The 59,188-nt window shown below is 45.0% G+C and overlaps 1 protein-coding gene across 1 annotated transcript; it reads left to right on the forward strand.

Moving 5' to 3' along the window:
- The first annotated feature begins 24,611 nt into the window (after nucleotides 1-24,611).
- DAZAP2 (DAZ associated protein 2) lies at nucleotides 24,612-58,172 on the forward strand. The gene is made up of 4 exons (XM_077297819.1): nucleotides 24,612-24,816; nucleotides 46,653-46,777; nucleotides 52,491-52,736; nucleotides 54,952-58,172. The coding sequence occupies exons 1-4, from the start codon at nucleotides 24,627-24,629 to the stop codon at nucleotides 55,078-55,080; spliced, it is 690 nt and encodes a 229-aa protein (XP_077153934.1). The 5' UTR covers nucleotides 24,612-24,626; the 3' UTR covers nucleotides 55,081-58,172.
- Nucleotides 58,173-59,188: the final 1,016 nt, after the last annotated feature.

Below are 59,188 nucleotides of genomic sequence, written 5' to 3' on the forward strand. Positions count from 1 at the left end.
TAGGTGTGAGAAGTCAGATTGTACTCGCACAAAAAACGCCTGACACTCACATGACACTTGCATTGCACTCGTCAGACTTTCCTGCAATAAATAGAACCGATTTTTAAATCGCTAGTGTGTCTCCAGCCTGTGTATGTAATAGTGGTGTGAGATCAGTGGCCAAGGTCATTTAACCCCTTAAAATTCAGTTACTTATTCAAATCATTAAAATCAATGCCAACTTTGATGCCAATTCTCACGGCCAGAACCCATTTGGGAAAAGCTAAAGTGACATGAATTTCATGCAGGGCATCAAAATGCATGTAATAATGGTGTCAGATCAGTGGCCCAAAGTCATTTAACCTCTTAAAAAATCACTTACTTATTCAAATATGTGAAAATGGGCTGTTTGCCCACTTTGATGCCAGTTCTGATGCCCAGTACCCATTTGGGCCAGGCTAAAGGGACCTGGGTTTGATGCAGGGTATCACTATCTGTGTATCTTAAGTGTCAGATCAGTGGCCCAAAGGCATTTAACCCCTTAAAGACATCAGTTACTTATTCAAATCTGCGAGAATGGGCTGTTTGCCCAGTTTGATGCCAATTCTGGTGCCCAGAACGCATTTGGGCCAGGCTGGAGGAACCTTGGTTTGATGCAGGGCGTCACTGTCTGTGTATTTTAAGTGCTGTATCAGTGGCCCAAAGGCATTTAACCCCTTAAAAACATCAGTTACTTATTCAAATCTGCGAAAATGGGCTGTTTGCCTAAATTGATGCCAGTTCTGGTGCCCAGAACCCATTTGGGCCAGGCTGAAGGGACCTGGATTTGATGCAGGGCATCACTTTCTGTGTATTTTAAGTGTCAGATCAGTGGCCCAAAGGCATTTAACCCCTTTAAAACATCAGTTACTTATTCAAATCTGCGAAAATGGGCTGTTTGCCTAAATTGATGCCAGTTCTGATGCCCAGAAAACATTTGGGCCAGGCTGAAGGGACCTGGATTTGATGCAGGGCATTACTTCCTGTGTATTTTAAGTGTCAGATCAGTGGCCCAAAGGCATTTAACCCCTTTAAAATATCAGTTACTTATTCAAATCCGTGAAAATGGGCTGTTTACCCACTTTGATGCCAGTTCTGATGCCCAGAACCCATTTGGGCCAGGCTGAAGAGACCTGTTTTTGATGTGGGGCTCCCTGTTTTATATGGATGCACTGTGGTATCAGTGGCCCAAAGGCATTTAACCCCTTAAAAACATCAGTTACTTATTCAAATCTGTGAAAATGGGCTGTTTGCCCACTTTGATGCCAGTTCTGGTGCCCAGAACCCATTTGGGCCAGGCTGGAAATAACTGGTTTGGATGTGGGGTACCCTGTTCTATATGTCTGCAGTGTGAGATCAGTGGCCCAAAGGCATTTAACCCTTTCTTCAGCGCTCTTTGGTGTCCACTTTGATGCCTATTTTTGTGCCAGTTTTATTGTTTTTGTAGCCGTTTTTAAGCGTATTCACATCAGGGCTCCTCACTGCATTGTGTTTTATTATTGTGATGATTATTTTTGGTTGTTAAACCTATAAAAAACAGAAAAGAAAAAATTGCCGAATAAGAAACTGACAAATAAGAAACCAACTTCAGCTCCGAATAAGAAACCAACTTCAGCCTCGTCATGGGGGACAGAGAGGAACTGTGAGGACCTTATGTGAAGCCTAGGCTTAGGCAGTAAGGGACCACATCACCACCGCACTTGGAGGAAGGCTTTTATCTCCACCTGGTGAAGAACTCTAATTTTTTAGGTTAGTCAAGTAAGAGAAGGTCCTTAAAAAACTTCTCATTATTTCAACATTCAGCAGAATATAGTCAGCAGTTGATAAAGGCGCCATCTAGTGGATCAAAAGTATAAAACTGGAAGCAAAATATTCTGACTGCTCCATTGTAATTCCTCCCAGTACTCACAGAGCAATAACACATTTTGCAGCACTGTACCGATAAAACTCATAGACGAGCCAACGGACCTGAAATACTGTTTGCAAAGTATGCGAGTTAGACTCTGATCACAATTTGTCATTGCCAATGTCAGGTTACATTAATATGTCAGATTAAAATCCAACATGTACAGTGGTTGTAAAAGGATTAGTCCTATCGTATGACAATGGGGCTAATCCTCATTTTAAAACTTTACAAATTTTAGAGTCTGTTTAGGATTTCTGTCATGGAAAATAGAGTTGATACATACCTTTTGTTATCCCCTTCACCCTCCAGCCTGTTTTCACCTTCCTGACTAATTTTGTCCAATTCTGACCATTTTCACTTTATGAGGTAATAACTCTGGAACTCTTCAACGGATCCCAGTAATTCTGTGACTGTTTTTTTTGTGGCATGTTGTACTTCATATTAGTGGTATATATAGGTCGATATGATTTGCGTTTATTTATGAAAATATCGAAATTTTGACAAAAATTTGCAAATGTTTCAATTTTCAAACTTTAACTTTCTATGCTATTAAACCAGAGATTTACGCCACACAAAATAGTTAACAAATGCCATTTCCCACATGTCTACTTTACATCAGCACAATTTTTGAAACATATTTTTCGCTAGGAATCTAGGGGTTAAAAGTTTATCAGCAATTTCACATTTTTCCAACAAAATTAACAAAAACAATTTTTTTTAGAAATCACATCACATTTGAAGTGACTTTGAGGGGCCTATGTGACAGAAAATATCCAAAAGTGACATCATTTTAAAAACTGCACCCTTCAAGGTGCTCAAAACCACATTCAAGAAGTTTCTTAATGCTTCAGGTGCTCTATGGGTAATAAAGCAACGTGGAAGGAAAAAATGAAAATGTTACTTTTTCCAACCAAAATATTGATTTAGCTTTAAATTTAGCATTTTCTAAAGGGTAACAGGAGAAAATGGAGCATACAATTTGTTGCTACGTTTCTCCTGAGTACGCTGATACCTCGTATGTGGTGGAAAACTACTGTTTGGGCGCATGGCAGGGCTCAGAAGGGAAGGAGCGCCTTTCTACTTTTGGAGCGTGAAATTGGCTGGAATCAATATGTCAGATGCCAGAGCCCCTGATGTGCCTTGACAGTAGAAACCCCCCCACAAGTGACCCCATTTTGGAAAATACACCACTGTTGTGAAATTGGATTTTGGGCTCCCCCGGTGGCCACTGGTGGAATTGAACTGGTGTGCATCATCCTCTCTGTTCACCTGTTTCCATCAGGATGTGGGAGTCGCTATTTAGCCTTGCTCCTCTGTCACTTCCATGCCGGTCAACATTGTAATCAGAAGCCTTTCTGTGCATGTTCCTGCTGCTAGACAACTCCCAGCTAAGTTGGACTTAGTCCTTGTTTGTTTTTGCATTTTGTTCCAGTTCACAGCTGTAGTTTCGTTTCTGTGTCTGGAAAGCTCTTGTGATCTGAAATTGCCACTCTGATGTTATGAGTTAATACTAGAGTCTTAAAGTAATTTCAGGATGGTATTTTGATAGGGTTTTCAGCTGACCATGAAAGTGCCCTTTCTGTCTTCCTGCTATCTAGTAAGCGGACCTCAATTTTGCTAAACCTATTTTCATACTACGTTTGTCATTTCATCTAAAATCACCGCCAATATTTGTGGGGGCCTCTGTCTGCCTTTCGGGGAAATTTCTCTAGAGGTGAGCCAGGACTATATTTTCCTCTGCCAGGATTAGTTAGTCCTCCGGCCGGCGCTGGGCGTCTAGGGATAAAACGCAGGCTACGCTACCCGGCTACTGTTAGTTGTGCGGCAGGTTTAGTTCATGGTCAGTTTAGTTTCCATCCTTCCAAGAGCTAGTTCTTATGTTTGCTGGGCTATGTTCTCTTGCCATTGAGAACCATAACAGTTTGACCGGCCTAAAAGGGTTAAATTAATTGACAGAGAAAGGAGAGAAAAGAGAAGTCTGCTGAAGATTTTTTTTTTTTTTTTTTTTTTCTCAGTTCTGAGTGTGCTTGTAATTGAATCTCTTGCAAGTCTGCCTATATTGCAGCCTTTCTCTCTCTCTCTCCTTCTAATCCTGGAATGGCTCTGTGTTCACCTGTTTAAAATGGATATTCAGAGTTTAGCTGCAGGTTTGAATAATCTCACCACGAAAGTTCAAAACTTACAAGATTTTGTTGTTCATGTTCCTATATCTGAACCTAGAATTCCTTTGCCTGAATTTTTCTCGGGGAATAGATCTTGCTTTCAAAATTTCAAAAATAATTGCAAGTTGTTTTTGTCCCTGAAATCTCGCTCTGCTGGAGATCCTGCTCAGCAGGTCAGGATTGTGATTTCTTTGCTCCGGGGCGACCCTCAGGATTGGGCTTTTGCATTGGCTCCAGGGGATCCTGCGTTGCTCAATGTGGATGCGTTTTTTCTGGCCTTGGGGTTGCTTTATGAGGAACCTCAGTTAGAACTTCAGGCGGAAAAGGCCTTGATGTCCCTATCTCAGGGGCAAGACGAAGCTGAAATATACTGCCAGAAATTCCGTAAATGGGCTGTGCTTACTCAGTGGAATGAGTGCGCCCTGGCGGCGAATTTCAGAGAGGGTCTCTCTGATGCCATTAAGGATGTTATGGTGGGGTTCCCTGTGCCTGCGGGTCTGAATGAGTCCATGACAATGGCTATCCAGATCGATAGGCGTCTGCGGGAGCGCAAACCTGTGCACCATTTGGCGGTGTCTACTGAGAAGACGCCAGAGAATATGCAATGTGATAGAATTCTGTCCAGAAGTGAACGGCAGAATTTTAGACGAAAAAATGGGTTGTGCTTCTATTGCGGTGATTCAACTCATGTTATATCAGCATGCTCTAAGCGTACTAAGAAGCTTGATAAGTCTGTTTCAATTGGCACTTTACAGTCTAAGTTTATTCTATCTGTGACCCTGATTTGTTCTTTATCATCTATTACCGCGGATGCCTATGTCGACTCTGGCGCCGCTTTGAGTCTTATGGATTGGTCCTTTGTCAAACGCTGTGGGTATGATTTGGAGCCTCTTGAAACTCCTATACCCCTGAAGGGGATTGACTCCACCCCATTGGCTAGCAATAAACCACAATACTGGACACAAGTAACTATGCGGATTAATCCGGATCACCAGGAGATTATTCGCTTTCTTGTGCTGTATAACCTACATGATGTGTTGGTGCTTGGATTGCCATGGCTGCAATCTCATAACCCAGTCCTTGACTGGAAAGCTATGTCTGTGTTAAGCTGGGGATGTAAGGGGACGCATGGGGACGTACCTGTGGTTTCCATTTCATCATCTATTCCCTCTGAGATTCCTGAATTCTTGACTGAATATCGTGACGTTTTTGAAGAACCTAAGCTTGGTTCATTACCTCCGCACCGGGAGTGCGATTGTGCCATAGATTTGATTCCGGGTAGTAAATACCCTAAGGGTCGTTTATTTAATCTGTCTGTGCCTGAACATGCTGCTATGCGAGAATATATAAAGGAGTCCTTGGAAAAGGGACATATTCGTCCTTCGTCATCTCCCTTAGGAGCCGGTTTTTTCTTTGTGGCTAAGAAAGATGGCTCTTTGAGGCCGTGCATTGATTATCGGCTTTTGAATAAAATCACGGTTAAATATCAATATCCGTTGCCACTGCTGACTGATTTGTTTGCTCGCATAAAGGGGGCCAAGTGGTTCTCTAAGATAGATCTTCGTGGGGCGTATAATTTGGTGCGAATTAAGCAGGGGGATGAGTGGAAAACCGCATTTAATACGCCCGAGGGCCACTTTGAGTATTTGGTGATGCCTTTTGGTCTTTCAAATGCCCCTTCAGTCTTTCAGTCCTTTATGCATGACATTTTCCGTGATTATTTGGATAAATTTATGATTGTGTATCTGGATGATATTTTGATTTTTTCGGATGACTGGGACTCTCATGTCCAGCAGGTCAGGAGGGTTTTTCAGGTTTTGCGGTCTAATTCCTTGTGTGTGAAGGGTTCTAAGTGCGTTTTTGGGGTTCAAAAGATTTCCTTTTTGGGATATATTTTTTCCCCCTCTTCCATCGAGATGGATCCTGTCAAGGTTCAGGCTATTTGTGATTGGACGCAACCCTCTTCTCTTAAGAGTCTTCAGAAATTTTTGGGCTTTGCTAACTTTTATCGTCGATTTATTGCTGGTTTTTCTGATGTTGTTAAACCATTGACTGATTTGACTAAGAAGGGTGCTGATGTTGCTGATTGGTCCCCTGCTGCTGTGGAGGCCTTTCGGGAGCTTAAGCGCCGCTTTTCTTCCGCCCCTGTGTTGCGTCAGCCTGATGTTGCTCTTCCTTTTCAGGTTGAGGTCGACGCTTCTGAAATCGGAGCTGGGGCGGTTTTGTCGCAGAGAAGTTCCGATTACTCCGTGATGAGACCTTGTGCTTTTTTCTCGCGTAAATTTTCGCCCGCCGAGCGGAATTATGATGTTGGGAATCGGGAGCTTTTGGCCATGAAGTGGGCTTTTGAGGAGTGGCGTCATTGGCTTGAGGGGGCTAGACATCAGGTGGTGGTATTGACTGACCACAAAAATCTAATTTATCTTGAGTCCGCCAGACGCCTGAATCCTAGACAGGCGCGCTGGTCGTTGTTTTTCTCTCAGTTTAATTTTGTGGTGTCCTACCTGCCGGGTTCTAAGAATGTTAAGGCGGATGCCCTTTCTAGGAGTTTTGAGCCTGACTCCCCTGGTAATTCTGAACCTACAGGTATCCTTAAGGATGGAGTGATATTGTCTGCCGTTTCTCCAGACCTGCGGCGGGCCTTGCAGGAGTTTCAGGCGGATAGACCTGATCGTTGCCCACCTGGTAGACTGTTTGTTCCTGATGATTGGACCAGTAAAGTCATTTCTGAGGTTCATTCTTCTGCGTTGGCAGGTCATCCTGGAATCTTTGGTACCAGGGATTTGGTGGCAAGGTCCTTCTGGTGGCCTTCCCTGTCTCGAGATGTGCGAGGCTTCGTGCAGTCTTGTGACGTTTGTGCTCGGGCCAAGCCTTGTTGTTCTCGGGCTAGTGGATTGTTGTTGCCCTTGCCTATCCCGAAGAGGCCCTGGACGCACATCTCGATGGATTTTATTTCGGATCTTCCTGTTTCTCAGAAGATGTCTGTCATCTGGGTGGTGTGTGATCGTTTCTCTAAGATGGTCCATTTGGTTCCCCTGCCTAAGTTGCCTTCTTCTTCCGAGTTGGTTCCTCTGTTTTTTCAAAATGTGGTCCGTTTGCATGGTATTCCGGAGAATATCGTTTCTGACAGAGGTACCCAATTCGTGTCTAGATTTTGGCGAGCATTCTGTGCTAGGATGGGCATAGATTTGTCTTTCTCGTCTGCTTTCCATCCTCAGACTAATGGCCAGACCGAGCGGACGAATCAGACCTTGGAGACATATTTGAGGTGTTTTGTGTCTGCAGATCAGGATGATTGGGTTGCTTTTTTGCCTTTAGCGGAGTTTGCCCTCAATAATCGGGCCAGCTCTGCCACCTTGGTGTCTCCCTTTTTCTGTAATTCGGGGTTTCATCCTCGATTTTCTTCTGGTCAGGTGGAATCTTCGGATTGTCCTGGAGTGGATGCTGTGGTGGAGAGGTTGCATCAGATTTGGGGGCAGGTAGTGGACAATTTGAAGTTGTCCCAGGAGAAGACTCAGCTTTTTGCCAACCGCCGGCGTCGGGTTGGTCCTCGGCTTTCTGTTGGGGACTTGGTGTGGTTGTCTTCTCGTTTTGTCCCTATGAGGGTTTCTTCTCCCAAGTTTAAGCCTCGGTTCATCGGCCCGTACAAGATATTGGAGATTCTTAACCCTGTGTCCTTCCGTTTGGACCTCCCTGCATCTTTTTCTATTCATAATGTTTTTCATCGGTCATTATTGCGCAGATATGAGGTACCGGTTGTGCCTTCCGTTGAGCCTCCTGCTCCGGTGTTGGTTGAGGGCGAGTTGGAGTACGTTGTGGAAAAAATCTTGGACTCCCGTGTTTCCAGACGGAAACTCCAGTATCTGGTCAAATGGAAGGGATACGGTCAGGAGGATAATTCTTGGGTGACTGCCTCTGATGTTCATGCCTCCGATTTGGTCCGTGCCTTTCATAGGGCTCATCCTGATCGCCCTGGTGGTTCTGGTGAGGGTTCGGTGCCCCCTCCTTGAGGGGGGGGGTACTGTTGTGAAATTGGATTTTGGGCTCCCCCGGTGGCCACTGGTGGAATTGAACTGGTGTGCATCATCCTCTCTGTTCACCTGTTTCCATCAGGATGTGGGAGTCGCTATTTAGCCTTGCTCCTCTGTCACTTCCATGCCGGTCAACATTGTAATCAGAAGCCTTTCTGTGCATGTTCCTGCTGCTAGACAACTCCCAGCTAAGTTGGACTTAGTCCTTGTTTGTTTTTGCATTTTGTTCCAGTTCACAGCTGTAGTTTCGTTTCTGTGTCTGGAAAGCTCTTGTGATCTGAAATTGCCACTCTGATGTTATGAGTTAATACTAGAGTCTTAAAGTAATTTCAGGATGGTATTTTGATAGGGTTTTCAGCTGACCATGAAAGTGCCCTTTCTGTCTTCCTGCTATCTAGTAAGCGGACCTCAATTTTGCTAAACCTATTTTCATACTACGTTTGTCATTTCATCTAAAATCACCGCCAATATTTGTGGGGGCCTCTGTCTGCCTTTTGGGGAAATTTCTCTAGAGGTGAGCCAGGACTATATTTTCCTCTGCCAGGATTAGTTAGTCCTCCGGCCGGCGCTGGGCGTCTAGGGATAAAACGCAGGCTACGCTACCCGGCTACTGTTAGTTGTGCGGCAGGTTTAGTTCATGGTCAGTTTAGTTTCCATCCTTCCAAGAGCTAGTTCTTATGTTTGCTGGGCTATGTTCTCTTGCCATTGAGAACCATAACACACCACTTAAGCAACTTATCTAGACGTCTGATGAGCATTTTAAACCCACAGGTGCGTCACAGAATTTTATAACGCTGAGTCATGAAAATGAAAAAATACATTTTCCCTGCAGAAATGTTGCTTTAGCTCCAGATTTTTCCTTTTTACAAGGGTAGTAGGAGGAAATGGGCCCAAAATATGTTTCGCGATTTCTCCTGAGTATGTCGATACCCTACATATGGTGGAGAACTACTGTTTGGGCGCATGGCAGGGCTCGGAAGGGAAGGAGCGCCAATTGAATTCTGAAGTACAATTTTTGCTGCAATACATGTTACTTAATAGCAGAAATAAGGCCACAAGTGACCCTATTTTGGAAACTACACCTCTTGAGAAATTCATCTAGGGGTGTAATGATAATTTTTAACAGTCAGGCAATTCACAGAATTGTATAACATTAGGCTAAGTCAATGGAAAATTTCAATTTTTTCACTAAAATTTTTAATTTTCAAAAGGGAAAATAGGAGAAAATGGACCATACAATTTGTTATATGCAATTTTCTTCTGAGTGCGCCAATACCCCCTTTGTGGTAAAAAAAAAACTACTTTTGAAGCTCAGTGGTTAGCTCATAAAGGAAGAAGCGCCATATTAGAGTTCAGATTTTTCGCTGGAATGGTTTGAGGGTGCCATGTCAAATTGGCAGAGCCCCTGAGGTGCCAGAAGAGCCGAAACCCCCATGAGGGACCCTATTTTACAAACAAAACTAACCTCTCAATGAATTCTCAATGAATTCATCTAGGGGTGCAGTGATCATATTGGCACCACATGTGCCTCACAGAATTGCATACCATTGGGCAGTGAAGAAAGAATAATTACACTTTTACCACTAAAATGTTGTTTAAACCCCAATTTTTTTTATTTTTATAAGGGCTAATAGGAAAAAATAGACCTCAGTTTGTTCTGCCATTTGTCTTGAGTGCACCAATACCCTACATGTAATCGGGAACTACTTTTCAGGCACAGTGCAAAGCTCAGAAGTGAAGGAGCTCCATATTATAGTGCAGATTTTTCTGTTATGGTTTGCAGGTGCCATGACCCACTGTGAGAGCCCCTGAGGTGCCAGAACAACAGAACCCCCACATAAGTGACCCATTTTACAAACTACACTCATCAATGAATTAATCTAAGGGAGCAGTGATCATATTGACATCTCTTTTAGTTTTTGATTCATTTATTACCTCAATAAAGCGTTTTAAAAATTGGCCACAAATACCAGATATTGTATCTGGAGGCGGTCCGAATCGTCCTCTATCAATCTCCCAACTGTCGTCACTCTTCTCTTCAGGGGCGATGGTCGCCGCCCCCTTCGCGCTGTTGCTTCTTAAATCCGGCGCCTGCGCTGTGCGTGCCTGCCTGGGGCCTGCGCAGTGTTCATTGTCAGTCACAGCTCAGATGCAGGGTGCCTGACTGCGCCTGTGCGGGCAGTGCGGCCACCCTGTTGCTGAATACCCGCCCCGCACTGTGTTATTCATTATGCACAGTGCGGGGCTGGGGTTCCTGGGAAGGCGGGGGAGCGTCTGAGCTGGGGGAGCGTCTGAGCTGGGGGAGCGTCTGAGCTGGGTAGCGTCTGAGCTGGGGAGTGTCTAAACAGCGCAGTGCGCATGCCCAGGAATGCCAGCCCCGCACTGTGCATAATGAATAACACAGTGCGGGGCGGGGATTCAGCAACAGGGTGGCCGCACTGCCCGCACAGGCGCAGTCAGGCACCGTGCGTCTGAGCTGTGACTGACAATGAAGACTGCGCCTGCCCCAGGCAGGCACGCACAGCTCAGGCGCCGGATTTAAGAAGAAATACCGCGAAGGGGGCGGCGACCATCGCCCCTGAAGAGAAGAGTGACGGCCGTTGGGAGATTCATAGAGGACGATTCGGACCGCCTCCAGGTACAATATCTGGTATTTGTGGCCAATTTTTAAAACGCTTTATTGAGGTAATAAATGAATCAAAAACTAAAAGAGCCACCTTGTTAGACTGCAGCATTACTGCTGCACAAGGTGGCTCTTTTAGTTTATAACGGCTGGAGGGGGTGACAGTGGCCCTTTAAAGGTTGTGTCTGTGACCCCAGCAATAAAGGTGTGGCTGTGTGACAGTTTGTGCGTCCCTACACCAACTGGGTGTGTGTTGTGTCTCCAACACTGCAGCATTGAAGGGGTGTGTGCGCGTGTGTTTATGTGTGTGTGTTGAGGTCAGTGTGTATATGTGTGTGTTGAGGTGAGTATACATGTATATATTTGTATGGCTGCAGTCACACTATCAGTATTTGGTCAGTATTTCTCATCAGTATTTGTAAGACAACACCAGGAGTGGGTGATAAATACAGAAATGGTGACGTGTTTCTATTATACTTTTCCTATGATTGTTCCTCACCTGGTTTTGGCTTATAAATACTGAGGTAAAATACTGACCAAATACTGCTAGTGTGACGGCAGCCTATGTGTGAGTTGAGGTGTACATGTCCCCTGAAATCCAACAGTAAAGTGCTGTGTGTGTGTGTGGCCCCTGCACTGAAGGAGTGTGTGTATGTGTGTTTGTGTGACCCCAGCAATAAAAAAGGGATGTGTGTGTGGCCCCAGTAATAAAGGGGTGGCTGTGTGATGGTTTGTGTGTCCCTGCACTAATGGGGTGTGTGTTTGTGTGCCCAGCACTGCAGGGGTATGTGCACTTGTGTTTATGTGTTGAGATGAGTGTGTGTGTGTGTGTGTGTATGCTGTGTGTGTCGTGTCTCTGTGTATGTATGTATGTTGTGTGTTTTGTGTGTCTATGTGTATGTTGTGTGTTCTGTATGTGTATGTTGTGTGTGTTTGTGTGTATGTTGTGTGTTGAGGTGAGTATACATGTATATGTTTGTATGTGTGTTGAGGTGTACATGTCCCCTGAAATGCAGCAGTAAAGGGCAGTGTGTATGGCCCCTGCACTGAAGGGGTGTGTGTGTGTGTTTGTGTGACCCCAGCAATAAAAAAGGGATGTGTGTGTGACCCCCACTAATACAGGGGTGGCTGTGTGATGGTTTGTGTGTCCCTGCACTAATGGGGTGTGTTTGTGTACCCCGCACTGAAGGGGTGTGTGCACTTGTGTTTATGTGTTGAGGTGAGTGTGTGTGTGTGTATGTATGCTGTGTGTGTCTCTGAGTATGCTGAGTGTGTATGTGTGTATCTCTGTGTGCGTATGTATGTGTGTTGTGTGTGCCGTGTCTGTGTATGTTGTGTGTCTATGTGTATGTTGTGTATATGTATGTGTGTTGTGTATGTTGTGTGTTGGCGTGAGCATACATGTATATGTTTGAATGTGTGTGTTGAGATGTACATGTCCCCTGAAATGCAGCAGTTAAGGGCTGTGTGTGTATGTCTGTGTGACCCCAGCAATAAAAAAGGGATTTGTGTGTGACCCCAGTAATAAAGGGGTGGCTGTGTGATGGTTTGTGTGTCCCTGCACTAATGGGGTGTGTGTTTGTGTGCCCAGCACTGCAGCACTGAAGGTGTATGTGCACTTGTGTTTATGTGTTGAGGTGAGTGTATGTATGTATATTGTGTGTGTCTGTGTATGTTGTGTATGTATGTGTGTTGTGTGTGTCTGTGGTGTGTGTGTACGTATGTGTGTTGTGTATGTCGTGTGTCAATGTATGTTGTGTGTGTATGTATGTGTTTTGTGTGTCTATGTGTATGTTGTGTGTTCTGTGTGTGTATATTATGTGTGTCTGTGTGTAAGTTGTGTGTTGGAGTGAGTATACATGTATATGTTTGTATGTGTGTTGAGGTGTACATGTTCCCTGAAACGCAGCAGTAAAGGGCTGTGTGTGTGGCCCCTGCACTGAAGGGGTGTGTGTGTATGTGTGTTTGTGTGACCCCAGCAATAAAAAAGGATGTGTGTGTGTGACCCCAGAAATAAAGGGGTGGCTGTGTGATGGTTTGTGTGTCCCTGCACTAATGGGGTGTGTGTTTGTGTGCCCAGTACTGCAGCACTGAAGGGATGTGTGCACTTGTGTTTAGGTGAGTGTGTGTATGTATGTATTTATGTTGTGTGTGTCTCTGTGTATGTTGTGTATGTATGTATGTGTGTTGTGTGTGCCTGTGTGTGTATGTATGTGTGTTGTGTATGCCGTGTGTCAATGTATGTTGTGTGTGTATGTATGTGTGTTGTGTGTCTATGTGTATGTTGTGTGTTCTGCGTGTGTATATTGTGTGTGTAAGTTGTGTGTTTGAGTGAGTATACATGTATATGTTTGTATGTGTGTTGAGGTGTACATGTCCCCTGATATGCAGAAGTAAAGGGCTGTGTGTGTGGCCCCTGCACTGAAGGGGTGTGTGTATGTCTGCTTGTGTGACCCCAGCTATAAAAAAGGGATGTGTGTGTGTGACCCCAGTAATAAAGGGGTGGCTGTGTGATGACCCCAGCTATAAAAAAGGGATGTGTGTGTGTGACCCCAGTAATAAAGGGGTGGCTGTGTGATGGTTTGTGTGTCCCTGCACTAATGGGGTGTGTGTTTGTGTGCCCAGCACTTTAGCACTGAAGGGGTATGTGCACTTGTGTTTATCTGTTGAGATGAGTGTGTATGTATGCATGTTGTGTGCATCTTTGTATATGTTGTGTATGTATGTGTGTTGTGTGTGTATGTGTGTCGTGTCTCTGTGCATGTATGTTGTGTGTTTTGTGTGTCTATGTGTATGTTGTGTGTTTAGGTGAGTATACATGTATATGTTTGTATGTGTGTGTTGAGGTGTACATGTCCCCTGAAATGCAGCAGTAAAGAGCTGTGTGTGTGGCCCCTGAACTGAAGGGGTGTGTGTATGTGTGTTTGTGTGACCCAGCAATAAAAGGGATGTGTGTGACCCTACAATTAAAGGGGTGGCTGTGCGATGGTTTGTGTGTCCCTGCACTATTGGGGTGTGTGTTTGTGTGCCCAGTACTGCAGCACTGAAGGGGTGTGTGCAATTGTGTTTATGTGTTGAGGTGAGTGTGTGTGTATGTATGTTGTGTGTATGTATGTGTGTGTTTTGTGTCTATATGTATGTTGTGCGTTCTGTATGTTTGTGTGTATGTTGTGTGTATCTGTGTGTATGTTGTGTGTTGAGGTGAGTGTGCATGTGTGTGCGTTTGTGTGTATATTTGTGCGAGTGTTCACATATGTGTTAAAGGTAACCTGTCACTTCATTTCAGGCCCCTAATCTCCCAGCACCTTGGTGGTGATGTCATTCCCAGGGCCCTTAAAGGGGTTATTTGGGACTTGGATTGATGACCTATCTGTAAGATAGATCGTCAGTATGAGATTGGTGGGGTCCGACACCTGGCACCCCCACGATCAGCTGAAATCTGCTGTGGCAGTAGCAGATACATGATAAGCATACATGATCGGCCGCTGCCTCTGGTCTATAAGATGCACATAATATTTAGCAAGATTTTTGTTGTTAAAAAGTGCATCATATAGTCTAGAAAATACAGTTAGTGACAGTCACACTATATCTAAGAAATGCACCTTAACCCCTAACATCTTATGCTGGACTGTGTCCGCAATAAGTCGGCTCCCCACCTTTCATGCAGGCCTGCACGCTGAACACCATCTTTATTGGCAGATGATGGCTGTGTTATTCAGCCATCATATGCCTCTATCAGCGGCGGGTGGTGCGAAGATCCACCCACTGCTGTAAACCTGTTAAATCCCGCAGTCAATATGTGATAGCTGCATTTAATGCGCGCGGACAGGGGGACGCGCCGTTCTATCCCATCGGCGCACCCGTGACGTGACTGCAGAGGATCCCTGTGACTGTCACCACTGTACTCCTGTGAAAGCTGCCTGTGGCTGCTGTTTATTGGAGATTGTGATTTCTGCTATATATAGCGATGCTGTATGTAGCACAAGCAATCAGATGATGGCAGGTTCAAGTCCCCTAAGGGGACTAACAAATACAGTGAAAAGTAAAAAATGTTTTAAAAAATATGAAAAAAATAAAAGTTCAAATCACCCATTTTCCCCCATTAAAATTTTAGAAACATAAAAAAATAAAAAAAATACACATATGTGATATTGCTGCATTCTTAAAATGAGATCTATCAAAATATAAAATAAATCAGTCCGATCGGTAAACGGCCTAACTAGAAAATAAAATAAAACTCCAGAACTACATTCTTTCGGCCATTGCAACAAGAGAAAAAAATATATAATAAGTGATTAAAACATCGTATATATCCCAATATAATATGAATATAAACAACGGTTCGGGTGCAAAAAAGATCTCACACAGCCCCATTCCTGAAAATTTTAAATGTTACGCCTCTTCGGAAGGAAAAAACGGAAGCGCAAAACTGAAAAATCACCTGGTCTTTAAGAGGTTAAAAGGGTTTTATCATATTGTGTGATAATAACATGAAGCTTTACTACCTCCGGCTGCTCCAGTTCCGACTCTTCACTGCTGCCTCTGATCTTTAGTCACTGGCTTCAGGGGCGACATCATGACTGCAGTTCTGCAGCCAATCACTTGGCTCAATGGCCCGTGCCGGCAGAGCTTCTAAGCTCAGTGACTGGCTGCAGAAGTGATTTGTGCTGTAGTTGAGCCATCACCGCTGCAGCCTGTCAAAATAGACCCCAGGTAGTGCTGAAGATCCAGAGCTGGAGCAGCAGGGAGAAAGTAAAGCTCTGTGTGTTTTTTTCCACCAATGGTAACCTCCTATATAGTTAAACAAGACCTTCCTGTAAAGACAGATAATGAATTATTACCTACCAGCCTCGTTAGCTCTTAGACACATTTGGCTAATTTCACCTCTTCGTTGGAAGCCCTATTAGGAGCCTCCATCGCTGATTTTATCATATAGGACGAGTGCTCAGCTGACAGCTATTTGGCCGCTGTTCACATGACGTAACCCAATGTTATATACAGCAATATGCAGCAGGACACGAGATCCAGGGAAATATCCGATCGCCAGCAATGGGGTCAGGAAGGAATTTTTTTCCCCCCTGAAGCAGAGCTCTTTGGGGGGTTTTCTTTGCCTTTCTCTGGATCTTTGGGTCCCAGTGGCTCTCACATGGTCCCCAATGACCGTAGCTCGTTCTGTGGTCTCCATCGGGGCCAATCTGAGAGTCACTGTGACCATAGTTTAATTTCTTAGAGGGCCAGTAATATTTTCATTACAATGTTGCATATTGCTATTCCAATAAAAAAAATTATATATAAATATATTGTGTTGTGTGTTTTTTCCTGGATTTCACCTCACACTGTGACAATGATTTGAATGATCGCTACTGCCCTGAATACTCCACAACTAGACCTGGAAGAATAGGGGGACCAATACACAGAGCAGACGTCATAATGTCAACTCCGGTACCAAAATACATTACAGTTGTTATAGGGCTCAGTCTGTGCTGGAGGCACTAACATCGTATACAGTACGTCCTACACAAAACACTACAGAGAGAAGACTGAAGACCGGGACACAGAGCCGCAGGACACAGAAGACACAGGGTCTTGTGTAAAAATTAAAAACAGAGGAAAGATGTTCTACAAGTAGCCGGGGGGCTCCAGGACCAAACCAGGAGGGAGGCCTCAGTCATCAGTGGCCACTGTTCCCATGGTATGGCCACATTTACCAACCGTTCTGCAGCCACTTTACCTGTGTCCAACTCCTCCATCGGTCCTTGCAGTTATAAGGCCACTACTGAAATTCTTTCCTGACTATATACAGACACATAGGTACAAACCAGGTATGCCACCATCACCCTACACAACCAGAGTCCTGTTTCGGACTAGCAGCCTTTACAATTCAAGTTTAAGTGGGCTTAAACAGGGGCCTGTATCTATAAGAGAACCATGTGCTTGCAACTTGGAACAGCAGTAATACAGTAACACCAGATTAATATTCTTCGGGCACAGAGGTGAACATGCAGAGAACCTTCTCAGAAAGGAGAACTGGACTCTGACATTCCCTAAGCAATAAGTACTCACACAATTGGAGGGACAAATTGCGAGCCCTTGCTGCACCATGGTGTGTGTCCAGTGGTGGCCACTCTTAAGGTACCTTCACATTAAGCGACGCTGCAGCGATAGCGACAACGATGCCGATCGCTGCAGCGTCGCTGTTTGATCGCTGGAGAGCTGTCACACAGACAGCTCTCCAGCGACCAACGATGCCGAGGCCCCCGGATAACCAGGGTAAACAACGGGTTGCTAAGCGCGCGGCCGCGCTTAGTAACCCGATGTTTACCCTGGTTACCAGCGTAAAATGTAAAAAAAACAAACAGTACATACTTACATTCGCGTCCCCCGGCGTCCGCTTCCTGCACTGACTGAGCGCCGGCCCTAACAGCAGAGCGGTGACGTCACCGCTGTGCTGTACTTTCACTTTCACTTTACGGCGCTCAGTCAGTGTGGGAAGCGGACGCCGGGGGACGCGAAGGTGAGTATGTACTGTTTGTTTTTTTTACATTTTACACTGGTAACCAGGGTAAACATCGGGTTACTAAGCGCGGCCCTGCGCTTAGTAACCCGATGTTTACCCTGGTTACCAGTGTAAAACATCGCTGGTATCGTTGCTTTTGGTGTCAAACACGACGATACACGGCGATCTGACGACCAAATAAAGTTCTGAACTTTGTTCAACGACCAGCGATATCACAGCAGGATCCTGATCGCTGCTGCGTGTCAAACTAAACGATATCGCTAGCCAGGACGCTGCAACGTCACGGATCGCTAGCGATATCGTTTAGTGTGAAGGTACCTTTAGTCTACTGTAAGTTGACTCTTCAGATTGCATGGCGATAAAGAATCTGAAGGCAACATACCTTCATAAGACCACAATACCCTGAATTGTGAAGAACACAGTAATATTTTCCATACAATTCTACTGTGTTATATTCAGGATTTTTTTTTAAGTTCGGTCCTTAGAAGATCTAAAATGAGGTCGATACAACATCACGTGAACAAGAACACATTAACGAATTATACTGGGTCATCATTTACAGTTGTGTTCAAAAGTTTACATACCCCAGTAGAATTTTTGCTTTCTTGGCCTTCTTTCAGACAATATGAATGATAACACCAAAACGTTTCCTCCACTGATGGTTAGTGGTTGGGTGAAGCCATTTATTGTCAAACTACTGTGTTTTCTCTTTTTAAATCATAATCACAACCCAAAACATCCAAATAATTGACAGCCCCATAGAGAATGAAAGAATAAAGAAAAAAAATGGGACAACACCAAACTCAGTGGCTGAGTGCTCATGTATGCTGGGTAAGTTGTGCGACTCCAGGCACAACACTGAGAATGGCTAGCAAGTTCTCTCTGATGGCTGCTGCTCTACCTGCCGGATTTCATCCAAGGATCCAGAAAGAACAACGGGGGGTAAGAGAAGCGGGGGCTCTGTATAGCGCTGCCACAGGTACGGAACGAATATGTACCACTGCAGGTAGTAGCGTAGCTACCGGGGGCAGAGGGGCGGTCGCCCAGGGCCCCGAGGGGGCCCACCCGGAGCTACGCTACTGTAACTGTACCGGCATGCACAGCGTGCCGATACAGTAATGCGGCCCCTGAGCAGGTGAGGGGGGGGGGGGGCGGTGCCAGCAGTAGCTTACAAATACTGATGTGAAATACAGACCAAATACTGAACATGTGAACATGTGAACGTGGCCTAACTATAATGGGTGCACTAAAGGTTCGGGAGCCTACGTTCAGTATTTGGTCAGTATTTTACCTCAGTATTTGTAAGCCAAAACCAGGAGTGGAACAATTAGAGGAAAAGTATAATAGAAACATATGCACCACTTCTGTATTTATCACCCACTCCTGATTTTGGCTTACAAATAATGAGGTAAAAAACTCACCAAATACTCAACGTGTGCACGTGGCCTAACTATAAAGGGTGCACCTGGGCCCAGGATCCTTAGGAGGCCGCAGTGGTCAGTGTGACCCATGTGCAGCGGCTGTCTGATGGAGATTTTGCACTGGGCTTGCGAGTTTTGTTGCATGTATTGCCACTAGAGAGGATGCGAATTGATTTGTAGGAACGTCGTCTAGCAGCCATGTCAGTAACCTGTGGCTGACGGACAGGTGTCCTGTGCACCGGCTCCAACTTGTCGGCTTCTGCAGCTCTTTTTCTGATTAGCTTGTCTGGTGCGCAACATCACATGTGCTCCACACTGCAACAAAATCGTCGCCAGACCGGCTAATCACAAGAGGATGCCATTGGGTAAGTAGCAGTGGGCAGGGATCCTGCCCGGTGGAATCACACCATCTCTATTGGCAACCTCTATGGTAAAAAGAAAAATATGAGGCAGACAGATACTGTAGACAAATGAATAAAGGAAGACAGAAAGATCAGTGTGAGACAACACAGATCAGTGTGAGACAGACAGATCAGTGTGAGACAGACAGATCAGTGTGAGACAGACAGATCAGTGTGAGACAGGCAGATCAGTGTGAGACAGACAGATCAGTGTGAGACAGGCAGATCAGTGTGAGACAACACAGATCAGTGTGAGACAGACAGAACAGTGTGAGACAACACAGATCAGTGTGAGACAGACAGATCAGTGTGAGAGACAGATCAGTGTGAGACAGGCAGATCAGTGTGAGACAGACAGATCAGTGTGAGACAACACAGATCAATGTGAGACAGACAGATCAGTGTGAGACAGGCAGATCAGTGTGAGACAGGCAGATCAGTGTGAGACAGACAGATCAGTGTGAGACAGGCAGATCAGTGTGAGACAACACAGATCAGTGTGAGACAGGCAAATCAGTGTGAGACAACACAGATCAGTGTGAGACAGGCAAATCAGTGTGAGACAGACAGATCAGTGTGAGACAGGCAAATCAGTGTGAGACAGGCAAATCAGTGTGAGACAGGCAAATCAGTGTGAGACAGGCAGATCAGTGTGACAGACAGATCAGTGTGAGACAGACAGATCAGTGTAACAGACAGATCAGTATGAGACAGACAGATCAGTATGAGACAGACAGATCAGTGTGAGACAGACAGATCAGTGTGAGACAGACAGATCAGTGTGAGACAACACAGATCAGTGTGAGACAGACAAATCAGTGTGAGACAACACAGATCAGTGTGGGACAGACAGACTTGACAGATCAGTGTGAGACAGTCAGATCAGTATGAGACAACACAGATCAGTGTGAGACAGACAGATCAGTGTGAGACAACACAGATCAGTGTGAGACAGACAGATCAGTGTGAGACAGACAGATCAGTGTGAGACAGGCAGATCAGTGTGAGACAGGCAGATCAGTGTGAGACAGGCAGATCAGTGTGAGACAGACAGATCAGTGTGAGACAGGCAGATCAGTGTGAGACAACACAGATCAGTGTGAGACAGACAGATCAGTGTGAGACAGGCAAATCAGTGTGAGACAGGCAAATCAGTGTGAGACAGGCAAATCAGTGTGAGACAGGCAGATCAGTGTGACAGACAGATCAGTGTGACAGACAGATCAGTGTGAGACAGACAGATCAGTGTAACAGACAGATCAGTATGAGACAGACAGATCAGTATGAGACAGACAGATCAGTGTGAGACAGACAGATCAGTGTGAGACAGACAGATCAGTGTGAGACAACACAGATCAGTGTGAGACAGACAAATCAGTGTGAGACAACACAGATCAGTGTGGGACAGACAGACTTGACAGATCAGTGTGAGACAGTCAGATCAGTATGAGACAACACAGATCAGTGTGAGACAGACAGATCAGTGTGAGACAACACAGATCAGTGTGAGACAGACAGATCACTGTGAGACAGGCAGATCAGTGTGAGACAACACAGATCAGTGTGAGACAGACAGATCAGTGTGAGACAGGCAGATCAGTGTGAGACAGGCAGATCAGTGTGAGACAGGCAGATCAGTGTGAGACAGACAGATCAGTGTGAGACAGACAGATCACTGTGAGATAGGCAGATCAGTGTGAGACAGACAGATCAGTGTGAGACAGACAGATCAGTGTGAGACAGGCAAATCAGTGTGAGACAGGCAGATCAGTGTGAGACAGGCAGATCAGTGTGAGACAGACAGATCAGTGTGAGACAGATCAGTGTGACAGACAGATCAGTGTGACAGACAGATCAGTATGAGACAGACAGATCAGTGTGAGACAGACAGATCAGTGTGAGACAGACAGATCAGTGTGAGACAACACAGATCAGTGTGAGACAGACTAGTGTGAGACAGACTTGACAGATCAGTGTGAGACAGTCAGATCAGTATGAGACAACACAGATCAGTGTGAGACAGACAGATCAGTATGAGACAGACAGATCAGTGTGAGACAGACAGATCAGTGTGAGACAACACAGATCAGTGTGAGACAGACTAGTGTGAGACAGACTTGACAGATCAGTGTGAGACAGTCAGATCAGTATGAGACAACACAGATCAGTGTGAGACAGACAGATCAGTGTGAGACAACACAGATCAGTGTGAGACAACACAGATCAGTGTGAGACAGACAGATCAGTGTGAGACAGACAGATCAGTGTGAGACAACACAGATCAGTGTGAGACAGAACAGATCAGTGTGAGACAGACAGATCACTGTGAAATAGGCAGATCAGTGTGAGACAGACAGATCAGTGTGAGACAGACAGATCAGTGTGAGACAGGCAAATCAGTGTGAGACAGGCAGATCAGTGTGAGACAGGCAGATCAGTGTGAGACAGACAGATCAGTGTGAGACAGACAGATCACTGTGAGATAGGCAGATCAGTGTGAGACAGACAGATCAGTGTGAGACAGAGAGATCAGTGTGAGACAACACAGATCAGTGTGAGACAGACTAGTGTGAGACAGACTTGACAGATCAGTGTGAGACAGTCAGATCAGTATGAGACAACACAGATCAGTGTGAGACAGACAGATCAGTATGAGACAGACAGATCAGTGTGAGACAACACAGATCAGTGTGAGAGACTAGTGTGAGACAGACTTGACAGATCAGTGTGAGACAGTCAGATCAGTATGAGACAACACAGATCAGTGTGAGACAGACAGATCAGTGTGAGACAACACAGATCAGTGTGAGACAGACAGATCAGTGTGAGACAGACAGATCAGTGTGAGACAACACAGATCAGTGTGAGACAGACAGATCACTGTGAGATAGGCAGATCAGTGTGAGACAGACAGATCAGTGTGAGACAGACAGATCAGTGTGAGACAGGCAAATCAGTGTGAGACAGGCAGATCAGTGTGAGACAGGCAGATCAGTGTGAGACAGACAGATCAGTGTGAGACAGGCAGATCAGTGTGAGACAGACAGATCAGTGTGAGACAGATCAGTGTGACAGACAGATCAGTGTGACAGACAGATCAGTGTGACAGACAGATCAGTATGAGACAGACAGATCAGTATGAGACAGACAGATCAGTGTGAGACAGGCAGATCAGTGTGAGACAGGCAGATCAGTGTGAGACAGACAGATCAGTGTGAGACAGATCAGTGTGACAGACAGATCAGTGTGACAGACAGATCAGTATGAGACAGACAGATCAGTGTGAGACAGACAGATCAGTGTGAGACAGACAGATCAGTGTGAGACAACACAGATCAGTGTGAGACAGACTAGTGTGAGACAGACTTGACAGATCAGTGTGAGACAGTCAGATCAGTATGAGACAACACAGATCAGTGTGAGACAGACAGATCAGTATGAGACAGACAGATCAGTGTGAGACAGACAGATCAGTGTGAGACAGACAGATCAGTGTGAGACAGACAGATCAGTGTGAGACAACACAGATCAGTGTGAGACAGACTAGTGTGAGACAGACTTGACAGATCAGTGTGAGACAGTCAGATCAGTATGAGACAACACAGATCAGTGTGAGACAGACAGATCAGTGTGAGACAGACAGATCAGTGTGAGACAGGCAAATCAGTGTGAGACAGGCAGATCAGTGTGAGACAGGCAGATCAGTGTGAGACAGGCAGATCAGTGTGAGACAGACAGATCAGTGTGAGACAGACTTGACAGATCAGTGTGAGACAGACAGATCAGTGTGAGACAGGCAGATCAGTGTGAGACAGATCAGTGTGATACAGACAGATCAGTGTGAGACAGACAGATCAGTGTGAGACAGACAGATCAGTGTGAGACAGACAGAACAGTGTGAGACAGGCAAATCAGTGTGAGACAGGCAGATCAGTGTGAGACAGGCAGATCAGTGTGAGACAGACAGATCACTGTGAGATAGGCAGATCAGTGTGAGACAGACAGATCAGTGACACAGACAGATCAGTGTGAGACAGGCAAATCAGTGTGAGACAGGCAGATCAGTGTGAGACAGGCAGATCAGTGTGAGACAGACAGATCAGTGTGAGACAGATCAGTGTGACAGACAGATCAGTGTGACAAACAGATCAGTATGAGACAGACAGATCAGTATGAGACAGACAGATCAGTGTGAGACAGACAGATCAGTGTGAGACAGACAGATCAGTGTGAGACAACACAGATCAGTGTGAGACAGACTAGTGTGAGACAGACTTGACAGATCAGTGTGAGACAGTCAGATCAGTATGAGACAACACAGATCAGTGTGAGACAGACAGATCAGTATGAGACAGACAGATGAGTGTGAGACAGACAGATCAGTGTGAGACAGACAGATCAGTGTGAGACAGACAGATCAGTGTGAGACAACACAGATCAGTGTGAGACAGACTAGTGTGAGACAGACTTGACAGATCAGTGTGAGACAGTCAGATCAGTGTGAGACAGGCAGATCAGTGTGAGACAGGCAGATCAGTGTGAGACAGACAGATCAGTGTGAGACAGGCAGATCAGTGTGAGACAACACAGATCAGTGTGAGACAGACAGATCAGTGTGAGACAGGCAAATCAGTGTGAGACAGGCAGATCAGTGTGAGACAGGCAGATCAGTGTGAGACAGGCAGATCAGTGTGAGACAGACAGATCAGTGTGAGACAGACAGATCAGTGTGAGACAGACTTGACAGATCAGTGTGAGACAGACAGATCAGTGTGAGACAGGCAGATCAGTGTGAGACAGACAGATCAGTGTGAGACAGACAGATCAGTATGAGACAGGCAGATGAGTGTGAGACAGACAGATCAGTGTGAGACAGACAGATCAGTGTGAGACAGATCAGTGTGAGACAGGCAGATCAGTGTGAGACAGATAGATCAGTGTGAGACAGACAGATCAGTGTGAGACAGGCAGATCAGTGTGAGACAGATAGATCAGTGTGAGACAGGCAGATCAGTGTGAGACAGGCAGATCAGTGTGAGACAGGCAGATCAGTGTGAGACAGATAGATCAGTGTGAGACAGACAGATCAGTGTGAGACAGACAGATCAGTATGAGACAGGCAGATGAGTGTGAGACAGACAGATGAGTGTGAGACAGACAGATCAGTGTGAGACAGATCAGTGTGATACAGACAGATCAGTGTGAGACAGGCAGATCAGTGTGAGACAGATAGATCAGTGTGAGACAGACAGATCAGTGTGAGACAGGCAGATCAGTGTGAGACAGGCAGATCAGTGTGAGACAGATAGATCAGTGTGAGACAGGCAGATCAGTGTGAGACAGGCAGATCAGTGTGAGACAGGCAGATCAGTGTGAGACAGATAGATCAGTGTGAGACAGGCAGATCAGTGTGAGACAGGCAGATCAGTGTGAGACAGGCAGATCAGTGTGAGACAGATAGATCAGTGTGAGACAGACAGACCAGTGTGAGACAGACTTGACAGACCAGTGTGAGACAAATCTACTAAACAATGCCCATACGACGACATGCTGATTGTGCGGAGCTGCGGGAGTGCCGCCAGGGGGCGCTGCTCTCGGAGGTACATGTATGTAGTCACCTCCGTGCAGAGCGCACACAACACAATAAGGAAGTGGAGAGAAGCGGAAGTAGAATCATCCTCAACAACAACACGGAAAACCCAGACTGTGCACGGCACCGGCGACATGAACAACAAGGGTGAGTCTGCCGCTTCCCGGGCGCTGCGGGGAGGGGGAGGCGGGGACGGAGGCTCCGTACAGGGCGCTGCTGCCGTGTGATTGCGGGGTGCGCACCTCGTCCAGTCACCTGCGCACAGGCCTGGGAGCCCATCCCAGCAGCAGGTACCATCATGCTTTGCGATTAACCCCTTACGCGAAGGTATGACTTGCTAATGTTGGGAATGATAGGTGTCTATGTCTGGCCGACGGGGGACTACAAGTCGCAGCTCCCCTGCCACATAATCGGGCTCATTTTGTGGGTGGGGGAAGGACGCCCCCACAGAATATTTCCCGTCCGCCAGTCAGAGGGCTAGTTCTGGGCCCGGCCGCTTTGTCTTTCTAGTGTTTGGCATGGTGCCAGTTCCTGGTGGCCAGTCAGGGCCCCCGTGTGGACAGACGCGGTACTGCATGCTCTGCGCGCACAGCCCTTTGGATGTAGTCGGGACGCGGTGGGTGTTCTGCTGATTTGCAACCAATTAAAGTGGCATGACCATTTACTGCTCTGTGTGCTGGTACACTGTACGCAGGGAAAGACGTTTATCAGTCAGTGCCATGCCCATACCACCAACCTATGGGTAGGTGCCCCGGAGTAAATAGTATAGTGAGCTGAGGAGCAGGGAGCCGGTGTGTACAGGGCTCTATCAGTGTAATATCAGCCCTGGCTGCAGTCAGCCTCACATGTATATGACTCTGCTGAGACGAGAGTCCACGTAGTGTCATTAACCCTACCTGTGTCAGGTGCCTCCTGCCGTCACTGACTTGTCATGTGCTGTGTCATGCAGGCGGCTCACATTACCACACGTTAATTACACAGACTGTTGTGTAACAAGATAAATATTTTTTCATTCCTGTTGTACTCCGCACCTGTCACCTGATGTGCTAGCCGGCATTAGATCGCCTCATTGCTAGGGACGTGTTAGTAGGAAATGTTCTTCCACATCAGTGATCTGCAACCTGTGGCAAAACTAAGACTATTGTGTTGTGATGGCTGAGGGCATGTTGGGAGTTGTAGTTTTATAACAGCTGAAGATACACGTTTGGAACTACCGAAAATGGGGACTGGCAGAAGAATGTGGCAATGGTGGCCAATCCTCTACGTACCAGGTCACTTGGCGTATCGACATTCAAGTAGCTACGTTTGTGGCTTGTGAAAGTATTTACCCTCCTGGCTTTTTACCTACTTTGTTACGTTACCTCTTGTGTTTTAAATATTTTTGTATTTGTTTCTGTGTGATGCATCTGTACTAAATAGTATGTAGGGAGAAAAATATAGGCCTAAATTAAATTTATGGGATCAAATAACAAAAAATAGACATGTGCATATATATATTCCTCGCCTTATTCTATGAAGCCCCTAAAAATTCTGGTGCATCAATTACCTTCATAATTCACATGTTTAATGAAAGGAAGTCCACCTGTGTGCAATCTGTGTCACCTGGTCTGTCAGTATATGCACTTTACCTTATCTGAAAAGCCACAGATGCGCAACACCATTAACAAGAGGCACCACTAACCAAACAACATCATGGAGATCTCCAAACAAGTCAGGGACAAAGATGTTGGTTTATTTAAAATAAATTAAAAAAATAAATATATTTATTGCACACTCCCAATCTCTGATGATCCCCATTCCCGAGCACCATCAAATGCAAAGAACATGGTACCACAACAAACCTGCCACGAGAGGGCCCCCATCAAAACTCTCAGCGTGGGCAAGTAGGGCATTAATCAGAGAGGCAGCACAGGGACCAAAGGTAACCCTGAAGGAGCTGCAGAGTTCCCAAGCAGAGACTGGAGTATCTGTCCACTATAAGCCATACATTGCATAGAGGTGGTCTTTATGGAAGAGTGGGCAGAAAAAAAACCTTTTACTTGCGCACAAAAATTGTAAGACTCGTTTTTTGAGTTTGCCAAAAGAAATGTGGGAGACTTCCTAAATGTATAAAGGAAGGTGCTGTGGTCAGATGAGACCAAAATTGAACTTTTTAGACACCAAGGGAAACACTGTCTGGCACCAAACCAACACAGCTCATCACCCCAAGAACTCCATCCACACAGTGAACCGTGGTGGCAGCGTCATGCTGTGGGGATGTATTTCGTCAGCAGGGACACGGAAAATGGTCTGAGTAGAGGGGAAGATGGATGGTGCGAAATACATAATCTTTAGCAAAACTTGTTTCAGTCTGTCTGTAATTTGAGACTGGGACAGAGGTTCACCTTCCAACAAGACAATGACCCAAAGCATACTGCTAAAGCAGCACTCGAGTGGTTTAAGGGGAATGTTCTGGATTGACCTGGTCAAAGCCCAGACCTTAATCCAATTGAGAATCTGTGATCAGACTTGGAAGATCTCTGGTGAACAGCAGAAACCATCTAACATAAAGGAGCAGTGTTGCCTTGAGGAATGGGCAAAAATCCCAGTGGCAAAAGGAGGCTCTACAAAGTACTGACTTTAGGGGGTGAATAGTTATGCACACTGAAGTTTTCAGTTATTTGTTTGCTTCACAAAAAGAAAGCCAAATGTTCACAGTTGTAGGCATGTTTTTCACATGAATGATGCAAACCCTAAAAAAAAAAAAAACCCTGAAATTCCAAGTTCTGAGGTAGAAAAATATGAAAAATGCCAAGGGGTCAAATACTTTTGCAAGTCAGGCCGGCGTGACACTGGCGAGTTTTACGGATGTATGAGCGCAGAAAATACACCTGTAAAATACGCATAACACACGGCCCAATGATTCTCTATGGCCCAGCTCCTATCAGCCGTATTTTACGGATCCGTATTATATGGTCTTCTACGGCCGTACAAAATCGCAGCATGCTGCGTTTGTCACCGTATTGCGCAAAAAAAATCGCCAATGAAAGTCTATGGGGGCGAGAAAAATACGGATTACACACGGACCAGCAGTGTGACTTGCGAGAAATACGCAGCAGTGTTCTATAGAAAAGCCGGTAATTCAATTGCCGGCTTTTCATTTCTCCTTCCCAAACCCGACATGATATGAGACATGGTTTACATACAGTAAACCATCTCATATCCCTTTTTTTTTTTTTTTTTTTTTTTTTTTGCATATTCCACACTATTAATGTTAGTAGTGTGTATGTGCAAAATGTGGGCGCTGTAGCTTGTAAAATAAAGGGTTAAATGGTGGAAAAAATTGGCGTGGGCTCCCGTGCAATTTTCTCCGCCAGAGTGGTAAAGCCAGTGACTGAGGGCAGATATTAATAGCCTAGAGAGGGTCCATGGTTATTGCTCCCCCCCCCCCCCCGGCTACAAACATCTGCCCCCAGCCACCCCAGAAAAGGCACATCTGGAAGATGCGCCTATTCTGGCACTTGGCCACTCTCTTCCCACTCCCGTGTAGCGGTGGGATATGGGGTAATGAAGGGTTAATGTCACCTTGCTATTGTAAGGTGACATTAAGCCAGATTAATAATGGAGAGGCGTCAATTATGACACCTATCCATTATTAATCCAATAGTATGAAATGGTTAATAAAACACACACACATTATTACAAAGTCCTTTAATGAAATAAAGACACAGGGTGTTGTAATATTTTATTATTCTCTTAATCAAGCTGAAGACCCTCGTTCTGTAAAAATAAAAAATCAACAATATCCCATACCTTCCGATGATCAGTCACGTCCCACGAAGTAAATCCATCTGAAGGGGTTAAATCATTTTACAGCCAGGAGCTGTGCTAAAGCACTGCTCGTGGCTGTAAAACCCCCGGGAATGAATGGATTGCAGGGGAATGACCTGTAGTTACCTTGAGTTGCGGTGATGCTCCCTCTGCTGGATGTCCTCATATGAACTCGAGCGTGGGAACTTTTACCAGGCTCCAGTTCATGAGGACATCCAGCAGAGGGCGCATCACCGCCACTCAAGGTAACTACAGGACATTCCCCTGCTTTCCATTCATTCCCGGGGGTTTTACAGCCAGGAGCACTGCTTTAGCACAGCTCCTGGCTGTAAAATGATTTAACCCCTTCAGATGGATTTACTTTGTGGGACTTGACCTGAGCGTCGGAAGGTATGAGATATTGTTGTTTTTTTATTTTTCCTTTGTTACAGAACGAGGATCTTCAGGTGGATTACCAGTATAATAAAATATTACAACAACCTGTGTCTTTATTTTCCCTTCCCCCATGACTGCACACCTGAGAGAGGGGATCCGCCCAGTCAGGACAGGAAACCCTACTGAAAATAAAAGGGCGGTACCTCTCTGTCGCTTCAGTTGGGTTTCCTGTCCTGACAGGGACCCTTGTGCTGAACACGGCGGTTCGACTTACCCAGGTCCCGTCCCGGCGTGGAAGAACAGGCAGCCCCTGTGCGTCGGAGGTTCGGGTCCTGGAGGCGCCGTCCGCAGGTCCCCCGGGTCGCTGCGTCCGTGCGGGCGTTGTGCAGCATGGTTGGAGGACCGAGTTCCTTCCATGGCTGCCACGCCGCTCTCCCCTCTCTGCCGGCTTCCAGGCGCGGCAGCCGCTTCCGGGTCGCTCGTCTGACGTCACACGCCAGGCACGCTGGGAATGGGCCTGCCCGTGTGACGTCAGAGGCAGGCGCCGGATCCAAGATGGCGGCGCCCATGAAGAAACGCCGGCCGGTGAAAAAAGGACTCCGGCGGCATGGCAGAGAAGGGGAGGGGCCACTATTGGGCACCGAAGGAGGCGGGGAGTGCAGTGGTCCCCTCATAAAAGGGTGCTGGACCACAGAAGACACGCTCATGTTCAACACTTCACCATGGAAGTAGGACAACAGGAGCAGCAGCAGCAGCCGCCTTCACAGCAGCAGCAGGAGCTCTCACCAGATGCCTTGTCGAGTCACCAGCATACCAGGAGCAGCCGCTCAAGTGGTAGGAACAGTGGTCGTTCTGTCCGGCAAGATTCGTCGGCGTCCAGGAGGGACGCTTCACGTGCATCGGTCCAGCCTCCATAATCGGTACCCTTGATTTTCGGTGGTGGTGAGTGATCTACGTGGATGTATCCCTTATGGTAACAGGGTCCATTTTCTCTGTTTTGATCACTAGGGGTCCAGGAAAGCTAGCGGTAAAACAAAGAACCGAGAGTGTGCCCTTTGTAAAGACCCGCTTGCAGTTCAGTATCAGAAGGATCTCTGTGCTGACTGCATTAGTAAGACGATACAAGAGGAGACCCCTAATTTCGCCACTAGCCTTAAAGCCATAATACAGGCTGAAATAAGACTCCTTGAAATTGGCCCTTAACGAACCGAGAGGGAGAAGCCGTAAGGCGTCTACAGAGTCGGATGCCTCTCAGAGACAGGGGAGTCCTAAAACATCCCGATCTCCCTCTACTTCCCCGGCCTCGGTCCACTCTTAAGGTTCCTCCTCGGACAGTGATTCAGGAGGTCGTCCATGCTTTCCAACTGAGGACGTAGACAAATTAGTCAAAGCAGTTAGGTCTGCAATGGGTCTTAAAGAGGAGAAGACACCTAGGTCACTAGAAGATGTCATGTTTGGTGGCTTAGAAGAGAGGAGGAAACGCACGTTTCCGGTTAATACAAAAATAAAAGCATTAATTGAGAGAGAGTGGAAAAGACCTGAAAAAATGGGTTCTTTACCCTCTTCATCCAAAAGGAGATATCCCTTTGAGGATAAAGACTCTGAACCCTGGGAAAAGGTCCCAAAAATTGACGGAGCAGTAGCCAAATGTCTAAAAAGATCATCCCTTCCATTAGAAGACTCGGGTGTTCTTAGAGACCCGCTTGATAAAAAAGCAGATGGTTTTCTGAGGCATATCTGGGAAGCCTCAGCGGGGGGCCTGAAGCCAGCGATTGCTGGAACATGTACGGCTCGTGCTCTAATGGTCTGGCTACAGCAGATAGAGGATCAGCTAAGGGACAAAGTACCCAGAACTGACATCCTTGCCAATATATCCTTAGTGCAAGGAGCAGCAGCCTTTTTAGCAGACTCTTCTGCGGATTCCGCAAGACTAACCGCCAGAGCAGCGAGCTTGTCTAATGCGGCAAGAAGAGCCCTTTGGCTCAAAGGTTGTCCGGGGGATTTGCCATCTAAACACAAGCTGTGCTCCATTCCATGTGACGGCCAACTTCTCTTTGGGGAAAAAACTTGAAGAGATCCTGGAACATGCAGGAGATAAAGAGTCTTTCCCAATATCCCTAAAGATTCCAAAAAAACTTTTTTTTGGAGGAGAAGATATAATAGAGGTCGCCCCCCAGGGGAGAGAAAAAACTGGGACTTTAGGGATAAGAGAGGATCGGGCTATATGTTTAAAGGGCCCTCTACATCGGCAAAAAAATCCCCCCAATGACATTACGCCAGAAGTGGGAGGAAGACTCTCCCTCTTCTTTCCGGCCTGGGTAAATATCTCCCCCAGTACCTGGGTCATAAATATTATCAGAGACGGCCTCAAAATAAAATTCATCTGTCCACCCAGACGAAACTTTATAATAACTCCCCGAAGAAAGTCCCAGCAGGAACAATCTGCCCTAGAAACCGAAGTCTTGGGACTTATCCACAAAAAGGTTCTTCAGGAGGTCCCGGTTCGGGAGGAAGGAGACGGGTTTTACTCCCCCCTCTTCTTAATCCAAAAACCGGATGGTTCTTGGAGAACTATTATAAACCTAAGAAAACTCAACCAATCTATAGAGAACTACTCTTTCAAGATGGAGTCTATAAATACGACCATAAAACTTCTTTTCCAACACTGCTTCATGGCAGTAATAGACTTGAAGGATGCATATTACCATATACCAATACATCCGGAATATCAGAAATACTTGAGAGTAGCTCTCTATATTCAGAATCAGGTAAAGCATTATCAATACACAGCCCTTCCGTTCGGTCTGTCTACAGCTCCCAGGGTTTTCACCAAGGTAATGGTGGAAGTAATGTCGTACCTCCGGTCCCGGGATGTAGTCATCGTCCCATATCTGGACGATTTCCTTGTAATAGGAAGGTCAGAGTCCCACTGCACTCATCAAGTATCAGTAGTAACATCAACTCTAGTGGAGTTGGGCTGGTTAATAAATATCCCCAAGTCAAGACTACTGCCAGTAAAATTACAGTCCTTCCTGGGGTTAATACTGGACTCCGAACGTCAGCTCTGCCTCCTTCCAGAAAACAAAGTAGACAAGATAATAAACCTGGCCAGTACAGCAATACGCCAGCCAACAATGACTCTCAAGCGATGTCCCTACTAGGCTCGTTAACATCGTGTATTCCGGCGGTAGGATGGGCACAATTCCACCTAAGACAACTACAGTGGGAAGTTCTCTCAGCTCAAAAACTGTTAAGAGGGCATTTAGAAGGAAATCTATGTCTCTCTCTGGGCGTAAGGGATTCCCTAGTTTGGTGGACGGTGAAAAACCACCTGACAATGGGGGTCCGGTGGAAAAATCCGGTCATAGACATCATCACGACCGACGCAAGCGGTACAGGTTGGAGGGCTCACCTGAGGTCTCACTCTGTACAAGGAACCTGGTCCATACGAGAGAAAAACTATGGATCAAACGAAAAAGAGCTATGGGCAGTGGAGAAATCCCTAAGACATTTTCTTCCTTTACTTCGGGGTCGCCATACTCGAATCCTGACGGACAATCGAGCAGTGGTGGCGTATGTCAATCATCAGGGGGGGACGAGATCCAAAGGCCTCATGAATGCATCAAGTCTACTCTTTCAACTAGCAGAACAACACCTGTCATCTCTGTCGGCGTTGCACATCAAAGGCATAGAAAACACTCAAGCGGACTTCCTGAGTCGCAGAGGCTTAAGGCAGGGGGAATGGTCCTTAAACCCCCAGATATTTCAACAAATAGTCCAAGCCTGGGGCACACCAGAGATAGACTTGTTTGCCAACTCTCACAACAGAAAAGTCAGAAAGTTCTGCTCCTTGAATCCAAGAGAACATCCCTTCACAGTAGATGCTCTACTGATACCCTGGAAGTTTTCTCTGGCCTACGCGTTCCCCCCCCGATAGTGATGATTCCAGCTGTGATCCGGAAGATCAGAGAGGATCAGGCAAAAATCATCTTCATAGCTCCTTTTTGGCCAAGGAGACCATGGTTCTCCCTTCTAAGGCAGATGTCGGTAACGGACCCATGGATTCTGCCAGAGGTTCCGGACCTGCTAACCCAGGGCCCAGTAACCCACTCTCAGGTGAAGGGCTTCCATCTCGCAGCCTGGAGTTTGAGAGGGCGTTACTAAGTCGCCAAGGATTCTCACCAGGGTTAATCTCCACCCTGTTGAAAAGCAGAAAACCCATAACCTCTAGGATCTATGGTAGGACATGGAAAAAAATGTCTTGAATTCCTGAGTGAACCTTTGGGGGAGGTGGCTCCAGTAGGTTCTATCCTAGAGTTTCTGCAAGCAGGATTACATCTTGGGTTAGCAACCAGCACCCTTAAAGTTCAGGTTTCAGCCTTGGGGGCCCTATATAATTGTAATCTTGCCTCAAATAGATGGGTCTCACGATTCATAAAATCTTGTAGTAGATCTCGGCCGGTCGTTATCCCAAAAATCCCTGTGATCTAAATTTAGTCCTAGAAGCCCTAACTAAACAGCCTTTTGAGCCCTTGCAGGAATTATCACCTAAGTTGCTTACCCTTAAAACAGTTTTACTAGTAGCCTTAACATCGGCACGTAGGGTAAGTGACTTACAGGCCCTGTCAATATGCCCTCCTTGTACTCAGGTTTTTGATGACAGGATTGTTCTAAGACCAGACCCGGCTTATCTCCCCAAGGTGGTTCAAAAGTTCCATAGGAGTCAAGAGATTACTTTACCATCATTCTGTAGTAATCCTAAAAATCCAGGGGAACTAAAGTTCCACATGTTAGATGTGAGAAGGTCTATGTTACAATACATATCTATGACTAGTCAGTGGAGGAAAGACCAAACCCTATTCATAGCCTTTCAGGGTAGCAAAAGAGGGTGTGGGGTAGCTAAAAGTACTATTGCCAGATGGATTAGGGAGGCCATTAGTTTATCCTACTCTGCGGGTGGCACTCCGGTTCCCGAAGGCATCAAGGCTCACTCCACCAGAGCCGTGGCTACCTCCTGGGCAGAAAAGGCTGAGGTATCAATTGATCAAAATTTGCAAGGCCGCTACCTGGTCCTCACCCTCAACTTTTTTCAAGCACTACCAGCTAGATCTTTCTTCCTCTGCTGACCTAACCTTTGGTAGAAGGGTGCTACAAGCGGTGGTCCCTCCCTAAGGTTTCATTCTACAAAAGTCTCTCAGGTGTGCCGTCATGGGGGAAGGGAAAACACCAAGGTTACTTACTGGTAGCTGTTTTTTCCGGAACCCATGACGGCACCCGTATATTCCCCCCCTTTATCACCCCTTCGGTGTGCACTATTGTTTTGGGTGTGTTTAGTTAATATAATGTGGTGTTGGATTGCCATGTGTACTAACCAGGGGGGCCTCTCATGCTCTTAAAACCAACTGAAGCGACAGAGAGGTACCGCCCTTTTATTTTCAGTAGGGTTTCCTGTCCTGACTGGGCGGATCCCCTCTCTCAGGTGTGCCGTCATGGGTTCCGGAAAAACCGGCTACCAGTAAGTAACCTTGGTGTTTCATTAAAATACTTGTAAAGAATGTGTGTGTTTTATTAACCATTTCGTACTATTGGATTAATAATGGATATGTGTCATAATTGACGCCTCTCCATTATTATTCTGGCTTAATGTCACCTTACAATAGCAAGGTGACATTAACCCTTCATTACCCCATATCCCACTGCTACACGGGAGTGGGAAGAGAGTGGCCAAGTGCCAGAATAGGTGCATCTTCCAGATGTGCCTTTTCTGGGGTGGCTGGGGGCAGATGTTTTTAGCCAGGGGGGGGGGGGGGGGTGTTGTGAATTCTGCTCTTGGGCTCCCTCCGGTGGTTGTTGGTGGTAGTGCAGTTGTCTTGGGGCTGTAATCCGGGCAGGTGTTTCTGCTGATTGCAGCTCTATTAGGTATTTAGGTGTGCAGGATCCATGAGTCTGTGCCAGTTGTCCATTGTACTTGGAGGGATTGCATCTCTCTCTGGCTCCTCATGCCCTGCTGCAAATTCAGCTAAGATAAGTGTCTGGTTTTTTGTCTTTGTGCACACATGCAGTGTGCTTTGCAATTCAGTGCAATTTATTGTGTTTTTGTCCAGCTTAGACTTTGTTTGGATTTTTCAGTCATGCTGGATTCTCAGGAGATGCAGATATACTTTCTATGTCTTTAGTTAGATGTGGAATATTTGTATTATCTGCTGTGGATGTTTTTAGGATTTTAATACTGACCGCTTAGAATTCTGTCCTATCCTTTTCTATTTAGCTAGAAGTGCCTCTTTTGCTAAATCCTGTTTTTCTGCCTGCGTGTGTCTTTCCTCTTATACTCACAGTCAATATTTGTGGGGGGCTGCCTATCCTTTGGGGTTCTGCTCTGAGGCAAGATAGAATTCCCATTTCCATCTATAGGGGTATTTAGTCCTCCGGCTGTGTCGAGATGTCTAGGACGTGTTAGGTACATCCCACGGCTACTTCTAGTTGCGGTGTTAGATTAGGGTTTGCAGTCAGTACAGGTACCACCTACTCCTGAGAAAGTCTCTCATGCAGCTCCAAGGTCACCAGATCATAACAGGGGGGCCAATAACCATGGACCCTCTCTAGGCTATTAATATCTGCCCTCAGTCACTGGCTTTACCACTCTGGTGGAGAAAATTGTGCGGGAGCCTACGCCAATTTTTTTCCGCCATTTAACCCTTTATTTTACAAGCTAGAGCGCCCACATTTTGCACATACACACTACTAACAGTAGTGTGGAATATGCAAAAAAAGGGATATGAGATGGTTTACTGTATGTAAACCATGTCTCATATCATGTCGGGTTTGGGAAGGAGAAATGAAAAGCCGGCAATTGAATTACTGGCTTTTCACATATCTCGCGCTGAATTAAATATAAATACAGAAAATATATATATATATATGTGTGTGTGTGTGTTTTACCGAACATTTGAGCACATAAATCCATTAGATGTCGGTTTTGCAAGCCTGAGAGAAAATCTCGCAGTACGGATGCCATACGGATTACATACGGAGGATGCCATGCGCAAAATACGCTGATACACCCTGCCTACGGATGACATACGGATCACTATTTTGGGAACATTTCTGCGTATTACGGCCGTAATAAACGGACCGTATTTACATACGCTGAGTGTGACGCCGGCCTTACTGTAATTCTCTGCATTGTAGTAAAGGGATGCTGTCGGCACAGAATGACTGTTCAAACCAAGTCCGACCACTCGGTGCATCATGGCGTGGCCAATCATTCAACTGCACCTTCCCACCTGCTTGTCTTCCCTCTTCTCTGGCTCTATGAAGCCAGACCTGTCAGACAGAGAGGAGGGTGGGAAGGCGTAGCTGTGATCGGCCCCGCCATGATGCACGAGTGGCTGGTCCTGGCTTGAACAGTCATTCTGTGCTAATAGTCCCTTTAAGGTCGTCCCAACAGTCTTTGCATATATAGATAGCACAAGCAAATAAAATAAACATTGCAATATATCTGATCAGAGCAATAGGCTTCTTTCTCCGCTTTTGAGACACATTCCTCCTCCCCCTTTGCCTCTTGATCTTTCACTCAGAAAATCAGCTGAAATCATTCTTGCTCAAGACCAGAGTAACTGCCTGTTCACTGAGAAATCAATTACATGCTGCCTCTGGAAGTCTATAGAGATTGGAGGGGCAGGATGAAAGGCTGACAGTGTTGTTGTTTCTAGTAACTGTTTCTCTCATCTCAGTGCAGGATTCACCACTACACTGCTAAGTATTGCTGTACTGTCCTCCACGCTGCAGCTGTTGCTTCTGAACATATAGAATATATGCAATATAGATAGACAGGATTGCGAGAAACTTTGGAATCTCTTCAACTTTTTTAAAACTTTTTTTTTTTTTTAACTATTGGAAGAGTTAAATCATCTGTCCCAATTCACAGATCAAAACCCTGTCTGATGATGGCACACGAGTGACTGGTTACTCTTAGGCTTTCTTAGGACTAGTTCAGACATTAGTGATTTTTTTTTCGTATCTAATAAATGGTCCCAGCCTGATCAGTGCGTTTGATTAGTCTCCTCAGGTTGGTTAGGGTGTCAGGTTTTACCATCAGTTTCATCAGATTTTTTCCGATGGGGGGGGGGGGGGAAAGACTGGATATTCCTCAAGCTTCTCCTATTAAACAGTCCTTTGAAAAATGGTCAGCACATGGATGTCATAAGTGCTGCCATTTTTTTTTCTTTTTTTTTCTTTTTTTTTCTTTTCACTAATCCATAGATGTGGCAGTTATTTTTGTTTTACACTTGGATCCGTATCATGGACAAGTCTCCTTTGCTTTCGTGTGCACCACTTGGTCCAAGGGGAAAAAAAACCCTACCCCATAGATTACAACGGCCTAAAAAACAAAACAAAACACTTTTAAGTTTCCAAAGTTTTTTTTTGAATGGCTGTAGGTTATTTTGGGGGAGCTGAATTAGAAAATCCCATTTCTTTTGCTGAAAAGGCTCTAGTATTTGAGATAATGAATCCATGAAAATAACACATCCCCCAATGTATGATAACAAATGCAATAGCTTTTGATGTTTTGACGCTTTAACAGTGTCTTAGGTAATGAAATATCCCATATTATTTTGTAGGTTTACAATGCTGTAAAAGCGACTTTCTGAAGCCAGAATTTTTATTGTAATTAACTCTCCAATATCTCAAACTAGAGACAATCTGGAAAAACCGAAGTCCTATTCTAAATAGGCACCATAAACTTAATATAAAAGTGTTTTATAAATCACTAGCAGTGTAATCATAGCACTTGTACCTATCTGTGAAAAAGGATATCGCTCGTAAAAAGTGCCGTGTGAATTAGCTCTTTGTCCCATTCACCGATCACCAGGTCCCGCTGCCACGTGCCTGTTTTCCTGACTGACGCAGGGAAGAACACTAGCACTCTGTAGATCAGCTACGTGAATGCTAGGCGGCAGTGATTGTCTACTTATTATCACTATCCATAATTGTGTGCTGTCTGCTACTTTATAAGTACGGTAGACTAAAATATCAGATGTGTAGGTGCGGAGCCTCCAGGAAATTGGGCCTGACAGCTCTGAACATGGCCTCTAATATATGTTTGATCCATTGTGTAGCTGACACACGGTGGATACTTGCACATCTGTGGACATCTGTGGCAGTGTGGATGTATCACTTCCATCTGTGTGCAGTGGGGGAATTCAGAAACTCGTGTGTTTTCTGGCTGCCAGGGATTTGCACATTTGTGAATCTCACGTAATTTCATTTTATAGATTTATTTTTCATTCCACTTTTATCTAGATATGTGCCATATATAAATCTGTTATACGATATCTGGACTGTGGTATAGAACGGTTGTGTACATGGAAACAGTGATTTCTTCTATTACGTAAGAAAGTCTTCTGTAAACTGAAATTTACCAACTTGCTGCATTACATAGGCTGCCAATATTCATGTCCTCATTTCACATAAGCAGAAGATGGTGGCAGAGTGCCAGGGGCCATATGCCATATTCCGCCACTTCCTGCCCTGCATCCATGGCTGTGGAGTCCGTATTCCCAGCACTGGCTTATGTCACACTGCAGGCATATCTAACACTGCTGGTGCCTTCTCTACAAGGATCCCACATCCAGAGACAAAGCTGCTCCATCCAGCGTGTATTTCATCCCCGTCCTCTGGCGGAAGAGCTGACTCTGCAGTTCCCGACAATTATTTTTCTGCTGCGTCGCTAACATGAGATGGTGATTCCATGCTGCTTGCAGTTGTGCCGAACAAGACGTTGCCCATAGGGACCTGCAGGAAAACAAGCCCTCGGGGGGGAAGCAGGGAAAGTTTCTATGCATACAGCAATCTAACAACAACCCTCTTGTACTAATATTCTACACAATGCGTCAGCCAGGACTGATGAGAGGAACTGCTGCAACATTATACTAGTCAGCGCAGTGCGTGTATTCGTATACAGAGAAAGAGTTTAGATTACCAGCCTCCGACCCGCAAATCTGCTCCCAGGCCTGCAACAGATGAATAGTGTTAGATACAGCTCACCCCTGCTTGATGTGCGTGCGTTCATCCAACCTGCAACTGATAAGTGCAAGTGCATGGACAAAGCTCCAGACGTACTTTATAAAATACAATATTAGTTTCAAGTACAGCACACGGTGGTTAAAGAATGTAATAATCTTTATAATACATTTATTTAGAATATAGAAAGTACAGAAGTTTTTCTGATGTTTTTCAAATCAATCAACTATGTTAAAGAATGGCTTGAAAAGCGTCGAACACTTTAAAGGGACTGTCAGCACAGTGACCTTTCAAACAAAGTGCAGGCGCACAGTGCTTAATGGCGCGACCAATCATTTAAATGCACCTTCCCACCTGCTTGTTTTCTATCTCCACTTTTCTCTGGCTTTATGAAGCCAGAGCTGTCAAAGAGTTGGGATGGAGATAGAGGGGAAAACCAAGCAGGTGAGAAGGTGTATATAAATGGCCCCGCCATGAATCACTGAGCGGCAGGACTTAGGTTGATCAGTCGTCCTGTGCTGACAGTCTCTTTACTGGATTTACGATAAAAATTATTGGATTTTAAACCATCATGTGCTGGACTTCATACTATTATTGGACTTATACTACACATTTACACAATGTAGGAATAAAGGGGTGGTCCGTACCTATAATGAAACAGGACATCATCAGGTGGCGGCACTGTGGTTACATACCACCGCTTATGTCGCTGCCATTCCATAATGATGTCCTATTTTAGGGGGCAAGTGGGAGTTATAGAAGTTGCTGGGAAGTAACTGTAGGGCTATTCACCTAAGACATTCTGAAACTCCTCTCAAATAAACTGATATATAAGGATAATGGTAGAAAATTTTGTAATAAAGCAAATGACAAGTGGCTGAGGCTTAAAGGCAAATATTTATAACGTGCATTATAGGTCTCTGCCCACCCATTTAACGGGAACCTGTCTGCAGGACAGCTCAGTAACCTACAGTGTCAGGTCGGCGCCGTTATACTGATTACAATGATATCTGGGTTGATGATATCCGTCTTGTGGTTGTTTAATCTTTACTTTCAGTCTTAAGGCCCCGTCTCACATAGCGAGATCGCTAGCGAGATCGCTGCTGAGTCACAAGTTTTGTGACGCAACAGCGACCTCCATAGCGATCTCGCTATGTGTGACACGTACCAGCGATCAGGCCCCTGCTGCGAGATCGCTGGTCGTGTCGGAATGGCCTGGACCTTTTTTTGGTCGTTGAGGCCCCGCTGACATTGCTGAATCGGTGTGTGTGACACCGATCCAGCGATGTCTTCACTGGTAACCAGGGTAAACATCGGGTTACTAAGCGCAGGGCCGCGCTTAGTAACCCGATGTTTACCCTGGTTACCAGCGTAAATGTAAAAAAAAACAAACAGTACATACTTGCCTTCTGATGTCCGTCAGGTCCCTTGCCGTCTGCTTCCTGCTCTCACTGACTCCCGGCCGTACAGTGAGAAGTGAGAGCACAGCAGTGACGTCACCGCTGCGCTCTGCTCTCAGTGTACGGCGGCTCAGTCAGAGCAGGAAGCGGACGGCAAGGGACCTGGACACCGAAAGGCGAGTATGTACTGTTTGTTTTTTTTGGTAACCAGGGTAAACATCGGGTTACTAAGCGCGGCCCTGCGCTTAGTAACCCGATGTTTACCCTGGTTACCCGGGTGCTGCAGGGGGACTTCGGCATCGTTGAAGACAGTTTCAACGATGCCGAACTCGTTCCCCTGATCGTTGGTCGCTGGGGAGAGCGGTCTGTGTGACAGCTCCCCAGCGACCACACAGCGACTTACCAACGATCACGGCCAGGTCGTATCGCTGGTCGTGATCGTTGGTAAATCGCTAAGTGAGACGGGGCCTTTACGTTAATGCTATGCTCGTGCTCCGGGGCGGCCTGTGGGGGTCTTCATGTGGTGCTCTGATTAGGTATTTACCAGAATGGCTTCTGACAGGTCACTAATCCCTCACTGACCTGCCTCCTATTTTACATACTGATTATATGTACATACTGGAAAAATAAACCCTTCTGCAGGCAGGTGCTAGCTGTGAGGCAGGCGCTGCAGCATGATCGCATGTGTAATGTGTGTAATGTGTGTGTGTGTGTATAATTAAAAAAAAAAATCCATTTGAAAATGGCACCCGCCTCGCCTGCGCAGTAGCAGCTATTGGTGTATATAGAGGTGATCTGATTTTGTTTTGTTTGTTTTTTTCTCTAGCAGTAGCTGCTATCGGATCACCTCTATATACACCGATGGCTGCTACTGCGCAGGCGAGGCGGGCGCCATTTTCAAATGGAATTTTTTTTTTTTTTTTTTGAATATCAGGATAATCTCAACCATATTAATTATATATACACATGCGATTGTGCTGCCATGGCCAGAGCCTGCCTGCAGAACCACAAGATGGATTTCATCAACCAAGGTATCATTGTAATCAGTATAACGACACCGTCTTGACAGTGTCTGTAGGTTACTGTGCATAATCCTGCTGACGGGCTCCCTTTAAATAATGCATCAAACCTAAAAGTTTGTCATATCTGGGCAACCTTTTTTCATTCTTTTTAGGGAACTTCTCTACTACTGTAATAGTAAGTAGCTGCAAAGTGTGGCACACTCACTTTATTGCGGCTGCTATATACAATGGATTGCAAAAGTATTGTCACTTTTTGTGTCTTCCCAACCTGGAATTTTTTTTTTTTTTTTTTTTTGACGGTTTGCATTATTAGATGTAAAGAACACGCCTACAACTGTGAACATTTTGGTTTTCTTTTAATTGTAAAGCAAACAGCATTTTATTTAATTTATTTTACTCATTTATATAGCGCCATTAATTCCACAGCGCTTTACAAACATTATTGGCACTGTCCCCATTGGGGCTCACAATCTAGATTTCCTATCAGTATGTCTTTGGAGTGTGGGAGGAAACCGGAGAACCAGGGGGAAACCCACGCAAACACGAGGAAAACATACAAACTCCTTGCAGATGTTGTCCTTGGTGGGATTTGAACCCAGGACCCCAGCGCTGCAGTGCTAACTACTGACCCACCGTGCTGCCCCTAGTACAAAATAACTGAAAACTTCAGTGTGCATAACTATTCACCCCTTAAAGTCAGTACTTTGTAGAGCCTCCTTTTTGCTGCAACTACAGCTGCCAATCGGTTTGGTTAAACAGCCCCCCAGTGAGAATAAATGAGAAGACACTGCGGGGCTGGGATTCACAGGCAGGGCGGCTACACAGGCGCAGTCAGCTAGACTGCATATGAGGACAGAGGACGGGCAGCACTCACTGCGCCTGCCCAAGGCATGAGAAAAGAGCACAGGCGCCGGCTCATTTCAAAACAGCGATGAGGAGGCGGCGCCAAGAAGACTTGAGTGACTGCTGTGTGACGTCTGCAGCAGCGGGGAAACCCCAGCCTCCTTAACTGAAGAAAGGTATTTGGGACAAATTACAAAACGGATTATTTCGGCAGTTACAGCACCAATAGCTAAAAGAGCCACCTTGTCAGAATGCAGCATTACTGCTGCACAATGTGGCTCTTTTAGTTAAAAACGCCTGGGGGGGGGGGGGGTGACAGGCTCCCTTTAAGGCTCTGAGCTTTCCACACCTTGCCGCTTGAATTTTTGCCCATTCCTCAAAGCAAAACTGCTTCAGCTCCTTCAAGTTAGCTGGTTAGATGGTTTCGTATGGTGAACAGCAATCCTGAAGTATCACCACAGATTCTCAGTTGGATTAAGGTCTGGGCTTTGATTAGGCCACTCCAAAACATTTACACGTTTCCCCTTAAACCACTCAAGTGTTGCTTTAGCAGTATGCTTTGGGTCATTGTCTTGTTGGAAGGTGAACCTCCGTCTGAGTCTCAAATTACTAACAGACTTGAAACAGGTTTTGCTCAAGACAGTGCGAAATACAGACATAATCTATCTTCCTCTTGACTCGGTCTATTTTCCCTGTCCCTGCTGCCATAAAACATGCCCAGAGCATGATGCTGCCACCACCATGTTATTGGGGTGATGAGCTGTGTTGGTTTGGCGCCAGAAATGGCGTTTACCTTGGTGGCCAAAAAGTTCAATTATGGTGTCATCTGACCACAGCACCTTCTTCCATACATTTGGGGAGTCTCCGACATGTCTTTTGGCAAACTCAAAACGAGCCTTACAATTTGTGTAAGTAAAGGTGTTTTTCTGGCCACACTTCCATAAAGGCCACCTCTATGAAGTGTATGGCCTATTATAGTTGTATGGACAGATACTCTTGTCTCTGCTTGGGAACTCTGCAGCTCCTTCAGACTGTGTGCACACGATGCAGATTTGGTGCAGAACTGCAGCAGATTTTTCTGCAGCAGAAACGCTGCAGATCTGCACTGTGATTTACAGTACAATGTAAATCATTGTGGGAAAAAAAAAAAAAAAAAAAGCTGTGCAGAACAATCCACGCAGAAACACTGCAGATTTCAAAGAAGTGCAGGTCACTTCTTTTGTGCGTTTCTACAGCGTTTCTGCACCCCTCCATTAATAGAAATCTGCAGTGGTAAAATCTGCACAAAATCCGCATTAAAAAACGCACTAAAACCGCATAAAAAACGCACCTGCGGATTCTGCCAGGAGATTTAGTGCAGAAAATTCTGCACCACATTTCCTACGTGTGCACATAGCCTCAGGGTTACATTTTTGGTCTCTGTGTTGCCTCCCTGATTAATACCCTACTTACCTGGGCTGAGAGTTTTGGTGGGTCACTGCCCTGTTGGTCTTGCAGCGCTGGAGTCCTAATGACCGCCATTGGCAGCACGCTGGCTCTGTGGATAGCACTGTTGATTTGCAGAGACGGTTCTTGTTTTTAATTTTATAGAGGTTGTGCACTACCTTAGTATTGATAGTCTATCCTTATGATGGAGTTCATCAATGTCTAATTGGCCACTGCCTGACACCCAGCACCTTCATCAATTAGCTGTCATTGTTTGTAGTGCCCACCGGCTGCAAACACTCGCAGAGCTGGCCGTCTTCTGGTAGTGGCTGCTGAAGGGTAATACGCATCCGCCTCTTTTTCATTTGAATAGAAGGCGGATGTGCAGTACCAAGGCTCGGCCGCCACCACAAGACAGCCAGCTCTGCAAGTGAGTATTGCCGGCCACTGGTATCGAACTCTGGATGATCAGACATTGCTGATTTCTCCTAAGGATAGGTCATCAATGCTCAAGTAGTAGACAACCTCTTTAACTAAGCGCATCATCTGCAAGGAGTTAGTATGTTTTCCCTGTGTTTGCATGGGTTTCCTCTGAGCGCTCCAGATTCCTCGCACATGAAAAATATACTAAGGAGTTAACAACCTCCTCTTACTGGCACCAGCCTGCAGAACAAAATAATAAAAAAGATGCCTTCTTACCTTTCAGACCTAGTTAAAGGGAACCTGTCACCCCCCCCCCCCCCCAGTCGTTTCAAACTAAAAGAGCCACCTTGTGCAGCAGTAATGCTGCATTCTGACAAGGTGGCTCTTTTAGTTCTGGGTGCTGTAACTAGGGAAATAATCAGTTTTATAATTTGTCTGAAAAATACCTGGTCCTCAGTCAAGTAGGCCGGCGTTTCCCCCCTGCTTCAGACAGCACACAGCTGTCACTCACATCTTCTTGGCGCCGGGCGCCGCCTCCTCACCGCTGTTTTCAAAATAGCCGGCGCCTGCGCTCTTTTCCCCTGCCTGGTGCAGGCTCAGTGAACGCTGGCCTTCTTTCCTCATATGCAGCCCAGCTGACTGCGCCTGCGCGGCCGCCCTGCCTGTGATTCCCAGCCCCGCAATGTGAATAAATCATAAGTCACTGCATCCTTTGCAGGATGCGTTTTTTTCTCCAAAACGACGCATTGCGACGTCCTTCACACAATGCTAGTGTGAAAGAAGCCAAAGTCAAACCTCCAACTCCTCAATTTCCATGACTCCGACTCTACGAAAATGGGCTTCAACTCCACAACTTCGACTCCACAGCCCTGCATGCACACACATGCTGCCTTTGAGGTGGAAGCTGAAGATTTGCGAAAAGACAACTGCAAAGATGCTTGTTGTGTTTGTAAATGTGACAAGGTTCACCTCTGCTATTGTGTGTTGGTTTTGACCAGTCACATCTCTGCAGGATAGCTGCCAGCACTGAGGACAACTGTACATGGAAATATGTTAAGGTACCTTCACACTGAACAACTTAATAACGATAGCGATCTGTGACGTTGCAGCGTCCTGGATAGCGATATCGTTGTGTTTGACACGCAGCAGCGATCAGGATCCTGCTGTGACATCGTTGGTCGGAGCTAGAAGGCCAGCACCTTATTTCGTCGCTGGATCACCCGCTGACATCGCTGGATCGGCGTGTGTGACGCGGATTCAGCGATGTCTTCACTGGTAACCAGGGTAAATATCGGGTTACTAAGCGCAGGGCCGCGCTTAGTAACCCGATATTTACCCTGGTTACCATTGTAAATGTAAAAAAAAACACTACATACTTACATTCCAGTGTCTGTCGCGTCCCCCGGCGTTCTGCTTCCCTGCACTGTGTCAGCGCCTGCCGGCCGTAAAGCAGAGCACAGCGGTGACGTCACCGCTCTGCTTTAGGGCCGGCGCTTACACAGTGCAGGGAAGCGGACGCCGGGGGACCCGACAGACACCGGAATGTAAGTATGTAGTGTTTGTTTTTGCGGCCCTGCGCTTAGTAACCCGATGTTTACCCTGGTTACCCGGGGACTTCTGCATCGTTGGTCGCTGGAGAGCTGTCTGTGTGACAGCTCTCCAGCAACCACACAGCGACGCTGCAGCGATCGGCATCGTTGTCTATATCGCTGCAGCGTCGCTTAATGTGACGGTACCTTTAGTTCTGTGTTAGCTCTGATCTCGCTGCAGAGCCGAGTGTGATTATGAGAGCAGACTGTCAGTCATTACTCAGGGAGATCTGTGTCCGGCCCATAGATATTAAGAACTCATCATATACAAGATGAATATGGATTTGTCTGGAGTAAGGCATCGGATCGCAGATATCAAGGCATCACTTTATTCAACTTTCTATGACCTAAACTGCTTAGGAGAGTCATACAAAGCAGAATTGATATATCAACACAATAGAGAAATGATGCAGTCTTCCCTGGGCTAAAGCGCATTTACAGTGGGCTACTAACACAAAATGCAAAACTGTTCTGTGTTTGATGAATCAAAATGGTTGTTTTTTTTTTTTTTTTGTATAAGCCTTGAAATAGTGTTCTGTGGACTTAGACTCGATGGTCGCTCTTATCTGCCCATAGGGAGGATTTTGAACTCTGATCATGTGGGGCTGCATTAGTGCCAGTGGTGTGAGCAACTTGCACCTGTTGAAAGGCGTTCTGAATACTCAGCACTATATAGTGTTTAGAGCAACATATGCTCCATCCAGGCAACGTCTAGATCAGGGAAAGCCTTGCGTATTTCAGCCAGAAAATGTGAAACCGCACACTGCTTCCATATTGCAACATTCACAGCGTACCTACTTTTTCTGGAATTGGTGTGGTAGATTGTGAGCGTTATTTGGGACCGGACTGTTGTAAATGGTGACACTATCTGTGCGGCGCTGCAGATTATGTTGGTGCTGTGTAAAAACTGACAATGATCTCCACAGTCGGCGTGCCAGTGTATTACATGGCAGCGTTCATTAATGGTCACCGTGTAATGAAAGTATTGGTCAGAAACGCCTGCTTTGTGATATTTCTGTTTCCTGTGTATTGACACCCTCCTTTTTACTTCTCCCTCTGTCCTTCCTCTACAGAACAATACCCAACTCCTCCAGCCTACCCAACCCAGGCTCCCAATACTCAGTCTGCCTACCCACCAGCAGCCATGCATCTCTCTCAAGCTCCCCAGTACACAGACGCTCCTCCTGCTTATTCTGAGGTATAGTATAATAGAACCTGATATGTTTTGTTGTCTAGCCGAATCCATTTAAGTAAAAAAAAAAAAAATTATCAAAATTTTTTTTTCTCCAATGTATTTGTACAAGTCGTAGATTTTTATGGGCAGAGTTGTTGTTATTCCATGATTGTGTTAATGATACCCTTATTCTGTGGCACTAGTGATTTGTCTGTCTAGCTATGTAAGGGCTAGGTTTTTCTGCATTTTTATTAGCACCAGGACTATTTAATTTTCTGGGGGAGGAAAGATGACCCCCCCAAAAAACAAAAAAAAAATAGAAAACAGCAATTCTGGACTTTTTTTTCTTTTTTCTTTTCCCGTTTACAGTGTGGGATAAATAACGGCATGCGGTTTTCAGGCCTACTTGATCTGACATTGGACTTGGAGATACAGCTCCATGCTTCCTCAGGAGCTTTCTGACCCCATGGGATATTGTGTAAGGGCTATTTTGGCCTTAATGACCTTGCCGTTTTTTGCAATTCTGACCAGTGTCCCTTTATGAGGTAATAACTCAGGAACGCTTCAACGGATCCTAGCGATTCTGAGATTGTTTTTTCGTGACATATTGGGCTTCATGTTAGTGGTAAATTTAGGTCGATAATTTCTGAGTTTATTTGTGAAAAAAACGGAAATTTGGCAAAAATTTTGAAAATTTCGCAATTTTCACATTTTGAATTTTTATTCTGTTAAACCAGAGAGTTATGTGACACAAAATAGTTAATAAATAACATTTCCCACATGTCTACTTTACATCAGCACAATTTTGGAAACAAATTTTTTTTTTGCTAGGAAGTTATAAGGGTTAAAATTTGACCAGTGATTTCTCATTTTTACAACAAAATTTACAAAACCATTTTTTTTAGGGACCACCTCACATTTGAAGTCAGTTTGAGGGTTCTATATGGCTGAAAATACCCAAAAGTGACACCATTCTAAAAACTGCACCCCTCAAGGTGCTCAAAACCACATTCAAGAAGTTTATTAACCCTTCAGGTGTTTCACAGCAGCAGAAGCAACATGGAAGTAAAAAATGAACATTTAACTTTTTAGTCACAAAAATGATCTTTTAGCAACAATTTTTTATTTTCCCAAGGGTAAAAGGAGAAACTGGACCAAGGACGTTGTTGTCCAATTTGTCCTGAGTACGCTGATACCTCATATGTGGGGGTAAACCACTGTTTGGGCGCACGGCAGGGCTCGGAAGGGAAGGAGCGCCATTTGACTTTTTCAATGAAAAATTGGCTCCACTCTTTAGCGGACACCATGTCGCGTTTGGAGAATCCCCGTGTGCCTAAATATTGGAGCTCCCCGACAAGTGACCCCATTTTGGAAACTAGACCCCCCAAGGAACTTATCTAGATGCATAGTGAGCACTTAAACCCCCAGGTGCTTCACAAATTGATCCGTAAAAATGAAAAAGTACTTTTTTTTTTCACAAAAAAATTATTTTAGCCTCAATTTTTTCATTTTCACATGGGCAACAGGATAAAATGGATCCTAAGTTTTGTTGGGCAATTTCTCCTGAGTACACCGATACCTCACATGTGGGGGTAAACCACTGTTTGGGCACATGGTAAGGCTCGGAAGGGAAGGAGCGCCATTTGACTTTTTGAATGAAAATTATCTCCATCGTTAGCGGACACCATGTCGCGTTTGGAAAGCCCCTGTGTGCCTAAACATTGGAGCTCCCCTACAAGTGACCCCATTTTGGAAACTAGACCCCCCAAGGAACTTATCTAGATGCATAGTGAGCACTTAAACCCCCAGGTGCTTCACAGAAGTTTATAACGCAGAGCCGTCAAAATAAAAAATAATTTTTCTTTCCTCAAAAATGATTTTTAGCCCAGAATTTTTTATTTTCCCAAGGGTAACAGGAGAAATTGGACCCCAAAAGTTGTTGTCCAGTTTCTCCTGAGTACGCTGATACCCCATATGTGGGGGTAAACCACTGTTTGGGCACATGCCGGGGCTCGGAAGGGAAGTAGTGACGTTTTGGAATGCAGACTTTGATGGAATGGTCTGCGGGCATCATGCTACGTTTGCAGAGCCCCTGTGTGCCTAAACAGTAGAAACCCCCCAAAAGTGACCCCATTTTGGAAACTAGACCCCCCAAGGAACTTATCTAGATGTGTGGTGAGCACGTTCAACCCCCAAGAGCTTCACAGAAGTTTACAACGCAGAGCCGTGAAAATAAAAAATCATTTTTCTTTCCTCAAAAAAGATGTTTTAGCAAGCAATTTTTTATTTTCACAAGGGTAACAGGAGAAATTGGACCACAATATTTGTTGCCCAGTTTGTTGTGAGTACGCTGGTACCCCATATGTGGGGGTAAACCACTGTTTGGGCACACGTCAGGGCTCGGAAGGGAAGTAGTGACATTTGAAATGCAGACTTTGATGGAATGATCTGCGGGCATCACGTTGCATTTGCAGAGCCCCTGATGTGCCTAAATAGTAGAAACACCCCACAAGTGAGCCGTGAAAATAAAAATTGTTCTTTCCTCAAAAATTATGTTTTAGCAAGTAATTTTTTATTTTTGCAAGGGTAACAGGAGAAATTGGACCACAACAGTTGTTGCCCAGATTGTCCTGAGTACGCTGGTACCTCAAATGTGGGGGTACACCACTGTTTGGGCGCACGTCGGGGCTTAGAAGGGAGGGAGCACCATTTGACTTTTTGAACGCAAGATTGGCTGGAATCAATGGTGGCGCCATGTTGCGTTTGGAGACCCCTGATGTGCCTAAACAGTGGAAACCCCTCAATTCTAACTTCAACACTAACCCCAACACACCCCTAATCCTAATCCCAACTGTAGCCATAACCCTAATCACAACCCTAACCCCAACACACCCCTAACCACAACCCTAACCCCAACACACCCGTAACCCTAATTCCAACCCTATCCGTAACCCTAACCACAAGCCTAATCTTAACCCTATTTCCAACCCTAGCCCTAATTCCAACCATAACTCTAATTCCAACCCTAACCCTAAGGCTATGTGCCCACGTTGCGGATTCGTGTGAGATTTTTCCGCACGATTTTTGAAAAATCTGCAGGTAAAAGGCACTGCGTTTTACCTGCGGATTTCCAGTGTTTTTTTTGTGCGGATTTCACCTGCGGATACCTATTGAGGAACAGGTGTAAAACGCTGCGGAATCCGCACAAAGAATTGACATGCTGCGGAAAATCCACGCAGCGTTTCTGCACGGAATTTTCCGCACCATGGGAACAGCGGATTTGGTTTTCCATAGGTGTACATGGTACTGTAAACCTGATGGAAAACTGCTACGAATTCGCAGCGGCCAATCCGCTGCGGATCCGCGGCCAAATCCGCACTGTGTGCACATGCCATAACCCTAACCCTACCCCCAACCCTACCCCTAGTTCTAGTTCTAACCCTAGTTCTAACCCTAACCCTAGTGGAAAAAAATATATATATATTTTCTTTATTTTATTATTGTCCCTACCTATGGGGGTGATAAAGGGGGGGGTTTATTTATTATTTTTTTATTTTGATCGCTGTGATAGAACCTACCACAGCGATCAAAATGTACTTTGCCGGCCGGCAGATTCGGCGGGCGCACTGCGCATGCGCCCGCCATTTTGGAAGATGGCGGCGCCCAGGGAGAAGAGGGACCGACTTCGGGAGGCTCGGTAAGTATGAGGGGGTGGTGGGGGGGGTGGATCGGAGCACAGGGGGGGGAGCGAAGGACCGGGGGAGCGGACAGGAGCACGGGGGAGCGGACAGGGGGACGGAGGGGGGTACCGGACAGAACGGAGGACTGGGGAGGAGATCGGGGGCGGTGGGGGGGGGGGGGGCAGATCATGATTTCCAGCCATGGCAGATGCTATTGCAGCATCGGCCATGGCTGGATTGCAATATTTCACCATTTTCATAGGTGAAATATTGCAAATTGCTCTGATTGGCTGTTGCACTTTCAACAGCCAATCAGAGCGATCGTAGCCACGTGGGGGCAAAGCCACCCCCCCTGGGCTGAAGTACAACTCCCCCTCTCCCTGCAGATCGGGTAAAATAGGAGTTAACCCTTTCACCCGATCTGCAGGGACGCGATCATTCCATGACGCCACATAGGCGTCATGGGTCGGATTGGCACCGACTTTCATGATGCCTACGTGGCGTCAAAGGTCGGGAAGGGGTTAATTAAAATAGGACCCGTACATAATACTTGCTGGACATCAGGGGTGTGTAGTTGTGACTGATGTCAGATTGCGTGGCAAACTATCTACATTACATTGTAATAAGCCACCTTTTTCTTTGGAGCCAAATTGTACAACTAGATGACATCAGCAATGCCGTTTCTACATAACGCGTGTTAAAAATGAATGACTCTTGTTGCATAATATCTGAGTGTAGCAGCGAGCCTGTGAGCTTATGACCGATATCCATGCCTATTGCTGTGTTAATGCTTCGTTGATCTGGTTAAATCTCTCCTTTCTTTCTGTTATGTTTGTGCAGCAATGACCACTATCGCCGTGGTTATAGTGGCTAAATCATAACCTAAAAGTCACTATTTATTTTGCCAGCATGAAATAAGATGGGAACGAATTATTTTCTTCATGGGTCACATGACCTTTTTTTAAAAAAAAATAAATAAATAAAATAAAAATAAATTTCCCTATACTCGACTCAATAATACACACTTGGCTCCTGCAGTTTTCCAGGTCTTTGTCTTGCACGTGCCCCCATCACTTAGTAGTGAAGCCAGTAGTTGGCCCCCGACAGCAGGGGCCACTGATATCGGCAGCTTCTAACCAAAGATTGGATAAAAAGATGATTTATTTATTTTTGTTCAGATAATATTTATTAATAATTGTATTTGTTGATGATGACAGAAATATTTGTATGTTTTTTTTTTTATCTCCATGTTATAACAAAACTCTGTACTGAAACAGATGTGGCAATTGATGTCGTAGTTTTCTATAGGATTGTTCCCATTCTTCTGGTGCAGCAGTTGTTGCCCTGGACTTTTCAAGGAACCAGATAAGAAAACGCCACATGTTAAGGGGAACCTGTCGGCCCAATTTTGTAATGTATAGTAAAGACATGGCTGTAATGGCACTGTCATACTGGTTACAATGTTACCTTTGGTAATCGGCTTTGTGGTTCTTTAATCACCATTTGTCGTGTACTGCTAATTAGATTTGGGTGCACAGGGGCCGGACTGTGCATGGGGCCTTCTCCTCCCCATCTGTGACTCCCCGGCCCCCTCTGCCTGCTTCCTCCTATGTGAAGGGGGATTTCAAACAGAGGAGGCAGGTTACTACAAAAAAAAAGAAAAAAAAAAAAAAAAAGCAGTGACCTGTTGCATAAAGACTGGAGGCAGGGGGAGGGGAGGGGAAACACCGAACCGTAAACCGAAGAAACCTTAGAGATGAAGGGCATGTAGAAAATGGCACAGTATGTACCCGGTGTGAACAAAGCTCAAGAGGTATATGCACACTGTGTCACAGCTGTCTTTTCAAGGTTTATATGAACTTGCAACCTTCACAGGAATCCGTTACACAAGAAATATTAATATAAAGTTACATGACACAAGTCCTATGTAAAACATCAGCCAATACCCCCCCCCCCCTCCATTTCTCTTATACATGATTTGATACTACTTGCTTGTTGATGGAATATGTGATGTCTTGTTAAATGCTATTCCTGTCTGTTTTTTCTCTTCTGTGCAGCTGTATCGCCAAGGATATGTTCACTCAGCTGCTGCTGCCAACATGGCTGCTATGTCTGCAGCTTACCCAGGAACGTCCATGTATCTGCCTATGGCTCAGACGATGCCAGTTGGACCCATGACTTCCTCTCTTCCCATGGCTTACTACCCCATTGGCCCAGTGTATCCCCCAGGTTCCACACTCCTAGTTGAAGGTGGATATGATGCTGGTGCAAGGTTTGGTGCAGGAAGTTCAGCAAGTGTGCCAGTAAGTTTTCTGCATAATGAATGTATGAATAGAAGTTAGGACGGGCCTGCACTAGTTTTCTGCTGCCATTGCTGTTGCTGTGTTTTAGTTATTTATTTTTTAATCTTTGTTTTCTCACATGATGCAAGTAGCGGTGTTGCTGGAACCGTAAGGCTGTGTGCACACGTTGCAGATTTTTCGCGTTTTTTTCCGCTATAAAACCGCAAAAAAAAAGCATACATTATGCATCCCATCATTTAGAATGAATTTCGCAATTTTTGTGCACATGATGCGTTTTTTCCGCGAAAAAAACACATCGTGGTAAAAAACACAGCATGTTCATTAATTTTGCGGATTTTCCATTATAGAATGCATTGGGAAATGTCTGGAAAAGTCCGCAAGAAAAAAAACTCGCAAAAAACGCATGCAGATTTCTTGCAGAAAATGTCCAGTTTTTCTCAGGAAATGTCTTCAAGAAATCCTGAACGTGTGCACATAGCCTAATGCTGCAAACCACTTAAAGAGGTTTTCCCACAAACAAGTAAATTTTAGTCAGAATCTTTATTATTTAAGTTCCACAATTGGATGTGTTTTAAAAAATTTTTTTATTAATGTGCCCTTGCTGTGTACTGTGTAATTAAACTGAAATAAATGAACTGGAGTATAAGTTGGTATGCATGCAAAATAGGAGCATGTTCACACTGGTCAAAGCCGATGATGGAAACCAAGCAATAGTGTATATAAATACATAGGGTACTTGGTAAACACCGTTTTTGATTTAAAAAAAAAAAATAAATGAAATAAGTCATCCCACCAGCGTCAGTGTACCCAAATTCAGGATGGTCTTATCCTCTAGTAACCTCTCTTTTGCAGGCATACCAACTTTAAAAGTAAATGATGACGCAAACAAATTTTTATTTATTTTCTTTTTTTCTTTTTTTTACCTTTTACAATTTATGAAGTGATTACATTTTTTTGCGTTTGGGATCCCCATATTTGGATTGAACTGGAGAATCGTGTTACTTATGTCATTCTTTACCACACAATAAACGCTACAAAAACTCCAAAAAACAAAGGCAAAATTGCAGAACTTTTTTATTTGCCATTTCACTGGATTGTAATTTTTTTTTTCCTTCATTTTCCATTTCATTAGCTTGTAAAAAAAAAATAATAATTTGTGGTGTTATTCAAAACTACTCCTTGTCCTGCAGCCAACCAGCCCTCATACGGCTATGTCAGCTGAAAAGTAAAAAGACGTTACGACGCTTAAAAAAGGGATGAAAAAAATGAAAATTGTCTGGGGTTAGAAGTGGTTAAAGGTTTAGGATATAAAATTCATGGCCACAGTCAGGAGAAGGAAAGGGCTCGTGAGCGCCACCTCCCATTTATTGCAGTACTCCACACTGCCTGGCCCAGGTCTGGGGATGAGCTGCAGCACCACACGCGGCGTCACTGGTCAGCAGCTGCAGTGAAGTAAAATAAGGCAAATGCTTCACTGGCAGTAATCTACCAAAAATAAAATGTGACCGTATCCTAAAGCCGGTAGCCGCTGAGTGTTAGTTTGGCCGTCTATGTTGGTAATTATCCACATTCTTTAACTAGAATTTAAGAATGACTCGAAACGCGTCAGCACAGAATGACTGTCCAAACCAAGTACAGGCGTGCGGGGCTTCACAACGTGGCAGAATGTTTAAATACACCTCCCCACCTGCTTGGCTGCTTTCTATCTCTCCCCTTCTCTGATTCGATGAAGCAAGATCTGTCAATCAAATAAGAGGTGAAGAATGGAGATAGATGGAAATCGAGCAGGTGTGAAGGTGTATATAAATGCTGGCTCCGCTATGAGGCACTTTGTTGACTTGGTTTGACCAGTCATCCTGTGCAGATGGAGCCCCCTTTTAAAGGGCCTGTCACATGTGATCTGTGGGCAACGTGTGTATGCCTGTGAGTCCAGTGGGTGCTCATACTAGTGATTGACAGCTATCAGTGCATGCACAGTTATATGGAGAAGGCTGTCAATCACTCTTTAGGACCGCCCACTGGATTCGTATACATACAGACACCAGGGATTTCAATAAAATAGAATGTATCCCCCACAATAATGTATATCAATCAGATCATCCATTCCTACCTGCAGATCAGATATCATTTTTATCATGACAGGTGCCCTTTAAATCTGATGCACGTCTGTTTACAATCTGTACAGTTTTTGATGATTTTGGTTCTTCTCTTTCAGCCTCCACCTCCTGGCTGCCCTCCCAACGCAGCTCAGCTGGCTGCCATGCAAGGTGCCAACGTCATAGTCACACAGAGAAGAGGCAACTACTTTATGGGGGGCTCAGACGGAGGTTATACCATGTGGTGAGGAGGATCCGCAGGCACCAAAGGGGGGGGGTATAAAGTAACAAAATGAGAATACAAGCGGGCTAATAATTTTGTACAAGGATTGACATCTCTGCGTGAGCACTCCCCACAATGCTCTGCTTTAGAATATTAACCCAGGATTGAAGTTTAGAAACAAGGCTGTGGGATGTCTGCTTGGTGCTTCGTACTCCTGCTGGAAATCCTTTATACAGAGGAAAAAAAATTGTAAAAAATATAAAAAATAAAAAATAAAAAAAAAAGCTTTACATCCCTTTCTACCACTTCCTACCTCCCACTCACTTCTCTTCACCCTTTTATTATAATTAAACGTGCTGATAGGATCTTTGTATTAGGAAGGGGTATAAAAGAATTCCACTTTGAAGGTAACTTGGAGCTCAGCAGGTTGTTTGGCTTTGTTGCTAAGACAATTTATTTTCTGCAATATCTATAGAAAAGGACGTATATATTTTGGAGCGAAAGTAATTTACACAAAGCGTTTATCGCATCCATGTTGTTTTTTTCAGACTGTCAAGTGCCTGGACGGTACCACAAAATGACTCCTTGTAGACATGGCTGCTACATCTTGTGCAGTTGTAACATTTAGGTCTGTGCGGACATTATGGACTGTCGTAGTCTCTCCAGACATTTGCTGCTTTGGTCAGTAGATGGCGTAGGACCACTGTACACTTGCGGAGGTCGGGTTTTTATTTCATACCGTCTATTATTTCAGCGTCCAGCCGTGGTCCCTGGGTATGATGGTCGTTCTTTTCACACATTTTTTGTAATGTTGTAAATGTTGGTATTAGACATTTTCAGAAAACAAAACAAAAACGCTGTAGTTACGGTCAAGGAAGTACACTGCCTTGTAGGAGCTGAAGGATGATCAGCAGCTCCAAAGCTTCTGAGAACAGGCAGTGAATGGCTCTTGGGTCCAGTACTGATAAATTCCAGTACTCTAGCATTACCAGTACCTGCATTATCCGAGTGCTGCTTTCATGTCTGATCTTGCAAGTTCACTATCAGAGAAAAGACAATAATCTGATTAGAAGAATTTTACCTTTTGAGCTTTGATACATTTTATATAGAGATGAATGGGGAAAAAGTAGCATGACAGCTGTTATTTTATTGAAGTCCTCTCGCAGCCGTATAAACCTCATTCCTAAGGGCTCACGCAGCTTTGAAACTTGTGTGACGTCCCAAATCTCTACTCGGTGTGTAAATTAGTCAGTGTGGACCTCACTTATTTTATCAATACGGCACATTTACACTTCATTTTGCCATTTTCATAGGCGGCATACATCGGGGGATTATTCTTGCATACCTCCCACAGACGTCACGGCATGCTTATACAGTGCTATCTATAACCCATAAGCTCCCATAGGAAAGTATGCAGCACAGAATCCTTTTTTTTTTTTTTTTTTTTTTTTGATGCCTCTGTTTGGAATTGTATGATGAGTTCCTCTATTCCATACAGAATGTTATACCAATGTAGTTGAGCCCAAAATGACACATTCTTGGCTTTTGTCTGGCAAAGGGGGATATGTATGAAATCTCTTGGTGCATACAGCAGATGCAGCATCAGCTGTGCTACATCATTGCCCTATGCCTAAAGTCCTGACATTATATTATTACAGAACCTAATAGACCTCGTTTGCAGGAGGTCCGCTCTATTCATCCCTTTATATCCGTAGATACATTTCTTGTTGTTCCTGCTATTGAGGATTGAAGTGTCTGGGAACCATGAATCAATGTCTCCAAGCATTGTGAAATGGCAATGAGTAATCGCCACCGATATTGGGTATGTAGGTCGACATCTTAGAAGTATGACATGGGTTAAAGACGCCACATGGAATTATACCCGCTCCAGTATTATTACTCGTCCTTTTCTATATATAAATGTTCACTAGTGATGAGCGGATGTGCTCGTATAAGGTGTTATCTAAGCATGCTCATGCTTCAGCGTGCTTGAATACTACGTTGGAGTCCCCGTGGCTGCTTGTCTCGTGGCTTCAACAGCCGCAACACATGCAGGGACCACCTAACAAACAGGGATTCACGGCATGTGTTGTGGCTGTTGCAGCCGCGGGGACTCAAACGTATTATTCGAGCCGAAGATGCACGAGCACTTTATGCACACACGCTCGCTCATCACTAGCGCTCACCTCTCTGAGGATTGTTCTTCCAAACGGAGTTCCCAAAAAAGTCATGATATCTTCTGAATGCAATAAGAGTTAAATGTTTATAATGTCAGTGAATGGGTCTTCATATATCAAGATAATTTTTTTTTTTTTAAAGCAGAAAATATACTTATTGTTTGAAAGCCCATTCACGTCCTAAGCACCTCAAATGATGTTATAAATGATTATTCTTTATTTTAGAGGGACACTATCCTAAAGATTGGCCAAAGCTATATGGCACAGCATTGTAACCGAGTAAAGACACCATCATTTTGGCTGTACAAAGGAAAACTCTCGCACAGGCTGTCAGTTGCTTGAATTCTCTTCATAGAAGCCATAGTTTGTTTGCAGTTCCAGTTTCTGAAAAACTGGTACTGACCTATCCATGCTTAACCCTATTAAACTCGGAAAAAAACCCCATCTTTACTGTTAGTGTCCCTTTAAATGAGTATCCTGTGAGAGATTTCAGGGATCCAGTTCAGTTCCCGTGTTGAGTACGTGGTCAGTTAGCTGCTTGTTGAAGTCACTTTATTGTTCTGCAAGTTCCTGCTGTTCCAAAGATCTCGCGTTTTGGTTTCCATTTCGTTTTGCTCAGAAGCAATAGGCAGAGTTTCTGTTCTTCAAGGTTCATCCGACATTCGAAGCGATGAGTGCGGCCTGAGTGATCTTCAGCATCGGCTGCACGCATCTCGAGCAAGGCCCAGTCACTCCATACTGTGCGTGTTGGCTGTTATTATGACTGATATGCTAAAGGGCATTTAACAGTCCATATGTTTAATACACTGTGGTGCACTTGTGGATTTTTTTATATATATATCTATATACTAAAAACAAATGTAGAAGAAGAAAAAATTATTTTGAAGATTTGAATAAACTGATGAAACTGAAATAAACATCGTAAATGAAAATCTCCAAATGGTCTCCGTTGTCATTTTTTTTTTTTTTTTTATTCTTTTTCGGAAACTACAGGACCTCTACAGTTAGTACTAAGGCGAGGTTCACACTAGCATTCTGAGGTTTGTTTTTCTGTTCCATGATAGGAAATGAAGAGCGTTACATATGCGGGAAATGTAATGGTTACATGAAGACAGGGCTGTGGAGTCGGTAAGGCCGGCGTCACACTTGGCGTAAGACAATACGCCACGTATTATACGTCCGTACTACGGCCGTAATACGGAGAAATGTTCCCAAAATAGTGATCCGTAGTCAGGGTGTGTCAGCGTATTTTGCGCATGGCATCCTCCGTATGTAATCCGTATGGCATCCGTACTGCGAGATTTTCGCGCAGGCTTGCAAAACCGACATCTAATGGATTTATGTGCTCAAATGTTCGGGAAAACATATATACAGTGTATATATATATATATATATAGATATAGATATAGATATAGATATATAGATATATATATATATATAGATATATATAGATATATAGATAGATATATATATATATATATAGATATATAGATAGATATATCTATATATATAGATATATAGATAGATATATCTATATATATAGATATATATATATATATAGATATATATGTCATTGTGACACATATATATATATTCTGTATTTAGATTTCAATCAGCGCGATATCTGTGAACAGCCGGTAATTCAATTGCCGGCTTTTCATTTCTCCTGCACAAACCCGACAGGATATGAGACATGGTTTACATACAGTAAACCATCTCATATCCCCCTTTTTTTTGCATATTCCACACTACTAATGTTAGTAGTGTGTATGTGCAAAATTTCAGCGCTGTAGCTGCTAAAATAAAGGGTTAAATGGCGGAAAAAATTGGCGTGGGCTCCCGCGCAATTTTCTCCGCCAGAGTGGTAAAGCCAGTGACTGAGGGCAGATATTAATAGCCAGGAGAGGGTCCATGGTTATTGGCCCCCCCGTGGCTACAAACATCTGCCCCCAGCCA

Source organism: Ranitomeya variabilis, chromosome 3, assembly GCF_051348905.1.
Source record: "Ranitomeya variabilis isolate aRanVar5 chromosome 3, aRanVar5.hap1, whole genome shotgun sequence".
Classification (NCBI taxonomy): domain Eukaryota; kingdom Metazoa; phylum Chordata; class Amphibia; order Anura; family Dendrobatidae; genus Ranitomeya; species Ranitomeya variabilis.

Coding starts and splice junctions, on each gene's coding strand:
- DAZAP2 (XM_077297819.1), top strand. CDS start 24,627: ATGCTGATTGTGCGGAGCTGCGGGAGTGCCGCCAGGGGGCGCTGCTCT. Junction 24,817..46,652: donor CGGCGACATGAACAACAAGG/GTGAGTCTGCCG, acceptor CTTCCTCTACAG/AACAATACCCAACTCCTCCA. Junction 52,737..54,951: donor GAAGTTCAGCAAGTGTGCCA/GTAAGTTTTCTG, acceptor CTTCTCTTTCAG/CCTCCACCTCCTGGCTGCCC.